General features: G+C 38.5%; 1 protein-coding gene across 1 annotated transcript; it reads right to left on the bottom strand.

Annotated features, from left to right (window-relative positions):
• Positions 1-57749: 57749 nt before the first annotated feature.
• On the bottom strand, positions 57750-60291 carry LOC149155644 (uncharacterized). Its single transcript, XM_089444480.1, has 2 exons — positions 60118-60291; positions 57750-58508 (listed from the first exon to the last, which is right to left on the bottom strand). Exons 1-2 carry the CDS (start codon positions 60289-60291, stop codon positions 57750-57752), a joined length of 933 nt encoding a protein of 310 aa, XP_089300606.1.
• Positions 60292-72089: the final 11798 nt, after the last annotated feature.

Below are 72089 nucleotides of genomic sequence, written 5' to 3'. Positions count from 1 at the left end.
CACTGTTGTGATCTATGTCTCATCACCAAAGTAGGATCTAACATCCTCCTACACAATTTCCACCATCTTTTTCTTGCTCTTTCCACAAAATCTCTTTGGCTTCAACTCTGGATACAACTTCCAACAATGTTCATCATCATGGCCTTCCTTCTTGCAATGTGTGTAAGATGACTTTGCTACTTCTTATTTCTTGGTTGTAGCTACCTTCTTGTCCTTTCCCTTGCCTTTTCCTTTGAACTTGCCATTATGAGGTTTGAAAATGATTTCTTGGGTTGATCTTCTTTGTCATTCTTTCCCTTGCCTTCAAGGCGAATGACCTTCACACTGGCCGCATCAACAGTAGTAGGCTCAAATAACAACAAAGAATGCATGCTGTAACTATGTAAAGCTCCAATATACTTTGTTACATTTTGGTGAATGAAGTGAAATGATCAAATTTAAAGCTTGTTTGATAAACTCTTCTGTGAAGATTTGTACATTTTGACCCTTTCCTTGCCTCAAATTTCCATTCCATTAAAGAATTTTGTTGATAAACCATAGGATAAAATTGATCTTTTAATGCAAAAAAAAAAATTGGACCAAGAAGAAAGGAGATTACCCAAGTTTTTGCTACCTTTCTGCAACTTTCTCTCCCACAAACGAGAGCGGTGCCACTCATTTGAAGAAATTCTAATTCGATCTTTGCCTCATCTTCCTCGATCTACTGAATCCAGAAATAGACCTCGATTTGTCTAATCCAATTGTTTAACTTCTCTATGTCACATTCTCCATTATATGTGGGCAAATCAAACTTTACATCTAGCTTAGTGAATGAATTTTTAGATGCATTCCTTTGATTCCTGTTAGAATGATGAGAAGAGGAAGAAGAAGAAATGTCACTAGAAGATAGATAGGGAGGGGGCTCTTCTCCTCCACCTCCATGGTTTACAGAGGCACGATCATCAAGCTCTTTCTTCTCTGGATTAATTGTATTCACATATTCTACAAACAATTTTTCTACTTTCTCTGCCATTGTGAATAATATCTTGTTATAATTTCGCTCTTCCTCCAATTGAGATTCCTCATCTTCCATGTTGCATCTTCATGTTGCACGCCCCACTTCGGGATCAAAGGATTTGAGTTTCCCTTCACCTATTTGGAGTTTTTTCTTGATTAGCATTCACTCATGAAACTCATGTCAATAAGACTTGCCCTAATACCAAACTTGATCCAAATATTTTACTTCAACGATGCATACATAATTCCATTTCAGAGAGCATGTAACAAAGTAGTATAAACACATGAAAGAAGTAGAAATCAAATGCAACCATGATATCAAAGGCACAAAATAATTGGATAGCACAGTTCACCCAGTGTGGGCTATGTCTTTGGCCCCTGCTCAATGTAGGGATTCCTCTTTCATTAATTGGCAGTGAAAAAAAATTATAATTAATTATAAAATGACACCTTATACCTCCACTTTTGGGGATGGCCTAAAAATGTGGACATCTGTTGAAGAAACAAACTACATGGTTGGAATCTTGGTGAAAAATCATGAAAAATGACTATAAAGTCGATCCTATTCTAGTTTGATCAAAATTTGGATCATTAGGAATCTCAAAAATCCCCTACAAGATTCCTTGGAATATTCTCTGAACTGGCTCTCGAAATCCATTCCTAGGGGTGCACGATTCTCAGTCAGTGGTAGGGTTCTACTCCTCTCTACACTTGACAAATTGCTCTCCTCAACACGTCTATCTCTCCCCTCCTTGGCAGCCGAGCAAGGTCTTAACTACATGGCCCCAGTTGTTGGTCATATCAACCACTTGTGTTCTAATGACGAGAAGCCTATATTTGGTGGCTGGAGCCACGAGTTCAAACCAGCAGGTCTACTAACCCATTTGTTATTTTAAAAAAGAACTCTGCTATTTAATGGTTGCTACTGGTTGGCCCAACGTTCGATGGGTCACTGGTGAAACTAATGAGGAGACAATTTCACTGCTACTGGTGGCTGTATTCTAGCAACCACCACCGGTCCAATTTATCACCTACTTAACTGACCACCAATTGGGCACCATGTGGCAGATCCTCATTGGTTATCCATATGCTTGTGTCATCTACCACTTGTCACAACCAGGTTGGTCCATATTGCTACGTCACCCTGCTGATGTCATCTACCACTTGTCACAATCGGGTTGGTCCATACCACCACATAACCTTGTTGATGTCATCTGCCACTAGTCACAACCAGGTTGGTCTGTACTACCACATCACCCTGCTGACATCATGATGACACATGTCACTTTGTGATTGGTCCATTGTACCACGTTACCTTACTAATGTCATGTGTATGGATGATTTCATTATCCATATGGCTGATTTCAACATCTCTACTGCTAACATCAGCATGCCAAGTGTCCTTGTCTACAAAAACTTTAGATGTTTTCAAAAAACTTTAGTGGGCCATTAATTCTTCATACACTGTCAGTTTGAAGTGTTGTTCACACCATTGTATTCAGAATGACGAGCTCTTCAATTTGAGACTAGTTTTTCTACTTTTGGGGGATCTTTAAAATTTGGCCTTTTAGGATCCTCTTGGATCAAAGGAGCACCCTTGTTGCATACTTACGATGGACCCTACTATACCAAAAATGAGAAATACATGAAAAAATGTGTTTGCAATCACATTTTTCATATATTTCTCATGTTTTGTGTAGCAGGGTCCATCAAAACTATGCAACATGGGTACTCCTTGTATGAGGAATTAAATTCTACATCCAATGAGTGCTCCCACTCAAAATTGGAGTAAATTGTGGGGATATAGTTTGAAAATATGAGTTGAAAAAGTAGTTTTTATATTTCATTATTATTGTATCCTTTTATCTTTTTACTCCAAAAAATGTTAAAAATAGCAACAAGAAAGCCTAATTTAATTTGTCCTTGAATTAAATTAGGAATTAAATCGAAAGTATATTCTCACAACAACTTGTAATAGTTAACTAAGTTAATTCGACTTAGTTGGCTCAGTAAATTTTAGTTGGAAGTCTATCTAGTGTCATGTAGAGTGATTCCTAAATTTTAGGGGTCCAGGTTGAGTTATTTTGAGTTGTAATTAATTAACTTAGTCTAACTAAGTTAAAGTCAGTTAAACTAATTCAAACAATTGGAGGAACTAGTAGGAGGTCTAGTAGTGGAGAGCAGTCTCACTACTCCACTAGTTAACTGAAGATTCACTAATAAATAACTCATGCATGTTAGTTCAGAGGAAGACCTAGTTGAGATTAGAGTTTAGGGACAATGTACTATCAATTGTATAATTTTACGAGTTTTATAGATGGTGCATGAAATCAGTAGAAGGCATATGATGAATTGTGCATTTATGATTGAGGAGTTTCCCAATTAAATATGGGCTAGTTCCCTCGGGACTTTCACAAGGAAGTACAGACTTGGAAGACAATAGATTTGGCTAAGTGTTGGCTTGAAATGTTTTTTCACGCAAAGAGATAGATTGTATTTTGTGCGGGAATTGTTTGGGTTGAAAAAGCATTATATTTTCTTCTCAAATCTTTATGCTAATGAAATATAGATAGTCGGGGTTTTGAACAGTTGCTTTCCCCAGAAAAATATTGTGTTATGTTCGACTGAAATTCTTGCTTTTCTACTTAGTGTTTTCATCGATCAATTTTTGTTTTTGCCAATGCGTATAGTAGATTCAAGTGTTGTGTTTTAGCATATTACATAAGAAATTTGAATCTACAAGTAAACATCTACATGGTATCAAAGTTGAAGGCATTATAGAAGAGGAGAACTCTAGTTTGTAGTGCAGGTGAAATCAAATTTGTAGTTTCATACTTCAGAGTTAGCAGTATGTCATTCTATGGTTTGAGACTTGAGTATGCCTTGGAGGGTAGCTCGAATTACATAGCTTAGAAGGATAGGATGGAGGCAATGTTGGAAGACAATGGGTTGAAGGAATTAATAAATCATGATATTCTAAAGCCTCCAGCATCTGATGTAAAAATGAGAATATTAATTAGAAAAGCGTTCAGTGGTTTTTGACCTGGAGGGGGTATTCCACCTAAAATTCTTGTTCCTATTGTGTTCTTTTATTTATTATTATTACTACATAAACATTAAAAATAATTGAAGAGTAACCAATCTGAAAATATTTAAAAGTGCTAATTTCTAGAGAATATTGATTCACCCCCCGCACAAGTGTTTCCAACAATTGGTATCAAAGTGAAGTTCCTTCTATAGCAGTCTAACAACTGGAAGGAGATCATGGAGTATACTAAGAATATAGTTCCTTTATTCAATGGAAATGACTATGCATTTTGGAGTGGAAGAATATAGGTTCATTTTCTTGCACAAGGATACAAAGTATGGGGAATCGTTGACAAAGGCTTCAAATTGACCTAAGATGAAGAAGGTAAGAAGAATATGATATATGATGAAAAATCTAAAGATGTTATTATCAGTGGGATTATCGAATATGTTTATCTTAAGGTATTGAATTGTAAAACTGCTAAAGAGGTATGGGGAAAGCTTGAAAATACATATGTAGGTGACTCAAAGGTGAAAGAAGAAAAGCTTCAAATTTTCATGGAAAAATTTGAGGAACTCAAAATGAGGGAAAATGAAGATATTGCTGCATACTTTCAGTGTGTTGATGAAACAAAAAAATACATTGGAAGGTTTGGGAGAACCTACTGAAAGGAAAATTTTTGTCTGAAAGATCCTCATAACCTTGCCAACAAGATTTAACCCTAAGGTATCTATCTTGGAAGATAGATTGAATCTAACCAATCTTAGCATAGATGAATTTCATGGAATTCTTATGGCATATGAAATGAGGATCGAAGGAGAGGATGACACATCTCACTTAGAAACAACATTTTATGCATCCAAGAGGAATGGTAAGGACAAGAAGACTCAAAAAGAAAAAGCTTGTAGTTGTAAGGATGAAGAAAAGGAAGAAGAATAAGAAGAACTCTCAGATAAATAATTTGCCTACTTCACATGGAAAATGAGAATAAGTACAGGAAAATTAAAATGTAAACTTCCATTAATATGTTTTGACTATGGTGAGGTTTGGAATTTTGCAGCCAAATGACCTCACAAAAATGAGGCTATTACGAATGGAAAGAAAGGTACTAGGAAGTTCAACAAGCAAGGCAATAAGAAATGGTTTAAGAAAAGTTTCTTCATCAAAGGAAATAGTTACTCATCTAAATAAGACAATGATAACGAAGAAGAATTCAAAAAAATATTATTGTTTATGGTCAAGCACAATAAGAAAGAAGCACTTGACGAACAAGGAGACAAAGAAGAAGAAATGACTAAGGTTGAATTTCAAAACGAAGTGGTCAGGGTTATCAAAGAGCTCAATGGTGAGAAGAATCATGTCAATGCTCTTGAAGACAAGTTGAAGACATAAAGAGAATAGGTCCTCAACCTTAAAATCAAGATTGAAGAATCTCTCAGGAAATAATTAAAGGAAAACAACAAGGAAAGAGAAGCATTGGAAGCTGAAATAGTTGCTCTACGAAAGGAAGTAAAAAATGAAAAAAAAAATCAAAACTACACCAACATTTCAAAGACTTTGGATCAAATCCTCAACAAACAATGATCATACAGTGAAAAGACTGGTCTTGGTTACAAAGAAAATATTGAAAAGAAGGCGAGTCCATCTATGACAATTAAAGAATATGGATGTGAACATTGGAAGACATCTCTTAGCTAAATCAAGAGATCAAGACTCGCACGAAGAACATTGGAAGACAATTCCTCGAAGAATATTTCCTCCCAGGTACTGACCTATATTTTATGGTCATTGTTATTCATGTGGAAGGTTTAGACATAGAGCTATAGAATGTCGCATGTATGTTTGGAATGAATGTAATTCTAGGAGATCCTTCATAAATGGATATTCCAGAAATCAGCTCAATATCAATGAATTTGATCATTTGAGAGATGATGTCAAATGTTACAAATGTAACAATTTTGGACATATGGCTAGGGATTGTGAAGTTCCAGACAGGTATGACTATTATCAACAAAACCCTAGAAGAAAATTTGCAGGACCACGAGAGAGACACCAAACAGAATCTTCTATGAATAACATCGAATGTGACAAATGTCATAACTATGGTAAAATAGCTCGTAGTTGTAGGTAAAATATGGAATCAACCATGAATGAAAATATTGATGACGAGAATAAGAAGGTTTGGAAAGGAAAATAGGTACTGGATGAACAAGTATAAGATGAACAAGAAAATAAATAAGGAAATAAGGTCCCAACAGTTATGCTTTCACAATTTGTAATGGATTGTCATGAATCAACAATTGCTTCGGCTAATGACTCGATTTAAGATGGTTCATTAAATGACATACTATTTTGAACAATTCAGCATATCAACTCCTAGAAATTTGAAGATGAGGAGTCTATCCAGAAGTATATGACATAAGTCTACAATTGAAAGATAGGTAGTTTGAAAAAGATGGTAGTTTCATTACATGTTCAAGGGGAGAAGAATAGTTTAATTATGATAGATTCAAGAAAGGAAGCACTGACAAGAAATACCTATGTGGAAGTTGATCAAGACAATCTAATGATTATTGAGATATCTCAGGAGGATAAAGGAATATTCATATATCAAATCAAGTACATCAAGGAAATTCTCATGAAATTCAAGATGGAATATTGCAAGCCTATCCTTACCCCCATGGTAACAAGTTACAAGAATATTTGTCAATGGATGTGGACCAAAGGTTATATAGATCCATGATTGGTAGTCTCATATATGTAACAGTCTCCCTACCAGATGTGATGCAGGAAGTTGGACAAGTAGCATGATTCCAAGCAGCACCAAAATAATCTCATATTATTGGCATAAAAATAATTCTTCGATACCTTAAGGGTACAGTGGAATATGGTCTATGGTATCCCAAAGAAAATGATCTGGTTATCCAAGCTTATACAGATGCAAATTTGGCGGGAATTGTTGATGATCATAAGAGTACCAGTGGAGTAGCGTTCTATCAAGGTGGTTGCCTTGTTTCATGGTTAAGTAAAAAGCGGTCTTCAATCTCATTATCCACAGTGGAAGAAGAACACATCACGACAATAACTTGTTGTACTCAATTTATTTGGATTAAGCAAACCTTGCAAGATCTTCAACTTAAGTTTGATGATCCTATTCCCATCTTCTGCGATAACACCATTGCCATCAGTATCTCCAAAAATCCTATGATTCATTCCAAAACAAAGCATATTCTGATCAAATATCATTTCGTTAGAGAGAAGGTTGACAAAAATAATAACAAGCTTGAATATGTTGGCACAAAGGAACAAATCTCTGACATATTTACCAAACCATTACTTTGTGAAGCATTTGAGTATCTTTGCCAAAAGCTTGGGATTGTCACATGTTCTCATTGGAATCTTTCTCTTATGTAACTAAGTAGAAAGGGGGAGTGGAGGTGTGTACAGGTCTGCAGGATGACAGTTTGTCAAGGGGAGTTACCCTTTGCCATTAATGACAAAGGGGAAGAGAAGGAAGTAAGAATAGGTGTCATGATCATAGGGGGAGTACTTCTATTTCCATCAATGCCAAAGGGGTAGATTGTTGATGAGTGGTTGTCATTGATGTCAACCCAAGAAACACCAAGGGCTACCCCGATCTTACATGGGAATTTTGACTTGAAAAATAACTCTATTCTTAGCCAAGGATCTTCTATATGGATTCTACGTGTCAATATGTTTCCGTCGATATATGGCACACTACGTAATTCTTCATGGTTTGGGAGATATTCATATTTGAAGCTAGTGACCCTAGTTAGTGGGCTAAAACCCTATGTGGTTGTGGCATGGCATTCATAATTGGTTGCGGTCATTGAATACTCAATAATTAATAACATTTCTTTCCTCCTAAAATCCCTCCAACATTCTCTTGTTGAGGACCCTCCCAACTCAAGACATTCATATAAATAGTGACCCTCGTATCCTCCTCTAGTATGTATTTTTTGGCTTCAAACATGTCATTGTGGAATTTTCGCTATAACTCTTTTTCTGTGAAGCTTCAGAATATAAAATTAAAATCCATTTGAGCCAAAATCATGATGAACCTTGTGACCCAAGTTTATATATTTTTTTCGCTATATGTTCAGAGATATGATCTAAGGAAGTTAGGGTTTTGGTAGGCTCTCGAATTCCATGTCACACAAGTGATGTTGGGAAAATTGTCATAACATTATCTCTAAGCATTGTATTCAAATTTCACAAATAGTGACAGATATAGGACAAATTGTAGTTTCTTGTGTATCATTTTTAGGGACAAAAATCACAACAGTGACACATGGCACCTCGTACAAGTTTGCTCTACTGAACTAGTCTATAATTCGGTCATCGTGGGAGATTGGGTATAACTCTTTCTTGAAGAATCCAATCTTGATTTGACCTGTGGGGTTGAAAAGAGGACTTAGACGGCTACCACAGGAAGCTATTTCAGACCCTGGAGATGAGAAATTACATAAATACAATCGATTCAATAACGAGCTCCTGGAAGGCAAGAAAAAATCATGCATTCAAGGATCACTGTAGTTAGGACCACATATAAACAGTCAAGGGAAAGTCTCCTACAAAAAGGTATGTAAGATTAGTGTTTACATTTGAATTTTGAGTATCATCTCTGACATATGTTTTTACAAGACAACATAAGTATATACAAGGTCTTGGTTATATCTCTATGTCTCTATATGTCACAGTTAGTTTTGGTAACCACATTTCAGATGTCCTATTCTTGATACTACACATTTGATGCTACATATTCTTGATGCTACACCAAGTCTGATAAATCTATATAATGTTGTAAGTTCATGTTACTTGTCTTGTCATAGTTGATAGAATGGTCTCCATTGTTATACTTAGAACTTGTTCCATCACAAGTCTAGGCTCTATCATCAGTTTTTACTGTATATATATTTAGGCCAGTTTTGGATATAGTCTTGCATAGAGTCAAGACCTATATCGAGTGGGAGTCTTTATCTACTACCGCAACAAGTCAAAAACAAAAGTGACAAGCACACTTCAAGTATGCATTGTAATTTTAATTTTGATTTATTTATTATTATGCACTTACATGTGTTTTGCAGGCAGAGGTAAGTTGATGGGTATTTTGTTTTGTTTTGGGATTGGTTTCCCTGGGAAACTTTTTCATGTGGGTAGAAGAAGATTCAAGTACAACATCAAGAAAGTATTCAAGATTAGAAGTATCAAATCAAAGGAAGCATTGCAGTTGGACATCCTTGAAGACATGACAACATCCAGATATCATGAAGTATTGTTAAGGACAAGATTCATCATTGTAAAAGAGTCATCATTGTAAAGATTGTAAAAGAGTCATTTGTGAAAGAGTCATTCTACCTAGATTTAAAGAGGAAGTGTTGGGCGATATAGGAGTCACTGTTGGGATGATTTCATGGTTCAGTTGCAGGTCATAGAGTGATTGGGTATTTGGTCAAGTACACGAAAATCATGGTACATGTTATTGTCTCATGGATTGTTGTCCCTAGTTTGGGAATCCATAGTCCTATCTTATTTCAGTCATTATAGGGTGGGAGGGAGGTGCTAGGCAGGTGTATGAAGTAGCCTATAGGTTTGCGCATGTGAAAAATGCAGGGTGGTAGGGTGGTGCTAGGGTGAGTTGTGGCTCGCTAGGGTGTTGGGGCATCCATTCAGTTGGTTACTGAAGGAACTAGGGTGTTGGGGCGTCCTTCTAGTGGGAGTTGCATAATAATGCTTTTCTAGAATTCGAGGAATCTTTTACTTTTATTTCATTTGGGGTTGAAGATTAAATAATTTATTAGAAAAGTCTTTGGTGGTTTTTAACCCGAAGGGGGTTTTCAACCTAAACTTCTTGTGCCTACTCTGTTCGTTTATTTACTGTTATTACTGCATAAAGATTAATAATAATTGAATATTAACTAATGCACTAAAAATATTTAAAACTTCTAATTGCTAAGGAATATTGATTCACCCCCCTCTCATTATTTCCAAAAACTTCACACAATTTTGTTTAAAACCTTAGCCCCACTGTAATCACTTAGAAAACTCAGATTTTTTCTTTTCCTAGCTATCAATTCAAAACATAGGAGATATGGGCCAACTACCTTTCACTGTGATGATCTGGATGAGGATAATTGTTGAACAGCTAGACCCTAGGAATCCGCTTACATGGTTCTATGTGAATTTCCAAAGCTTCCTATAGCTCCTTGAGTTTCCTATAGTTGTTGTTGTAGTATTGTTTCGAGTATGATGGCTAAGACATGTTTTATTCCTTGATGGATCTCCAAGGCAGTCCTAGTCTTCTCTGATCTCAAAATAAATAGATGGTGCATGAGAGTTTAGGAATGCTTGCTATTTATGGTCCATTCCGTTAGATTCAATCTGTTCAGCCCTCCGTCAGAGATCAAAACCTCTTTTGTTGCATTTCATTTTTAGGTGTCTCATTCAGCTCGATCATTTGCATTCCATTAGGAGCATAGATTATCTAACCAAGGGTTTCACTCATTTCCCTCATGTCATGTACCTGCTGGTTCGTGTCTGATCATCAAAGTTCATCAAAGTAAATTTTACAGTCATTATGGATGGTCTTTTGGTCAGCCAAGTGTCATGTGAGTCATTAGTTCTAGGGTTTCACAAATTTTGGCTTCAAAGTGTCCAATAATGTCAGCAGGCACATGAGGATGTCCCCAATAAGTTTTCATTTCAAAATTTTCATTATCAATAGTGCTCAAGAATGATTCTTCTTCAAAACTCTGTTTTGAAGAAGAAACTATCAAATTTAGTTTTTGTGATAAATATGTAATTTTTAAGGTTTTCAAATTCTACAATTCTTCAGGCGCAACCCTGGTCATCCTTTGTCGAAGTTACATGCCAATCATCCCTACAAAAATAGACAAAATTTCATCCCACTTCTTCACCCCTGTGAGCATCAGCCGATGCAATGAGTGCTAAGTGAACAATTCAAAAATCATGAGAAATTAGTCAGTTACGACTACCTCTCATGGAAATGGTCATACGTTAATGACTTAATTAACGCAGTTGAATCCCAAAAATGATAACCAGAATTTCATCGTTCAGCCAAAAACCAAAGTGGAAGCAAAAATAGAGTAATGTGAAAGTGCCAAAGTCTGCAACATTTCAAAAGTGGGTTTGCAAAATGAAGAATCAAAGTCCATGCCATAGGAGATATTCTTGTGATTCAATAGTTCATATACACGCAAGAGAGCAAAGAGAAAACAAAGCAAAGTGGTTGTGGGAGTTTTGGGTGAAAATTGCTCCAGGTTGACCGGCATGGCGCACTAGGTAGGAGGTGTGGCGCACTTACCAGGCGCGGTGCACTGGGCCTCAGTTTACAGTGTAAAAAAGCACAGGCATGACGCATACATTAGGTGCGGTGCATTGGGCTGGATGTGTGACACACACAACCAGATAGCCCAAAAAATTCCAGAACTCCCTCCAATCGCCCAAAAATGCATGGATTCACACTATTCCAAGTAGGTTGACCCTTTTCCATTGCTCTTTGTCCAAGTTTGATGATTGTTTGATGGTGTGTGTTTCATGGTGAGTGTTTAAAGCAATCAAACCCTACCATTTTAAATTCCTTAAAAAAAGTTGCTACCTAGGGTTTTGATTCACTGTTTTGCCACCAAGTTTATTCCCTTACCCCATTTTTCCATTGATTCCCTTATTCCCTAAGTTCCCCTACCCCCTAAATCCACTAATCCCCTATCCCAAGTTCACATTTTCCCCAAATCCTAACATAAAATCCCAAACCCTAGTCCTATACAAACACTCCTAAATCATTCCCTAATTCCCTGTTCCCTTAAATAAAACCTACCCCAATAGTCCCTAAATCCCTCACTGTTTCCCCCCTCCACAGTCCCTTATATCACTATTTTCCTTGGTGGCAGAAGTCAAACCACATCACAACTCACTTATTACTCATCAAAGCATCTCCAAAATAGTTCATTCACTAGCAGTGCTGTCATATGATACTTCATATGAGTATGAAGAGGAGACCCACAGTGACTCACCAACAAAGGTACATGCACCCATGAGACCTCATAAAGGTGGCAAAACATTCGGGAGAATCGCCAAGCTGCCCAAAGGAGGAGGGTGAAGTTCACTTCACTTGAACGAGAGATCAATGCCGATCGGGAGTCTTGGCTTGAGAGAGTCAATATCCACTTAGAGAGATTGTTGGAGAAGGCCAACAAGGAGAAAGACTTGTTGAGACACGTGGCTTTTCATTACATGGCGAGAAACAAGGTGTGCCAAGCTAGAATCAGGAGCTTGAAGGCAAAGTTGAAGAAGTGATCGAGGAGGCAAAAAGCTCATGGTAGACTTTAGATATGGTTGAGGCTTCCTTGGCCTATCATAACACTTAATAGAGAAGACTCAGCCAAAATTTCAAGAAATTTGGAGCAATTTTTTCATTTCGAAATTTTTTTGCAATAAAAAAATAGGGTTTTCCTCGATATGCACCGTGCCACGTGGCGCTCGCTTTCGCTAGAGGGATCCAAATCAAAAAAAAAATTCATTTCTGGATTTTGCATGATAAATAATGTTTTGCTACCTATGGCCAAGAAATTTGGGCAGGTTTTGAGCCCTCAAAAGGTCAAAAAACACTGAAAAAATGACCTCACTACCCCTATTTTGACACGCAGGAAGCAGTCTTGGGAGATTGGACATTTGGAGGGGAAAATAGGCACCAAATCCAGAAATTCTACTTCGGTTAGAAAGCAGACAGGCAGGGATTTCCAAGAAGCTATCATGAGCTCAATTTGGACTCCGAGAATGGCCTCAAAATCAGCTCCAAATTTGCACTATGCATAGAGATTTTGGGCGTGACGCATAGAGAATTTTGTCCTATTTTTCACTCTCTAGCTCAGAATTTCAGCCAATTTTGACTAGTTTAACTTTTTGATGTTACTCTTGATCTAACTTGATATAATTTCATGACCATGATGTAATTTTGGCACATTTTTACTTGTTTTAGTAGATTCATTCACCAAAAGGTGAAATGTGAGTGAATGAATCAGTTTCCTAGCATATAGATGCGAGTTGTTTCTTTACCTATTTTTTAGGTCCTTGTTTAGATATGGTTGAAACAGCTCCTAGAATTATGAGCTCGACCCCTGGAGGCATGGAAAAGAGTTAGGCTTGTCTATGTCATGTAATTTCTCAGTCAGTTTCAGGGTTGGACGTGTTATCACAAAATCAGACCCCTGATAGGCTGCTAATCAGGTAGACCTTGAGTAACTATTTCAAACCAACTTTTGGTTGAGGCTTAGCCTCCCCAACCTGAGAGGGCTCTCTCACAAGATTAGAGATTTGGATAATGAATAAGATGGCTAACTCTATGGATTGAAATCAAATGAAAATGTATAAATGGTTGAAATTCCAATCAACAAGCATCTATTGGGCTATGGAGTCAGAGCATGTTTTAGTACAACAACTGATCAACTTACATGGAAGTCAGCGCATAAAGAGTTTTAATCTACTAGCAAAACAGAGACATCATATAGGAAACACAGTTTATGAACACATGAAGGAAGTTAGAGCATTATCAATGAATTCTAAGTAACATGTGTTCATACCACTGCAAGTGAGAAAATGAAGAAATCCATGAGGAAATAAAACACATAAAACCCTCTCTGAATCCTGAGTAGTAAAGCCAAAGTTCTGCATTAACATAAAACATACAGTGTTCTGCAATAACATAATATGCACTGTTTTCTCTTGAAATTTCCAACCCTTTGTACATCAGCTCTTCTCCTATATATAGAGCTCTTTACATGCTTGGATTCCTTCCTCCATCATGAGGGGAATTCGAATTTTCCATCCTTGACACCTATTCTAACCATAAAACAAAACTTTAAATGCATTTGACAACTAACTAGTAGTCTTAGAGACCTAATACAACTAGGAGTGTAACTCCTCATTATGACTAAAACAACCTTATCTAAACATTTAAATCATTCTTTGACACCTAACACTCCATGAAGTCAAATTTGATGGTGCTCATATCCTTCCATCTAGCCCTTGATGACTCATCCCTTTGCTGTTCCTAGAAACTAGGAGGCTGTCCCTTGCTCTGTTCTGGCTAAACAATAGGTCTTGGGATAGAGCTCATAACTTCTCATAAAAAATGTATTTCAAAAAACTGAAGGAGGCGTTTTTGAACCAATCCATTCTGAACAAAAACCACTTTTGGTTTTTTGAAACACTACTCCAGCTGCCCAGAATCTGTCTTTGAAAAAGAGGTGTAAAACAGAAGATGAAAAACTGCACCTACAGCAGTTTCGTAGCGCAACTTTAGTCATTAATTTCTCTCAGTGCGTAACGGATTTGAGGAAACTGAAGGATGGTTTTCTAGTTCAGTCTGTTAGGAATAAAAACCTCTTTCCATTTCCCAAAATAGGCTTTCAGTTGCTTTAGATACCTCCTGGAAGTTGACTACCGTTTCAAACAGAGAAATATGCCTGTGGAAAACTTGCACCTACAGCAGTTTCGTAGCGCAAGTTTGATCATTCATTTCTCTCAAATAATAATGGATTTGAAGAAAGTGGAAGAGGTTTTTGTACTTTAGTATCTTAAGAATGAAAACCTCTTTTACTTTTTAGAGATGAGTTTTCCATTGCTTGGTAATCCCCTTGGAAGTTGGCTGCTCTTTTCATAACATGAAACTTTGGAGTTCATAAGAGTCTTTCCTTTTTCTTGAAATGGATTTCTCCACATGTCATGAAGCTTGTTCAAAACTGAATATAATAAACACCATTCTTCAAGGAAAACTTTCAAAATGTAATCTATATCAAAATTTAGGATTACCTTACATGCCTTGCTTGAGCCTTCAAAGAACTCTGATGTATGCTGACCCTGAGTTTGCCAGGTGCTTCATATGCATGAAAGGAGCATGAGAATAACCAAGACCAATTTTCCCTTACCTTACCCTCTTCCTTTGAAATATTTTCAGTGATAACAGTGGCTCGACTTGGGATAGTGTGCCCTTGTGGTACACTAAGAACCTGCAATTCCAGTGCCTTATCCTCTTATGATAAACAAAAATTTATTTGACAAACATCTTCTTCAAGCTTCTTGGGCCTTCACCTCGGGCTTAAGCTTGATGATGACTGTAGGAGAAAGAAATCTATATCTACTGAGAAAAATGCTCAGTCAACCTTGAGCTTATTTGCATTTTCCTACCTACCTACCCTATCAGCTGCAAGCTCCACTTGTAGCTCAAGCAACATGATATTTCCAATAAAGCCAATCAATTGTCTTCTCTGATATTGGAGGCTCTTGACTGCATCTGACCTCAAAATAACCATGGTAGTGAGATGACCACATCAACTCATAATATACTTGATCTTCATAATGCAAATGAAAATGAAAGACCAGAGTGCAAAGCTTGTCCATATATTCACTTATAGGGTCATAGAATACATGGTTATGTTGATGATCATCATAACATTCTACATCTTTAGACAGCTGATGCTCAACCACACAAGATTCTTTTGATATGCTATAGAACTGCTTTTCTGAATGCTGCCTACAAACAATGTAATTTTCCTCTTTCTTATGATCATTTATTGCTGTAAGCTGCTGAGAAGTTTGACATAAAAAACCAACCTGACATAAAAGACCAACCTTTTCCTCTGCCTGAGGGTCGTAAAAGCTATCTTCCAGTACTTCTTCTTGGTGTTTGCAATCAATTTCATACTCTTTATGACCAAAAGACTGGCAAGTTTGTTGTATCTTCTCATTCATGTCATGGGATTGAACATGTTTTTCATAAGTAAACCCCTGCTGATCTTCATGGTGCATTTCATGAGATGTTATCCTTTCTTCTTGGTATTGAAATGCATTTTTATGAAGAGCCTCGAAAATTTCTTCATCCATAAATTCATCATCATCATAACAATCCTCCAAGTACTGAATAAAACTCATAGAATGTTTACAACAATCTTTGACCAGCAATAAGGAGGGATGACACTCTTTATACATGTCACAGAACATATCATGGAAATCAGCAAGAGAGTATAATGAACCATTTTCCAAACTTTTATACCAAGACCATGCTTTTCCTACTAAAGTGGTCATAAACATCCTCATGAGACAATCCTCAGGAAAATGAACCTTAAGACTACGTACATGCATATGAAACCTAACCAAATGAAGAGCAGCATTGTCTTTCTTTTCATCTTTGAATATCGGAAGATCCTCTAACCAATCAACCTCTGGCATAGGATTTGGAAAACCAGGGATATGAGACCAATTCATAGGAGCATACCTGGCATTCATTCTTGCAGTGGAATTCATCTTGAAACTTCATCAAGCTACTGATCTTCTAGAAGTGGAGTCACCTTCCAATTTCTTATTCGATGTGTGGAGTCGCCAAGGTAGTTTTGCAGCCTCAAATAGATGTCTGAGCTCCTGCTACCTTCAGAAGTTCAACCTCTTAATTTCGGGAATGAATAGACTTCAGGCTCCCTGCAGATGCACAAAAATGTTATCACAAAATCAGACCCCTGATAGGCTGCTAATCAGGTAGACCTTGAGTAACTATTTCAAACCAACTTTTGGTTGAGGCTTAGCTTCCCCAACCTGAGAGGGCTCTCTCACAAGATTAGAGATTTGGATAATGAATAAGATGGCTAACTCTATGGATTGAAATCAAATGAAAATGTATAAATGGTTGAAATTCCAATCAACAAGCATCTATTGGGCTATGGAGTCAGAGCATGTTTTAGTACAACAACTGATCAACTTACATGGAAGTCAGGGCATACAGAGTTTTAATCTACTAGCAAAACAGAGACATCATATAGGAAACACAGTTTATGAACACATGAAAGAAGTTAGAGCATTATCAATAAATTCTAAGTAACATGTGTTCATACCACTGCAAGTGAGCAAATGAAGAAATCCATGAGGAAATAAAACACATAAAACCCTCTCTGAATCCTGAGTAGTAAAGCCAAAGTTCTACATTAACATAAAACATACAGTGTCCTACAATAACATAATATGCACTGTTTTCTCTTGAAATTTCCAACCCTTTGTACATCAGCTCTTCTCCTATATATAGATCTCTTTACATGCTTGGATTCCTTCCTCCATCCTGAGGGGAATTCGAATTTGCCATCCTTGACACCTATTCTAACCATAAAACAAAACTTTAAATGCATTTGACAACAAACTAGTAGTCCTAGAGACCTAATACAACTAGGAGTGTAACTCCTCATTATGACTAAAACAACCTTATCTAAACATTTAAAGCATTCTTTGACACCTAACACTCCCTGAAGTCGAATTTTATGGTTCTCATATCCTTCCATCTGGCCCTTGATGACTCATCCCTTTGCTGTTCCTAGAAACTAGGAGGCTGTCCCTTGCTCTGTTCTGGCTAAACAATAGGTCTTGGGACAGAGCTCATAACTTCTCATAAAAAATGTATTTCGAAAAACTGAAGGAGGCTTTTTTGAACCAATCCATGCTGAACACAAACCTCTTTTGGTTTTTTGAAACACTACTCCCGCTGCCCAGAATCTGTTTTTGAAAAAGAGGTGTAAAACAGAAGATGAAAAACTGCACCTACAACAGTTTCGTAGCGCAACTTTAGTCATTAATTTCTCTCAGCGCGTAACAGATTTGAGGAAAATGAAGGACTTTTTTCTATTTCAGTCTGTTAGGAATAAAAACCATTTTCCATTTCCCAAAATATGCTTTCCGTTGCTTTAGAGACCTCCTGGAAGTTGACTACCTTTTCAAACAAAGAAATATGCCTGTGGAAAACTTGCACCTACAGCAGTTTCGTAGCGCAAGTTTGATCATTCATTTCTCTCAAATAATAATGGATTTGAAGAAAGTGGAAGAGGTTTTTGTACTTTAGTATCTTAAGAATGAAAACCTCTTTTATGTTTCAGAGATGAGTTTTCCATTGCTTGGTAATCCCCTTGGAAGTTGGCTGCTGTTTTCATAAGATGAAACTTTGGAGTTCATAAGAGTCTTTCCTTTTTCTTGAAATGGCTTTCTCCACATGTCATGAAGCTTGTTCAAAACTGAATATAATAAACACCATTCTTCAAGGAAAACTTTCAAAATGTAATCTATATCAAAATTTAGGATTACCTTACATGCGTTGCTTGAGCCTTCAAAGAACTCTGATGTATGTTGACCCTGAGTTTGCCAAGTGCTTCATATGCATGAAAGGAGCATGAGAATAACCAAGACCAATTTTCCCTTACCTTACCCTTTTCCTTTGAAATCTTTTTAGTGATAAAAGGACGCTAGGGATTTCTTGGCACTCCATTGTACATTTGATTTCTGCATTTTTGGCAAAGGAAAGACCAGGGTTTTGCAGCACTTGTTGGGATCTTTGTTGCTCTGTGTTTTGATGGTGTTTTTTTTCATGCAATTGTAAGTTAATTGATGTTTTATGTATGCCATTTCCCTTCTCTTTGCTTCTGAAATTAAACAAATGAGTGACAAAAGGTAGAATTCATTAGCTTGCTCTGCTCTACTTGTTAGTTTGTTTAATTTTCAATGTTTTCTTCAGTTTGGAGATGATTCCTGGTACCCTCTTGCCCTCTTCAGCTCCTCAGTTGTCTGTTCTATCCATTCATTTAATCTAAAGCATCAAATCTACTTCCTACCTTTCCCCAACCGGAACTCTGCAAAATTTGGCCTCATCCTCCGACCCAAATTTTCCTTTCCCTTTTTTTTCCAACAAAACCACCAAAAAACTCAAATTAAACCCTTGTACTTAATACCTAGCCTAAAATTAGTTTTAATTTTAGTCATCTCAAGCCCCATCGATTATCTTTTGCTGAGTTTGACCTAGAGAGAGACCTCTCCTGTCCTCGTAGGGCTAGCTACGAGGCTAAGCATGGTTTGATGTGGACCTAAAAAATTACCTTTTCAGCCTGAGGTAAATCTAGGCTCTAACATAGTGGCGACCATACAGGGGAATAAAGTCTATTTTAATTGTTTGGATTTGTAGACTACAGACAGAGCCTGAAGTTAGCCAGGTAGCCTTCGAAACACTTTTTCTTTGCATTAGCGCAAGTAGATGAATGCTGCTTCAATCAATCTCCGGTCTAGTTTATAAACTGAACATCTTCTCTAAACGATCACCCCAGTACATGTATCAAGTTAGATTTGATGGTTGATGGTGGACAACGATCAGACATCAGAAGGCTGAAATCATTCACCTGGTGACTCCAACTCAATGTAGAGACTCCACAAGAGGACTAGCTCTTTATCTGAGAAAATGGAAGGATCTTACACAAATTTCGGGTATTTAAAGTGGAATGGTATTTAGGATCTAGTATGCTTTCTTGTAAATTACTTCTTTGTTGTTCTTGAAGCTGTCCTGAAAGTTTTTCAAAATTTGTTGTATGATAAAGGTGATCAAAATCTTCAATCGACCTATTCAAAAAGTGTAAATACTGAGTTTCCCTTTGATCCTGGCCTCCTTACTTTTCCCACATCTTATGATGACTCTCTTCAGAGTGATGAGCCTAAAGAAAACAAAACTGATCCCATAGCTCTTGTATATACTCCTACACCTTTTATAGTCCCAGATAGGTATAAACCTCTTGTTTTACCTTCTGTTCTCCATGCTTTCCCTACAAATTATTACCTATATTTGCCGAGATTTTATGGTGAATATAAGAATGTCAACGCTGAGCAACATGTGCAGAATGTTGAGACTTTTCTAGACCTTTTTGAGGTTGATGATGAAGATGTTAGTATAAGGCTTTTTGCACTTTCTTTGCAAGGGAAAGTCAAGAGTTGGTTCAAACCCTACCTGATGCAAGAATATCAGATTTCCAGCAGTTCGTCAAAGTCTTCCTCGATAGGTGGATGATTAGACAAAACCCTTTCTTGATTACAAAAGAGTATAACCAACTGAAAAGATTGCCAGGGGAGACAGTACAACAATTTTCTGCTAGATTTAATCAAGTATACTTTTCGATGCCAGTTAATATAAGACCTCCTCCTGGATCTACTCTCTTGCACTACCCGGGTGCCTTTGATCTGAAAATGGAGTTTCAACTGACAGAAAGGAATCTTGCGACACTTGAAGAGATGCAAAACAATGCAGTAGATGTAGAGGCTCATTTGCTGATCCGAAGGGAAAAGTTGAAGGAATAAGAGATGAAAAACATAGATCCAGAGGAATCGACATCTTTAGAGGTAAAGCTCGACGTTTTGGTAAGTGTAGTGGAAGAGATGATGCAAAAGATCACCGTGAGGAATGATTATGATGTTCAAACCCATGGCTCACTGATTGAAGAAGAGAAGGTTGCTCATCCAAAACATAGATCTAATAATGATTGTCTTATAGATCATCTTGGAGAAGAGAGATATGTTGATATGACATGTATGCTTGATGATTTGCCTCAGTTTGATCAGTATGATGATGATGATTATGTTTTCCAAACAAAAGCTAATCTTGTAGACAAATCAGCAACTAGTTTGTGGGAGGAGGAAGTTCACTTATAGCAGCTTGAGTACAATGATCAAATGATGCATATCAGCTATGACAATGACGAGGAAAGTGAAATTTTTTTTGAAGTAAGTGAAGGATCTTTGCCTTTTTGTTTTGATTCATTTCAGTTCATCAAAGACAATTTTCATGTAATCAGAAATCAACTGTCAACAAGTCTTGATCTGGACCATCTTGAAGGTAGTAAAAACCTTATTCAAGACTTCTCATATTCAGATTTCCAGCCCCCAAATGCCATTGATTGTCAAGTTGCACATGAAGACATGGACGCTGGCACATATGATCAAACGATACAGGATGATTCCCTACCTTTCTGTTTTGAATCACTTCAGTTTTTCAAGGGTAAGTTGCTCGAAGCTTGTAGGAAATCAACAATCTCTCAGCTTTAATGTTGAGGATGAAGGTCAGATTATAGATGAAGGTGTGGCAGCCGAAATACATGATTTAATGATGCAAGAGGATTTTGTACCCTTTTGTTTCGAAGCATTTTAGTTTATAAGGCAGAATCTTCGTAATATCTCTAAAGAAAAAGATTAACAACCAGAAGGATGTCAGACAATTTTAATGGATATATCGCAACAGTCTTCTCAAATTTTTGATGATCCTATTTCTCGTGTGTTGGATGATGTTTGCTGTAAAAGTTCTTCCCCATTGGCTAGGCATGAGACAGAAGAGAATGTTGATAATAATATGATTCAAAGGTCACCTTCATTGTCTTGTTTAACAGATTTTTCATTACAAATCTCAGATCAAAGTTTGCAGTCATATGAAGAGATCGATAAAGGATATTTTTGTTCTGTTTGGAAACAACAACAGAGTATGGTTATTCACGAAATTCAGGGTCCTTTTAACAGCTTGCTGCAATCATTAGAGAAAGACAGTGCAGATGTGAGGAAACGTTTAATATCCAGCTATGAAGATTACTTGGACCAGAGTAGTAATGTGTTAATGGAAATTAGTAGCGATGTTTATGAAGATCCTTTCGTAGTATTCTTGAAGTCATCCAGTCAATTCATGCTTTGCAAGTTTATCAATAGTCAACTTGATTCCAAGTTTCCATGGGAGTTGCCTTTCGATTCTTCCCTTTTCCTGCGCATCAGAAAGCATTTGGGAAGAAATCAAATACCAGCTAGGATGCTTACGTGGTTGCATTGGCTATTCCATTTCACTTGATCGGGTGGTGAAAAGAACAATTAGAGTAGTTTTGATGAATAAGCTCAAATATGAGCATCTTTCCAGTTTGTTAGTTATGATTTAGTCATGTTTGGTTTTATTATGGTTTTCAGTTTTAGTCTTGAGGTAGAGTCAGTCTGCATAATGTCAATTTTCATATTTTGACTCCATTGCCCAATGGTTGAAGGCACTGTTTGCTCTCCCAAAGATCTACGGTACTTGAAACCTCCAAGGAGTTACCATTTCTATTGGAGCCAATGTTAGAGTTGGTCTATTTAGCCCTCCGTCAGAGATCAAAACTCTTTTGTTGCATTTCATTTTTAGGTTTCTCATTCAGCTTGATCATCTGCATTCCATCAGGAGCATAGATTATCTGACGAAGGGTTTCTTCACTCATTTCCCTCATGTCATGTACCTGGTGGTTCGTGTCTTATCATCAAAGTTCATCAAAGTAAATTTTACAGTCATTATGGATGGTCTTTTGGTCAGCCAAGAGTCATGTCAGTCATTAGGTCTGGGGTTTCGCAAATTTTGTCTTCAAAGTGTCCAATAATGTCAACAGGCACATGAGGATGTCCCCAATAAGTTTTCATTTCAACAATTTCATTATCAATAGTGCTCGAGAATGATTCTTCTTCAAAATTGTTTTGAAGAAGAAATCGTCAAATTTAGTTTTTGTGATAAATATCTAATTTTTAAGGTTTTCAAATTCTAAAATTCTTCAGGCGCAGCCCTGGTCATCCTTTATTGAAATTACATGCCAATCATCCCTGCAAAAATAGATAGAATTTCATTATTTAGCCAAAAACCAAAGTGGAAGCAAAAACAGAGTTATGTGAAAGCGCCAAAGTTTGCAACATTACAAAAGTGGGTTTGCCAAATGAAGAATCAAAGTCCATGCCATAGGAGATATTCTGTGCTTCAATAGTTCATTTACACGCAAGAGGGCAAAGAGAACAAAGCAAGGTGGTTGTGGGAGTTTTAGGTGAAAATTGCTCCAAGTTGACCGGCGTGGCGCACTGGGCAGGAGGCACGGCACACTCATTGGGCATGGCGCATTGGGCCTCAGTTTACAGTGTAAAAAAGCACGGGCGCGACGCATACACTGGGCACGGCGCATTGGGCTGGATGCGCGGCGCACACAACCAGATAGCCCAAAAACTTCCAGAACTCACTCCAATCGCCCAAAAATGCATGGATTCACACTATTCCAAGTAGGTTGACCCTATTTCGTTGCTCTTTGTCCAAGTTTTATGATTGTTTGATCGTGTGTGTTTCATGGTGAGTGTTTAAAGAGATCAAACCCTACCATTTGAAATTCCTCAAACAAAGTTGCTGCCTAGGGTTTTGATTCCCTATTTTGCCACCAAGTTTATTCCTTTACCCCATTTTTCCATTGATTCCCTTATTCCCTAAGTTCCCCTACCCCTAAATCCACTAATACCCTATCCCAAGTTCCCATTTTTCCCAAATCCTAACATAAAATCCCAAACCCTAGTCCTATACAAAAACTCCTAAATCATTCCCTAATTCCCTATTCCCTTAAATAAAACCTACCCCAACGGTCCCTAAATCCCTCACTGTTTTCCCCCTCCACAGTCCCTTATATCACTATTTTCCTTGGTGGCAAAAGTCAAACCACGTCACAACTCACCTATTTCTCATCAAAGCAACGCCAAAACGGTTCATTCACTAGCAGTGATGGCATCTGATCATTCATATCAGTATGAAGGAGAGAGCCATAGTGACTCACCAACAGAGGTACATGCACCCAGGAGACCTCATAAAGGTGGAAAAACATTCGAGAGAATCGCCAAGCTACCCAAAGGAGGAGGGTGAAGTTCATTTCACTTGAACGAGAGATCAATGCTGATCGGGGGTCTTGGCTTGAGATAGTCAATATCCACTTAGAGAGATTGTTGGAGAAGGCCAACAAGGAGAAAGACTTGTTGAGGCACGTGGATTTTCATTACATGGCGAGAAACAAGGTGTGCCAAGCTAGAATCAGGAGCTTGAAGGCAAAGTTGAAGGAAAGATTGAGGAGGAAAAAAGTGCATGGTAGACTTCAGATATTGGCTGAGGCTTCCTTAGCCCATCACAACACTTAATAGAGAAGACTCAGCCTAGATTTCAAGAAATTTGGAGCAATTTTTGCATTTTGAAAAAAATTTGCACTAAAAAATAGGGTTTTCTTCCCTATGCGTCGTGCTACATGGCGCTCGTTTTCGCTAGAGGGCTCCACATCCAAAAAAAATTGCATTTATGGATTTTTCACGATAAATTATGCTTTCCTACCTATGGCCAAGAAATTTGGTCAGGTTTTGAGCCCTCAAAAGGTCAAAAAACACTCAAAAAATGACCTCACTACCCCTATTTTGACACACAGGAAGCAGTCTTGGGAGATTGGACATTTGGACGGGCAAATGGGCACCAAATCTAGAAATTCCACTTGGGTTGGAAAGTAGACAGGCGGGGCTTTCCAATGATCTATGATGAGCTCAGTTTGAACTTTGCGAAGGGCATCAAAATCAGCTCCGAATTTGTGCTACGCATAGAGATTTTGGGCGCGACGCATAGAGAATTTTGGCCTATTTTCACTCTCCAACTCAGAATTTCAGCCAGTATTGACTAGTTTCACTTTTTGATATTACTCTTGATCTAACTTGATATAATTTCATGACCATGATGTAATTTTTTCACATTTTTACTTGTTTTATTAGATTCATTCACCAAAAGGTGAAATGTGAGTGAATGAATTAGTTTCCTAGCATATAGAGGCAAGTTGTTTGTTTACCTATTTTTCAGTTCCTTGTTTAGATATGGTTGAAACAACTCCTAGAATAATGAGCTCGACCCCTAGAGGAATGGGAAGGAGTTAGGCTTGTCTATATCATGTAATTTCTCAGTCATTTTCAGGGTTTGACAAAAGGGATTGCTTGGCACTCCATTGTACATTTGATTTCTGCATTTTTGGCAAAGGAAAGACCAGGGTTGGGATAGTTGTGGCTCTGTGTTTTGATGGTGTTTTTATTCATGCAATTGTAAGTTCATTGATGTTTCATGTCTGCCATTTCCCTTCTCTTTGCTTCTGAAATTAAACAAATGAGTGACAAAAGGTAGAATTCATTAGCTTGCTGTGCTCTGCCTGTTAGTTTGTTTAATTTTCAATGTTTTCTTTAGTTTGAAGAGGATTCTTGGTAACCTCTTGCTCTCTTCAGCTCCTCAACGGTCTTTTCTATCCATTCATTTAATCTAAAGCATCAAAAATACTACCTACCTTGCCCCAACCGGAACTCTGCAAGAATTTGGCCTCATCCCTGGACCCAAATTTGCCTTTCCCTCTTTTTTCCAACAAAACCCCCAAAAAACTCAAATTAAACCCTTGTACTACATACCTAGCCTAAAATTAGTTTTAATTTCAGTCATCTCAAGCCCCATCGATTATCTTTCACTGAGATTGACCTAGAGAGAGCCCTCTCCTGTCCTTGTAGGGCTAGCTACGAGGCTGAGCATGGTTTGATGTGGACTTAGAAGTTTACCTTTCTAGCCTGAGGTAAATCTAGGCTCTAACATAGTGGCGACGATATTGGGGAAGAAAGTTTATTTTCATTGTTTGGCTTTGTAGACTACATACGGAGCCTGAAGTTAGCCAGGTAGCCTTTGAAACACTTTTTCTTTGCATTAGCGCAAGTAGATGAATGCTGCTTCAGTCAATCTCTGGTCTAGTTTATAAATTGAACATCCAATCTAAACGATCACCCCAGTACATGTATGAAGTTAGTTCTGATGGTTGATGGCGGAAAACGATCAGACATAAGAAGGTTGAAATCATTCACCTGGTGACTCCAACTCAATGTAGAGACTCCACTGGAGGACTAGCTCTTTATCTGAGAAAATGGAAGGATCTTACACAAAGTTTAGGTATCCAAAGTGGAATGGTATTCAGGATCTAGTCTGCTTTCTTGAAAATTATTTCTTTGCTGTTCTTCAAGCTGTCCTGAAAGTTTTTCAAAATTTGTTGTATGATAAAGGTGATCAAAATCTTCAATCGACCTATTGAAAAAGTGTGAATACTGAGTTTCCCTTTGATGCAGGCCTCCTTACTTTTCCCACATCTTCTGATGACTCTCTTCAAAGTGATGAGCCTAAAGAAAACAAAACTGAGCCCATAGCTCTTGTATATACTCCTACACCTTTTATAGTCCCAGATAGGTATAAACCTCTTGTTTTACCTTCTTTTCTCCATGCTTTCCCTGCAAATTATTACCTATATTTGCCGAGATTTGATGGTGAATGTAAGAATGTCAACGCTAAGCAACATGTGCAGAATGTTGAGACTTTTCTAGACCTTTTTGAGGTTGATGACGAAGATGTTAGTACAAGGCTTTTTGCTCTTTCTTTGCAAGGAAAAGTCAAGAGTTGGTTCAAACCCTGCCTGATGCAGGCATCTCAGATTTCCAGCAGTTTGTCAAAGTTTTCCTCGATAGGTGGATGATTAGACAAAACCCTTTCTTGATTAAAAAAGAGTATAACCAGCTGAAAAGATTGCTAGGGGAGATAGTACAACGATTTTCTTCTAGATTTAATCAAGTCTACTTTTCGATGCCAGTTAATATAATACCTCCTCCTAGATCCACTCTCTTACACTACCCAGGTGCCTTTGATCTGGAAATGGAGTTTCAGTTGAGAGAAAGGAAACTTACGACACTTGAAGAGATGCAAGACAGTGCAGTAGATGTAGAGGCTCATTTGTTGATCCGAAGGGAAAAGTTGAAGGAAGAAGAGATGAAAAACATAGATCTGGAGGAATCAACATCTTTAGAGGTAAAGCTCGACATTTTGGTAAGTGCAGTGGAAGAGATGATGCAAAAGATCACTGCAAGGAATGATTATGATGTTCATACCCATGGCTCGTTGATTGAAGAAGAACAAGTTGCTCATCCAAAACATAGATCTGATAATGATTGTCTTATAGATCATCTTGGAGAGGAGAGATCTGTTGATATGACATGTATGCTTGATGATGTGTTTTATACTGACGATTTGCCTCAGTTTGATCAGTATGATGATGATGATTATGTTCTCCAAACAGAAGCTAATCTTGCAGACAAATCAACAGCTAGTTTGTGGGAGGAGGAAGTTCACTTACAACAGCTCGAGTACAATGATCAAATGATGCATATCAGCTATGAAAATGATGAGGAAAGTGCAGCAAATTTTGAAGCAAGTGAAGGATCTTTACCTTTTTGTTTTGATTCATTTCATTTCATTAGATACAATTTTCATGCAATCAGAAATCAACTATCAACAAGTCTTGATCTGGACCATCTTGAAGGCAATAAAAACCTTGTTCAAGACTTCTCATATTTAGTTTTCTAGCCCCCAAATGCCAGTGATTGTCAAGTTGCACATGAAGACATGGAAGCTCGCACATATGATCAAACGATATAGGATGATTCCCTACCCTTCTGTTTTGAATCATTTCAATTTTTGAAGGGTAAATTGCACAGTAAATCATCAAAAGAGAAACATGTAGGAAATCAACAATCTCTCAGCTTTAATGTTGAGGATGAAGGTCAGATTACAGATGAAGGTATGGCAGCTGAAATACATGATTTAATGATGCAAGAGGATTCCGTACCCTTTTGTTTCAAAGCATTTTAGTTTATAAGGTAGAATCTTCGTAATATCTGTAAAGAAAAAGATGAACAGCCAGTAGGATGTCAGACAATTTTAATGGATACATCACAACAGTCTTCTCAATTTTTTGATGATCCTATTGCTCGTGTGTTGGATTATGTTTGTTGTAAAAGTTCTTCCCCATCAGCTAACCATGTGACAGAAGAGAATGTTGATAATAATATGATTCATAGGTCACCTTCATTGTCTTGTTTAACAGATTTTTCATTACAAATCTCAGATCAAAGTTTGTAGTCATATGAGGATATCGATAAAGGATATTTTTGTTCTATTTGGAAATAGCAACAAAGTTTGGTTATTCACGAAATTCAGGATCCTTTTAACATCTTGCTGCAATCATCAGAGAAATACAATGCAGATGTGAGGAAAAGTTTAAAATCCAACTATGAAGATTACTTGGACCAGAGCAGTAATGTGTTAATGGAAATCAGTAGCAATGTTTATGAATATGCTTTTGCAGTATTCTTGAAGTCATCCAGTCAATTCATGCTTTGCAATTTTATCAACAGTCAACTTGATTCCAAGTTTCCATGGGAGTTGCCTTTCGATTCTTCCCTTTTCCTGCACATCAGAAAGCATTTGGGAAGAAATCAAATACTAGCCAGGATGATTACATGGTTGTATTGGTTGTTCCATTTCACTTGATCGGGTGGTGAAAATAACAATTAGAGTAGGTTTGGTGAATAAGCTCAAATATGAGCATCTTTCTAGTTTGTTAGTTATGATTTATTCATGTTTGGTTTTATTATGGTTTTTAGTTTTAGTCTTGAGTTAGAGTCCGTCTGCATAATGTCAGTTTTCGTGTTTTGACTCCATTGCCCAATGGTTGAAGGCACTATCTTCTCTCCCAAAGATCTATGGTCCTTGGCACCTCCAAGGAGCTACCATCCCCATTGGAGCCAATGTTAGAGTCGGTCTATTCAGCCCTCCGTCAAAGATCAAAACCTCTTTTGTTGCATTTCATTTTAGGTGTCTCATTCAGCTCGATCATTTGCATTCCATTATGAGCATAGATTACCTGACGAAGGGTTTCTTCTCTCATTTTCCTCATGTCATGTACCTATTGGTTCGTGTCTGATCATCAAAGTTCATCAAAGTAAATTTTACAGTCATTATGGATGGTCTTTTGGTCAGCCAAGAGTCATGTCAGTCATTAGGTCTAGGGTTTCGAAAATTTTGTCTTCAGAGTGTCCAATAATGTCAACAGGCACATGAGGATGTCCCCAATAAGTTTTCATTTGAAAATTTTCATTATCAATAGTGCTCGAAAATGATTCTTCTTCAAAACTCTGTTTTGGAGAAGAAATCGTCAAACTTAGTTTTTGTGATAAATATGTAATTTTTAAGGTTTTCGAATTCTACAATTCTTTAGGCACAACCCTGGTCATCCTTTATCGAAATTACATGCCAATTATCCCTACAAAAATAGAAAGAATTTCATCATTCAGCCAAAAAGCAAAGTGGAAGAAAAAACAAAGTTATGTGAAAGTGCCAAAGTCTGCAACATTACAAAAGTGGGTTTGCCAAATGAAGAATCAAAGTCCATGCCATAGGAGATATTCTTGTGCTTCAATAGTTCATTTACATGCAAGAGAGCAAAGAGAATACAAAGAAAAGTGGTTGTGGGAGTTTTGGGTGAAAATTGCTCCAAGTGAATGAATGGAGAAATTGTTGTTGTGATAACACAGAGTAGTACAAGGTTTCCTGTAGTTACAATAGGAAACCGTAGCTGCATTTTTTATCATTTTCTCGTTTTTCTTCACATGGAGGATGGATGGGTGGTGATGTAGGAGTGGAAGAATGGAAATGAAGTGGATGGCAGGATAGGTGAGTGAGGCCAATGACGGAATGTCCCTTGGGCTCTCTTTTCCTTATTATTTATTATTTTTTCATTTTTTTGAGTCGTTTTTTATGGACACAGAGGTTGGTATGGTCATGAGCTAGTGTTGGCTGAGAGGTGGTGTGGTGTATGGTCCCGTTTTTCAACCTAGAACAGGCCCATGTCATCATTTTCGATTCGGGACTTTATTCTTGTAGTGTTTCAGGACATCCTTTAGTACTAGAAGATCTTCCTGTAGTAACTATAGGAAACCCTATAGAAGCTAGGAAATTGCATAAAAATTCATTTTGGATGCCTGGAAGTGAGGATGGATGATGGGGACATGGTAGGAATGGAAGATGTGAAATGAATGGAGGAAGAATGGGTGTGATGCCTGGCTTCCTCTCCCATGAACTTTGAGTCCTTTGTTTCCTTTAAAAATTTGCAAAAATCATAGAATTCTATTAGTGGGTAGGTTTGACGTCCCTGCCATGGCATTTTATTTTCTAGTTTCTCTTTTTCTTTTGAAAGACACACAAGTCACCTCAAAGGAGGGTTTCATCCTATTTTCCTTCCCTATGTGCTTCAAGGGAGGTTTTCACCTAGGGATCTTTTTAATTTATTTTTTCACTCGTGGGATGCCTCAAGGAGGTTTTCAACCAAAAAGTTAGCCTCAGATGCCTCATAGAGGTTTTCACCTAGGTCCCTTATTGTTTATTGTTTATTTTATTTTTCCATTTTTTTCAAAAATAAAAATTGTCTTCAATAATTTGGTGAGCTAGAGGTTGAGACACTTCCAAGCACATTCACTTCCTTATTGACGGTACTGATGAACTCTTTCCTCGACAAAGGTATTTTATAGGCTTTCAATCTGTATCCATTGACAAGCAAGGGATACCTTCATCATTAATGGTCCTTATTTGCGCAACCCCATTGTCATGGCACTTTTATATCCGATATGGGCCCAACCACCTAGTCATCAATTTTCCTTTGAAGTCCTTGAACCTGGAGTCATAGAGCATATCCCGATCTCCTTCTCAAAAAACTTTGTCTTTGATGCTTTTGTCACACCAAACCTTTCTTTGTACTTGAATAACTTGTGTCTGTAGGAGGGCCTGCATCCTAAATTCATTTAAACCATTGAGCTGGAGAAACCTCTCTTGCTATGCCTTTGTAACATCAAAATCCAACTATGCTTTCATTCTCAAAAGGTTGTATTCAAACTCAATGGTGAGTAGGGACTTCTTCCCATAGACCAAGTCATAAGGGGTGGAGCCATTTGTCATCTTCCAAGTTTTATTAGAGGCCCGAGTGTCCTCCACTAGCCTGTTAGCCCAATATTTTCTGCTTCTACTCACAACCTTGGCGATAATTCCTTCTAATGCTCTATTGGTAACCTCTAATTGTCTATTGGATTGAGGATTATAAGAAGTTGACTTCCTGTGTTTGATCCTATGCTACCTCAACAAATTATCAATGAGGTGTGATGTGAATTGAGCTCCCTCATCAGTGACTATCTCTCTAGGGTACCCAAAGTTGTAAAATACATTCTCCCTTAAGAACTCAACCACTTTCTCTTCTGTTTCTACCTTGGAAGCCTTTGGTTCAACCCACTTGGTTTACCCTGATGGTGGATCAATGGGCCCAATAAAATCCATACCCCAATTGTCAAATGGCTGAAGAGTCACCTAAAGTTTCAAAGGAATTTCAACCTGGGGAGTAGGTTTCCCCATTCTTTGGCACTGGTCACATTGACGAGTGTATATTCTTGCAACCACATGGAGATTTGGCCAGTAGTAGCTAGCTTGTAGTACCTTGAAGGTTGTCCACTTGGCTGCAAAGTGGTATCCACAAGGCCCATCACGACAGGCCAAAAGGATGTCAAAGACTTCCTCCTCCCTCACACATCTCCTCAAAAGTTTATTTGGGCCTAGATTGAAGAGATTTCCATCAATCCAAGTGAATGGGGTGCTCTTTCTTATAATTCTTCTTTGTTCCTTGGAGGACACATTTGGAGGGAACTATGCATCCACTAAGTAGTTGGCTATGTCAGCAAACCGTGGAGAGAGAAATTAAATAGAAAATAAATGCTCATCTGGTAGTTGATCATCAACCATTCCATCCTCACCTGCAGGCAAAGTAAGCCTAGACAAAAAATCTGGAACTACATTTTCTCTACTAGGCTTCTCAATGATAGTTACGTCAAATTGTTTTAATAAAAGCAACCGTGTAATAATTTTGGTATTCACATTAGGCTTGTTCATCAAATATTTAATAGAAGCATGGTCATTACATACCTATTTTGCATGAATATTCTCATTATTTGAGCATCAACACTTCTCCCCTTGAGATCGTACTCATATAATAGGGTATGCTTTTCAAATAATACCAAATGCTCCAAAGGAAATGATACAATTGGAACAATGTACTAGGAAAAATCTAATATTTATTTCTAAAAAAGAAATCTTCATTTTCATGCATGGTTACTCAACATGAGCCCAACAAAGCCAATTGACATAGCAATACCAATTGAGGGTTAATGGACATAAAAAACATACACCAATTTCATTTCATGAAGACAAGACTGTTACTCATAATCAAACTCACAACCTAAATGAAATAAGGGTATATCACCAAAGATGTAAACCTTTCATTTTCTCAACAATATCCCTTTCCGAGGCTTCCCATTGTTGCCTATTACTGGTTATCAAAGCAGCCCCCTTGAGCCAATGCTCCTTGATTTCCTGCAAGAAATTTCTTTCCTCTTGTGTTAGGACTGATCCTATGGACCTAACTTCATTTTGAGCTTCCTTTCATTCCATTGCATTCCATCTTCTTCCCACAACATAAGATATTATTGTGTACTCCTCATGTTGGATGCACTCTTCGTTTTCAATGCTGATACATTCAAAATAAATCAATTTATTCTTGTATTCAACAAGAAAACAAAACCATAGCTTCACAATCAGATGCACCTTTCTGTTTATTCCTTTTGGCTTCCCGCACTTGAGATCCATTTGTCTTTTTACAAAATATGACTTGTTACTTATAGTATTTTTCTTGTTACAACACCACAAGTAAATTCCATGGGTCGGTAAATACCATGGGTGAATGTATACCATGGGTTTATTTCACATACAATACCATGGGAAAATACCATGGTCAAATGAATTCCATGGGTTTATTCCAGTTGCAATACCATGGGTAAATTGCATGGGTGGATGAATACCATGGGTAAATTCGATGGGTGGATGAATACCATGGCTAAATGCCATTCTTCATTCGGATCATTCCTCCATCCTTAAGAAGCAATGGTCTCCATTGTGTGAATTTCCCTCCTGAGAAGCACATGTTGAATATGAAGAGCCACTAAATTGAAGGGTTTTTTGTGGTTAACGCATAACTGTGATGAAAGAAGATATGAGGATAGAGATACCATGTAATTCTTGTGACCAACTGTGATAGTGAGAGTGTGTGGCCTAGAAAATGGACTTTGATGAAGTGTGGGTTTGTGGATGACCCATAAACATGACAAACGAAGATCCAAGGATACAGATACCCTGTAATTCTTGTGACCAACTGTGTTACTGAGAAAATGGACTTTGATGAAGTGTGGAATTGTGGATGAACCATAACCATGTTGTTCATTGTTGATGAAATAGTAGGCGCCTACATAGCCTAGGGTGGGATGGCACGTCTCCAAAGAATCCAAGCCAGATGCTGCTACGCTGAAATTGATGAATGTGAAGCAGGTGTCTACTAAAGCATTGTGGGAGGGCACGTCTCCAAAGGGAACCCGCTCTGAATGCTGCTCCAGATTTAAAATGGACATAACCGAGTCAATTGAACTCATAATATTTATTATAATTTATTTCTGAAAACATAGTGACCATTCCACATCTTCCTCTGTGTTTGAAATCCGTACCTAGACACTGTATAAACTCAGATTCACGTCACAACTGTTTTGTCATCACAAAAGTTCTGAAAAAATAGTTGATTTTAAATCAGAGATATCTCCCACATCCGAACTCTGATTTGACCTAATTTTTTTTTTTTTATTGGGTGATTTTTCAAGAGGAGCTCAGATCTGCTATTAATTTTCTGAAATTTACAGAAATAAATGAAAAATATGATAGGAGAGTTTCCGTCCATGAATTGTCATCAGAAACATTTTTGCAACACAACTAATTTTAAATCAGCGATATGTCCCTTGTCCAGACTCTGATTTGGCTGATTATTTTTTTTAATTTGGGTATTTTTTCACAAGGAATCTAGATATGTTATTTTTTTTGTAAATTTCACACCAAAAATTTCAGATCTGATATGCAAACTTGCTGCCCAAACAAAATCCTGCAAAAATTCTTCCCACTTGGCCCAAGAAAGTTCTCTCTAGAGGACGTAGGACATGCATGAGGATTGTTGAAGATTTCCGCAAAAATTTGAAACTGAAATATGCATCAAATCCTCATTCCCATAGAGTTGTAACCTGATATGATACCACTAATCCGGATCTTGGGGGGAGGCCCCCGGGATCGAAAAGATTGAAATGGATCTTGGGGGGAGAGGCCCCCAAGATTTGAAAAAATGAAATGGTGGAAGAAAAGAGGAGAATACATAATAAAAAAAACCACAAAGTTTTTTTTTTTATTAAAAAAGATAAGAACAGTAACGACTACATTGTGGTGGACAATCTATCTTTTTACAAAAAGTGACTTGTTAGTTATAGTCTTTTTTTGGTTACAATACCACAGGTAAATACCATGGGTTGATGTCACATCCAATAGAACTGGAAAATACCATGGTTGAATGAATTCCATGGGTTGATGCCACTTACAATACCATGGGAGGATGCCACTTACAATACCATGGGTAAATTCCATGGGTGGATGAATACCATGGGTAGATGCCATTCTCCATTTGGATCAACTTGACTTATTCAGCCTTAGTTGAGGCCATTCTCTTCCTTTAATGAAGAGAAAGAAAGTATATACTCCCCCTACAAATATCATCCTCCTTCCTCTAGAAATTCAATGGTCGAGTCCTAACAGAAGCATTTCTCTCCAACTTCTTCTTTGCCCCTGTTTGGGCTTCTTCTTGGATGCACATGGGTAAAGGAAACTTTTATTTGACCTCCTATTTCTTCACCCAAATATTTTTGATGCCTTTCTGCCTTACCGAGAGGTCCATTACATGGTAAGACAATCATTCTTCTTATTTCTTCCTCCTCTTTCCATCCTTCCCTTTTGACACAGATAATAGAAGACAAGTCTATATTTTTCAACTCCATTTTTTGTGCTTGTATTCAAAACCTGAGGAGCTACATTTGCATGCATACACTAAGGAGCATGCCATTTCTTCTCATTTATGCATCCATATTTCTTGTGCCCAAGATTTCCATAGTTGTAGCATTCAACATGGCTTAAGACTAGGGCAGAGGAGTCACTCTTTTTGACAACTCTTTTGTCAAAACTCCTCTCGTAGACAACATGCCTTCTCTTAGCCTTTCTATGCATTCTTGGGTTGCTGCTACCCAACACATAAAAAGGCTTCTATTGACAGAAGTTACCCTGTCTATGAAGGTTCTGTCACTGCGAAGCTGGGGTCCTCTATTGGCTCTTCATGTGCCTCCTATGACAACTTTCATTTCTATCATGCACTCTTCATTTCATCTACCTTGCCCTCTTCTATTTCACTTCCTGCTGCTTTTTCTTAGCCTTCTACTACATTACCAGTTGTCGTTTGTTAGCCTTCTACTGCACTACCGTCTATTGCGTCTTAGCCTTCTACTGTTTCTATTCAACAACCTTTCTTTCTTTGTTGTTGTTGGAACCTTGGACTCCCTTTAGCTTCTGATATTGAGATAATTCTTTATTTGAATTTTCTAAGTCATATCTCAACGAGACTACCTCAGTTTGTAGTCTATGTTGTGTTGAGGGGGCTTGGACCCAGGTCCAAATTTAGCTGCACTAACCAACAAAACCATACAATATCATCCCTTTTGGCAACAATGTGCTTAGTGCAAACTGCAGTCTCACTCGAGGTAGTAGTGGGGGATGATAGAACTAGGTCTCTACATCCAAAAGGCTATGTGATGTAGCAACGATGTGTTTCCTTAATTTAGGGCCCGATCTGACCTTTATGAACCCATGTCTTGAGAATCATAGACTTAAAGTGATTTCTACTTAATTATATCTACGAACTTCGCCTAAGTGTTCTAACATGCATATGTTAATATACCAAAGTAGACCTAAACCTTCATGATGTAATTAAAATAAGAACTCTATCATAACCGAGTATAAAGCACATAACACATAAATATACAAGGAACAAACAAATTTTCTTTAAATTTTCTTTATTAATTCAGATATTCAGTACATACACATCTTCTGACCCTACACACACAGCTCTAGGGGCCCACACACTTAGCTATAAGAGCCTTCCCCTTCACCAAAATATAGACTTACATACTCAAATTCTTACTTATCAACTATTCATAAGATTAGAACCCCCTCTAATGACTCCTATATGACTCGGTTTTATATATTTCACATTACATTACCATGGTCCACAAAAAAACCCATCCATTTACAAAATAAGGCTTTAACATTCTTAAAATCCCCTTTGACTCTTAACGTTCTATGCAATCCACTCCTCAATGTGTGGATACTTTACAATATTACAAAATTTTACTAAAAAATTAGACATAGTTGGACCTGGGGGTCCCCATCCCAACAAACCCCCAACACAAATATGTGACTCATCCCGAGTCACTCTATCGGTACATCCTTGACACGCACTTTGAGGCCAATGAACACTACCTTCAGTGCTTGAATATTTTTTGTGCACTACATGGTGACCTGCTGAACCTCCTCGACTAACTTCTCGGTAGTTGGTCCCTCGACTGCCAAGCTAATGGTCCTCTGCATATGCTACATTCCTTTTAGTTTACTCTCAACAGTCAGAGAGAGTTGACTAGCTTCGTCAACCCAAGGCTGCATTCTTGCTGAGATTATTGAGGCCTTTCGTCGTAGCTTGTCTATTTAAAGTTGAATAGCCTTCCCTTCCCGGAGTCTAGTGAACCTCTAGACAAGTGCTAAGGTCCATGTTGTTGCTCTGATTTCATCAAACTGCAGTTGTTTGTCCTGGATGTTTGCTTCAATATTTTGTACATGTGGGGCGTCTTGTAGCGCGGCCCAAATTTCCATGGTTTTTTCAAAAGTTTTGTTGCAATCCTTAATTGCAGCTTCTAGGATTTCCATATTAGCCTTGATAATAGCCTCACACTACTCTTGAGCTTCTCGATGTGTTGCCAGCTATAGCTTCATTTTCATCTCTGCGACCTGCATCTGGATTTCAAATTTGACTTGTTCAACCTCCACTTTGGACTCCTTTACCCCATTTTCCAACTTTTGGAGCTTCTCTTCGGAAGCTACTTCAATTTGTATGAGGAGTTATGTCAGCTCAATGTAAGTCTCTATGATGGTGTCCTCCAGCTCCTTCTTACACGCAGCAGCTGCATCTGTATCTTGTATCGCCCTGGAAACTTCCTCATCTAACTGCTCATTATGGTTCTTGATTTACTTAATCATGAAGAGTGCCCACTCTTTTCATATTTTTAATTCAGCAGATACTCCCTCGTGGAGTTCATGTAATGCCTGAATGGGAAATGCCGCTAAGTTCAGCTCTGAGTTCCTTCCATATGGCACTGCTGCCTGATCCATTATGGTAGGAAAGTGTGACGATCTTCTTGGAATAGGCACTGTGTGGATCTTTGTGGTTACCACCAACATTGAAGGTAATTCTTGGGTTGTAATGGTCATTGCTATGCTCACTTGATTCTCGTTTACCTAAACCATGCTCACTTTAATCGCGCTTGCTTACACTTTGAGCTCTTTGAGGCCCTATTGTACCTACGAGAGTACTTATTTATATTGATCCTTGAAGTGTCCCCAAACCTTCTCGGTGACGGAGTGCATAGTGTCCCCAATCTCATCGATGTTCCCCTCAATGAGGACCATCAACTCTATGTTGTAAGTCTTGTCAGACTTCTACTTCTTACATGCACCTCTAGTGGTGGATTTCTTACACTTATTTATTATGAAGAGAGACTCAATGTCTTTTGTCTCCTTGAAAGGGTTTGCTCCACCCTGCTCTCATTCGTCCATGTCCGGATCTTCCTCGTATATGTGATCTGTGTGCTACGCGGTATTCTTCCCAACATCCATAGTGACCTTCTGAGGTACCTTCTTAGGGTATTCCTTTGGCATTCCTTGTGTTTTTCTAGTCCCTACTATTGTAGGGAAAAGTATCCGATTCAGATGACCCTATCCCACTCTAAGGGTGATAGTACCTCAGCAACAACTGTAAAGGAAACTACTGAAGGTTTACTTCTTTATGAAAGCAAAAGAGAATGAAAGAATGCACTAACCATTGCCTTGTGCTTAATGTCGAATCCAAACTCTTCTCTTCGCTGCTTGTTCCAACTCCTTGCTCTTTTGCTGGCCTAGCTACAATGAGATCCTGCAAAATGACAAAGAAGGAAACTACAAGAAGCATGCAATCATAACTGATTCACGGATTAGCATAAACCAAATATACAATTATCACAATACATTATTGGAACAAGTGCATATAGAAGAACCTCAATAGCTTTTATTAATGAAGAAGTAAAGGTTCTGAGAGTGTTACAACCATTGAAGGCTCCAATCCAGCAACACCTCCCAGCAGAAAGAATTTCTCCTCTTCACCTCCCTCAAGTAATCACCCAATGGTTCTATGATGAAACCAACAGCATATCATTACTTTGCACAAAATTCCAGCCTCCTGAGCTCATAGGAGAGAGCTCAATATATAGATGAATTGAGAAAGGATGAGTCAACTTGCAACTGATGTGTAGCTGCCTTGTGTCCTCTCTCTCTTCAGTTGATCTTCAGTTCTTGAGTCCACTTGGAGAACCTTGCTTCCACTTGGAGAAACAGAGCCTCTGACTCATCACAAGGCGAAATCCCTGATCCAAGTGTCATTTTTGGAAGATTCCAGAGCAATGAATCAGTGTGCCACTTGTCCCATCTCGCTCAGCGCAGGTGGCCTTTGTTCCACTTACTTTGCAACGCAGGTACACCATGGAGGAGTTGAGTTTCAGCGCAGAAGCCTAGTGGAGCACCTGCTTTGATTTCAGGATTGCTTGTTTTTGAGTGTTTTCAGGTGGAGAACTGATCTGAGAGCTGTTGGTTTGCTGACCTTGTTCCTCTAGGGGTAGGAACATCATGTTTATGGACTTTGGATCCCTTGGATTATTGACAATTCATGCCTGATGCTGTGAGGCACAAAATTGTCTATAACAGATGCCCCCTAAAGTATGAGGTCGTTTATCGGGTGAAATGCTTTATTAGGAGGATCCGAAGTTCATTCAATCTGCTGAGAAGTGTCCTGTAATAAGATACAATACAATACATTATTTTTCATACTTTTTCATGATCTAGCTGAGGCGGGCATTCCCATGCTCAGCCTTATAAATACATTTTGGTACATAGAACAGACGATCGTCTGATGATAGACTGATAATTCTCTGCTGAAATTATCATCCTTTGAGAAGGATGATCATCTGCTGCAATGATGTACATATCAAATGTCTTTATATCCTGAATATATATCCCAGCCCGGATGGATTAAACTAGATCCGGGGTCTTCAATCTCTTCCGATCTTCACTCGATGTACAAGTCGATCCATGTGAGAATTTCTTGAAGTCGAACATGGAAAGACATCGCTTGATTACCGGTCAATGATGTAAACCGTTAACAAGCGCGAGAGGAATCACTGATAAGGATGATGATCCTCAAGGTACGGCAGTACAATTCACATGGTGGGAATAAAGGACTTGGCGTCGACCACCATGCAAAATCTTCTGGTCGAAGGTCATTGATGTATACCTGTCGCCGGAAGTGAGAAACTTGCCATTGAGGCATGCAAGCTTCAAAGTACTGAAGGGGTTGTTCCTAGATCAACTCCTTGGATAATGAGCTGATGTCGACAAGGAGCGATCCGTCAAAGGAGGGCCTTAATGAATCCCACATCAGTGACACGGAACGGAGCTAGTGATTGTGATGAGGTGAAAACAAACTGTGATGTATGATTCAGGGTGGCGGTCATGAAATGGATGAAGGACAATGTATGGCAGTGGATGGGACACGGTTGACTCTTTGCAGAACAACATCTCTTGAACATATAACGACACTGATGTGATGGATTGGTAGCATTACCCCAAATGTGGATGGTGTGGTGAGGACCATGGTGATGAGACCGGTGAATGAAACAACCCAACCCGATGTGATACAGAGGAAAAAGTGTCATGTTCAAGAGCGACTTGCTACCATTAAAGCTGTGAGGTTATCCCAATTTTTCCCCAGTCATTGCTGACCAGTACCTCTTTATTTTTATCAAGCTTGAGGAGGATAAAATATGCTTGTTCTATAACCTGCCCTTCAGGCAAGCCCATCGCTATGTTTTAACGAGCCTAGCGATAGGGAAACTCGTTCTCGTCTAAAGACAAGTTTGTCGCTATTTAATGAATTTAACGAGTCTAACGACAAGGATAACTCGGTCCTTTTCATTTTTAGAGAGTCTGAAAAGGTACATAAAGTCAACTCAAGAATTCCTTTTTCGTCATCTAATCCCTTAAGTCCGAAAAAGTATAAAACAATACAGAAGGGATGAATTTTCGATTGCTTTAACGAGCCGAACAAAACAAGCGCTCGATCTTTTTGTGCAATAATCCCTCAGGTCCAAAAAGATTAAAATCTAGAGGAGGGATAGCTCTTCCGGTTGCTTTAACGAGCTGGAAGGCCAAAACTCGGAAAACTTTTCATATTTTACGAGTCAGGAGAAAAGAGCTCAAAGAAGACTCGTCTTTTGAGGAACGAGTGATAAATAGGGATAGCAGCAGATTCCAGGTACAGGTTGGAATATTCCAATCACGGCATTGTCACAAGGATGGCTTAGTGAAATCACTCTTCGCAGCTGTTCCTCAAAATGGGTAAACAAACATATGGAGATGAACGATTGGCCAAATGAACGGATGGAGGTGAGACATATAAACACGACCAATGGCTTTTTAATATGGCAGTCAAAGGTTACATTTCTCAAGGTTATTTACCGGTTCATTTTTTCAGGGTGAGCTTGAACTCTAAGGGAAGATTGCTCACAACTTATGTTTATTTTTTAACGAGCATGAACTATGTTAAAACTGCTCGAATGATGCCCCCAGCATAATAATGCAGACAAGGCATATGCCCCCTAAACCTTAAGGGGCAGTTCATTTTTTAATGAGCTTGAATGCGACCAAACCTTGCTCAATCATACCAGTCATAATACAAGGAACGTCTCAGGTGAGGTAGTCATATTTAAGGAGCTATACCTCACTAGTTACTCCAATTTGGCAAGTTTTGACTTTTGCCCCACATCCTTTCTTTATGCAAGCTGGAAACGGCTAATCCTACGAGTTTAACGGGTTAGACCTACAGGTTTAAAGGGAGGACCTACAAATTTAAAAAATAAATAGTCGTCCCGTGCTTGCACTCCAAAAGGTTCGCATGCCCCCAGGTATAAAGTATAATTTCTAGGGTCGTCCTCTTACTTATTATCTGGAAAATGGTTATGTTTGCTGCCGCAAACTAAACTCTTTTTCCGGCGATGTCTATTACTAGGTTGCTAAGGATGGTGACTACTTGTTGCAGCAATTTCATCTCTTTCTTTAGAGGCTGCCCCTACTTATCCTTCAAAACATATGTTTTAATGGGTGAGGCTTGAACTCTAAAGATGGTGGCTACTTTCCGCCACAAATGGATCTCCTCCCTCAGGAGAGCCTAATTTCTAGACAAAGGGAGCCGATTATTTCGCTCACATAACTTTGACAGAAGAACTTTATCCTAGAACAACCCTCTCTTCCTTCCTTCGGACGGGGTACAGACTAGTCATGTTCTTCTGCGGAAATTAACTTTATACCCAAGGTTTTCTCTGCCCAAGGCAGGCCAGGGTGCATGTCCCCTGGGTCCCAGTTCTTTCTTTCCGAATCACTCGCATTCATCGGGAAGTAGAACCGGGGGTGGAGGCATTCCTTGAATGAATAAACCGTTAAGGGATGGTATTTGACTATTTGCGATGCGTGATCCTGGAAATGAAAGTTGGTCTACGAGCTTGACCATTCTTCCTTCGTGCGGAAAACACATGACTCTAAAGAGTGAGGACACTATCGCCTCCATGCAATATATATAGTCTCGTCCAAGGAGTAAGTTATAAACTAAGGGTCCCTAGACGACCATGATGTTCATATGAACTGTCTTCCCTTTCAATGTAACTGGAACATAGGGGAGAATCCCTAACGGGTGACTGGTTCCTTTATCAAAACCTGATAGATTTCTCATCTCAGGTAAAAGCGCCAGGGAACCCAGTGCTTTCCAAGCAATAGAGGGAAGGATACTCACAGATGCCCCTTCATCAATGATAGTTCCAGCCATCACCATTCTGTAGATTTGGACGATGATTCTGAATGGGATACTGGCTGGTAACCGGGGTCTGCCTAGTTGATTCCAATCAAAGGATACAACTAGGTTGCTTGGTGGTGGGTCCGAATACACGGCTGAATACGACCCTGACGATGTTCCTTCCTGCGATAAAGGAATGGGCGCATTGCCCTGATGCTCATCAGAGTCTGTGTTGATGAAAAGAATATGGACGGTGTCATCCTTATCCTCTTCAGTGAGGGTGTCATTTGAAGATGGGTCTTCAATGATGGAGTCATTTGAGGATGAAACCTCTGAAGGAAGAACCGGGTCAACTGCCGTTTCGACCTTTAGACTTTCGTCTGGTCTGGATTCAGCAGGTTCATTCTCAATGACTGACACTTCAGCTGACCACTTGATCGGGCCAGCTGGATTTTCAACTATCGAGGGATTAGGCACAAGTTTTTGGTATCCAGGAGGAAGTCGTAACGGTGTTACCGGACGATCTTCCAAAACTCTCTTCGCCTCATCTAAGAATGGACATCGGTGGATGGCGTGATCGCCTTCACACAACATACAGGGTGATCTTGGTCTCCCTTTTCGTCCTTCACTCTCGCTAGTTGACGGACTGCAATCAACATGACTACCAGAGGTTGATGCTACCGGATTGTGCAACCTGGGGGACCAGTCCCTTAGTATCCAGGGAATACAAGGACAATCACGATGGAAGTGGGTCCCTTTGCAAATGACACATGGCGATTTAGGCCCGGTCGGTGCAGTGTGTGGATTTTTGTCAGATGTCTTTTGCTTGCCCCCAGTCGCCTTCGCCATAGTCCCCTTCTGCTTCTTTTCTCTCTTCTTCTTTTCCTTCTTCTCCATGGGAGGCTGACTTTTGCCGGCTCTACCTTGCGAAGATGAAGGATCAGAGGAAGAATTGTAAGAAGTGGAAGGCTGGTGGGTAGCTCTAGACTGGTCTGACTGTTGATTTGACTGCTCAGGATTAGTGGCGATTTGAACTACATTAGTTGAAAAGAGCCATACAGGTAGGCCAATTGTCAATCCTGGAAGTGACAATGTGGCCATATGAGTCGCACCAACATCTCCCCAAGAGGAGAAGGGATTGGGACTTCCACCAAGGTGACTTCCTTGGTTGGTGGGCTCCATTCTTTTCAACTTAAAGATCAACGTGGGAATAACAGGTGATTATGTTCCGATTAAAATAAATTTTATTAACAACGCTTTAGACACAACTTTGCTTTTTCTTGTTTTAAGAGTCGAGAAAAAGCTAAAGATGACTCTAGTCTCCTTCGATGTTTTAACGAGCCCGAAGTGACAAATGCTCGGATGGACTTTTTCAGTTATAGAGTTTGGAAAAGGCCAAAAGAAACTTCTCTGGAGTTCTAGGTAGAGGGTGTGCCAAACTTTTCGCGAAACCACAGAATACGTTTTACGGTACGGGTGGTCGATCTTCGTGAATGCTGTGTTCACTGCATCGCGATCAGTAGGGCGGCGGACACGGCTTCCTATGGATAAAGGCTTTGTTCCTATAGGGGTCTCCCAATATATACGCGATGGTACGTGGGAGCACAAGTCCGTATTAGTGCCACCGACTCTCAGGAGGAATCACCCACCTTCGTAGAGATCGACAGTCACTATGTTTAACGACGCCGGAACACGTCTCTACCTAGACCTCTATGTGTTTGCGTTATGTTACAAAGCGTTGTTATGTAAATTGAATTTATTTTAATGTTGATCTTGCTCAGCAGTTTGCCTTTAAGGATCACCACGAGATGTATGTAACAAATTCCTGAATGCAGTCTAAGATGAGAAGCAAACTTTTCAATCTTTCAACTTTGAAAATCTTAACTACTGAGGAGAAGAAAGGAAAATATTTTCACACAAATCATAGAGCACACACTAATGAAAAATTTCCTAAATCGTCATGCAAATAGTCAAATGCAAAATGCACAATGCATGTATTTTCTTTTCCCTTTCTTAATGTTGATGGGTTACGATAAGAAAGTTGTTATATAACTTTGATTTCGATTTAAAGCGAAAGTAAACAAGCTAGTCCAAAATCAAAAGACACCTTAAGATTTACTTGTTTAATCACTGGAAATACATGAAATCAAACCATAATGACGAAAGTAAAAGGACTAATCAGCTATGGACAGCAAACGAGCTAACTCTTTAGACCAGCAAATTGCCTAACACAGGTTCAGATCTAAGAGGCCAAAGCAAGACTAGTTTACTCTTCGTTATGGGAAATTGTAAATGAAGTAAGAAATACAAAAGAACAAGTACAATTTCGTTATATAACAGAGGCGGAACGATGGCAAGTAAGGTTGGTTTCAGAACAGGTACAAGAAAGACAACTTGCAGCAAAAACTATAGTGAAAACATGCAAGAAAAAGGGAGGAAACCCCAACTGCACAAGGCAAAGTTGGGCCAACGCAGGTGTTGTTCAGCCAGTATGGCTCTCAGCGCAGGTAGCCCCTTCGGGACCTGCGTTGCAAAGCAGGTAGCCTGTGTACTACCTGCTTTGGAAAACGAAAGTTGCGTTTTCTCAGTTTCCGGGTCACAATTTTCTAAAAAATGCACAGTTTTTGCTCAAATCAGAAGCAATCAGTCAAGCACACACAAAGGGATGATTAGGAGGATGAAAAGCTATCACTAAGAGCTTACAAGGATCCTTGTAGATCAGCTCTTCAAATCATGAACATGCTAAGAAATGAGCTAGAGTAGCTGCCCTCTACTTCGCTTTTGATATAGTCAAAAGCTTTTCGATTTGGTACTCTTTTGTTCAGGAAATGAATAGCAAAATACTACAAACACAATCAAACAGATACGCTCCCCAGCGGAGTCGCCAGTTTGTTGTAGGGAAAAGTATCCGATTCGTATGACCCTATCCCACTCTAAGGGTGATAGTACCTCAGCAACAACTGTAAAGGAAACTACTGAAGGTTTACTTCTTTATGAAAGCAAAAGAGAATGAAAGAATGCACTAACCCTTGCCTTGCGCTTAATTTCGAATCCAAACTCTTCTCTTCGCTGCTTGTTCCAACTCCTTGCTCTTTTGCTGGCCTAGCTACAATGAGATCCTGCAAAATGACAAAGAAGGAAACTACAAGAAGCATGCAATCATAACTGATTCACGGATTAGCATAAACCAAATATACAATTATCACAATACATTATTGGAACAAGTGCATATAGAAGAACCTCAATAGATTTTATTAATGAAGAAGTAAAGGTTCTGAGAGTGTTACAACCATTGAAGGCTCCAATCCAGCAACACCTCCCAGCAGAAAGAATTTCTCCTCTTCACCTCCCTCAAGCAATCACCCAATGGTTCTATGATGAAACCAACAGCATATCATTACTTTGCACAAAATTCCAGCCTCCTGAGCTCATAGGAGAGAGCTCAATATATAGATGAATTGAGAAAGGATGAGTCAGCTTGCAACTGATGTGTAGCTGCCTTGTGTCCTCTCTCTCTTCAGTTGATCTTCAGTTCTTGAGTCCACTTGGAGAAACAGAGCCTCTGACTCATCACAAGACGAAATCCCTAATCCAAGTGTCATTTTTGGAAGATTCCAGAGCAATGACTCAGTGTGCCACTTGTCCCATCTCGCTCAGCGCAGGTGGCCTTTGTTCCACTTGCTTTGCAACGCAGGTACACCATGGAGGAGTTGAGTTTCAACGCAGAAGCCTAGTGGAGCACCTGCTTTGATTTCAGGATTGCTTGTTTTTGAGTGTTTTCAGGTGGAGAACTGATCTGAGAGCTGTTGGTTTGCTGACCTTGTTCCTCTAGGGGTAGGAACATCATGTTTAGGGACTTTGGATCCCTTGGATTATTGACAATTCATGCCTGATGCTGTGAGGCACAAAATTGTCTATAACACCTACCCAGTCTCCTTCAGCTTCCTTGTTGGGGTCCAACAACACACTTGACCATTTAGAGACTATAGAAAACATGTTCTACCCTGTAACCAAATAGGGAAAATCATACCATATTCCATCTACATCTTTCTTCGCATGTATATGTACATTGTGGAAATATTCTTTGAAGTTCACAACTCCATGGTATTAATCAAATAACACCAGTGATATCTGTGGCATATGGCTGACCATGACGCACAGGTCCATATCAAACAATACCCAAAATTGTTTATTCTCTACTACCTAACGTGGATCCTTGGATGCCCATAGCGAAGTGTACCTCATATTTAATCACAATTCTAGGTCTACATCAAGGAACTATGACTCGTCAAGGATTCTCCAAGCTATCAAAGAAACTAACAACAAAAACCATGCATAGTGGAATGATTTCCCTTCTTCCTGGTCCTCATGAAAATCCTCCAGAAACTCATGGAAGAGATAGCTGACACAATTAAGCTAGACCCCTTGAGCGCACCGTGCATCCAAATAAATGATTGGGGCTGGCACTTTTTCTTCCCTGCACTTCCTAATACTTTTACCAGCTGCGACAACCTGATAAAAAATTGAGCTAACAATGTAGCCTCGCAACTTCTCGACAAGATGAAAATCCTTCTTTACTTGGCCTATAAACTTATTTTCTTTAGACTTTCCAACAAAAGTGCTTGCAGGGTTTGCTCTTGCACATGACATCACGGTGATCCTTTGGATCAACATAACATCAATTGGGATCCTCTCCCCTAGCCATAAAGCTTCTTCCTGCACCAAGGTCAACAAATGGTGCACAAATATGGTATTGATGTTGTTGTGCCCAAAGTGACACACACTCAACATGTTCAATAATCCATCGTGTTGAATCCACACTGCCCATGTCATTGGTTCCACATCTGTGGGACCAATTTCCTCATAATATACCATCTTCAGGTATTCAATGGGCTCAAAATGATGGAATTTGGCCCTGTCCCCCAAATCCCAATCCTCCATGCACAATTTTGGTACCTACGCCAGCAACGCTCCTTCAAAGGGCACATATTCAGGCATAAAAGGTGTGAAAATGGAAAATTTCAGTACATCAGGGTCCTTGGTCACCTTAGCAGCCAACTTTCTCAGTGGCATCTATGGAGGTAATTGCAAAATTGGTTTGGCCTCGTCAAAATTGATATCCTCAATTCCTGTCCCAAGCTCATCCTCCTCTAAGTCAACCAGCTCCATTGGATGCTTTTTTTTCTCTTTGTTCAACTTTCCCTTACTCCTCTTCTCAGTAGTCATCTTCCTAGGCGACTGTCTCATGGGTGGATTATGTAGTTTCATCTGCTTCTTCACACTTGTTTCGACCATCATTGTTGCCGCTCTTGAAGTTGTGGGCTTCAGCCTCGACGATCTAGGAGCTTTGGTGTGTGTAGGAGGAGTAGCAGTCATGATGCCTACTAAAACTTGTTCTAGAAACACTGAATAGATGTCCTGCCAATCCTCACCAGACATACAACACTTCTCTCGGCTTAGACTTAGGCATTAAAGGCCAAAGAATTCTTGAATAGGAAAAGTGTTTGAATGTACAGAAGGAGGCCATATTTACAGCCAAATTCAAATTCAAATTCCATGAATGCCTTTGGATGTTCCTCATAAATGTGAATTCGACAGCAGATTTTCATAGATATGGTCCTTGAATGCACTTCCCCGACTCCCTTTAATGGAAAAATTGGAGTCAAATCAACTGTAGCTTTTCCAATGATCATGTTCTAAGCAGGCTCTGCTAGACCCTCCCTTATAGCATAGCTACATCATCATAACTTTCTCCACATACGCCATCTCCCTAAACATTCTACATCCTTCCTTCTTCAGTGAAACCCTTTCTCAGTAGAGTAGTTTATAGTCTTGCGCTTTCTTCCAGCTATCTAAAGCACTTAGAATTTTCTATTGTCATATAGTCATTGTTGGGATAGGGTCCCTAAGGTAAGTTTTTGGGTCAGTTAACCCAAATTTTGTATAATTTGTTGTAAAACATGTAAATTCTCCATGAAATGAGGATGCGGAGCACGCAGGTAGATAGGAGTCAAAGGGGTCTTAGCCCCTTATTTGGGTAAGTAAATAGGTCGGTTTTGAGACTCACCCATGGTTCGCAGGCCGTGGTATTATATTGAAGAAATCTATATATAGTTGAGTCATAGCGAGTCTAAAAGGTAAAAAAGAGTAGTGAAGTCAAGAAAGAATTTTTTTTGGGCAAGTGCTAAGGTAGGAAGGCTCTGCTTCCTATACTCAGGTGAAAGGGGAAGGCTCCTGCAGCTGCGTGTGCAGGAGGCCTTGGTAAGTCCGCAACTGAGTGCACAGGGTGAAAGAGTCTGTAATCTGGACATTGAAGATAAATAAAGACTTATTTTGAAGAATTTTCTTGCAATCTGAGCATTACTGTTGATTTTGCTTATGTTACGATTTGTTGCTTATAATGTGTTTTCTATGGAATAATGAATAAATACTGCACGAAACCGCTGAATCTATCTTATTTATGCATGATTTTAATTAATTATCTATTTTCGTGAAGATAAGGGTTATTTCTGTAATGAATTTGGATGAACTGGATAGATCTATGCGAAGTCAGATCTAGGGTTATTGATTAATGCGTAAAAGTGGATAATTTTCCTGTTTAGGGTCTGTAAAGACGGATCATAGACCTTCACGAAGGTCTAAAAGCTAGTGTCTTAGTGTTGAAGTAACAAGCCACAGGAGACTACCATTCTGCGTGAAGGTAGATTTGAGCTATCAGAGCTTAAAAACCGCTTATCATATGTTCATGGATGCAGAAACCTGGTTTTAGCCTCCCCCAATACTGCTTCGGGTGAGACTGCAGCCTGCGCTATGCAGGTTGTTACCGAAAGGGCTAGTAGTTAGGGCTTTGTTGGTTGGTATAAACAACTCTGAACCTAGGTCAGGCCCCCTTAAGCCAAAAAATGGTTCCATCTGTGCCTAATACTGGATACAAGTTGAAGGTATCAAATTGCATTGAACTTATGAAATGCATATTCTGTGTGCCCTTTGGGATTTGTTTCGGCCATGTTGTATGTAAGTAGGGATTGATGGTGGGCCCTGCGAAGATCATTGTCATTGTGAATTTGGAGGCTCTCCGAAATTTAAAACAGTTGCACATGACATTGGGGCACATTGGGTATTACAAGAAGTTTATTAAAGCATATGCTCAGATAACCATGCCGATAAAGACTATTAGCATATCTTGGATGTCTTGAAGGAGAAAATGGTGATAATGCCTATTTTGGTATTTCCTCACTGGAAGGAGGGGTTCCATGTGCATGTAGATGCCTCTTGCATTGCGCTAGGAGCAGTATTAACACAGGCAAGTGAGCGTGAGATTGATCATCCGATAGCTTTCACGAGCAGAAATTTATCCAAAGATGAGAAGAATTACTCCACTACAGAGCATGAAGGGCTGGTGATGGTCTATGCACTGCAGAAGTTTAGGCATTACTTGATGGGTGGACACTTTAAAATGTACAAATATCGCTCAATGCTGAAGTACCTAGTCAATAAGACTGCGTTGGGGGGGGGAGATATGGCGATGGTTACTATTGTTCCAAGAGTATGACTTTGAAGTGATTTTGAAGCTTGGAAGACTGAATCCGGGTCCAGGCCATCTATCTAGGATTGAAACAGGTGAGGAACCAAGTAGTTTGGAAGAAGGATTGTTGGATGCATAGCTCTTTGTGGTGCGCATTGCAGATGATTAATTTTCCGATATCATTCAATTTTTATCAACAAGAATAGCTCCTGAAGGTTATTCCACTCAATAGAAGAAGGAGTTAGTAGCTTGTGCTGCAAATTTTACAGTAATTGTGGGTCATTTGTATAAGATGGGAATGGATGGATATTGTGAAGGTATGTTATGGAATCTGAATGCACCAATATCCTAGCTGAAGCCCATGGAGGAGTGATAGGAGGTCACTATGTAGGGAAAGCAATCATGAAGAAGATTTTGCGTGCTGGGCAATGGTGGCCAACATTAGACAAGGATTCGAAGGCATACTGCAAGGCGTGCAATGATTGCCAAAGGATGGGGAAGCCTTCGTGAAGGGATGAATAATCTTTAAATCCTCAAGTTTCATTGTAGGTATTTGATAAATGGGCTATTGACTTTATAGATCCGATACAACCACCAAGTAAGAATATGGGTGCACAATACATCATTAATGCAACATAATACTTAACAAGATGGGTAGAAGTGCAACAAGTGAAGGATTGTACAATAGCCACTGCTATGAAGTTTTTATTTGAATATGTCTTAATGAGGTTTGGATTCCCTAAGATTTTGATGAGTGATAGGGGTACACATTTTTTGAATGAAACAATCAGCATGATGCTTGAATAATTCTAGGTGTATCATCAGAAGAGCACGCCCTATCACCCATAGGCGAATGGAATGGTGGAAGATTTTAATAGAATTTTGGAACATTCATTGACAAAGGTTAGCAACGAGAAGAGGAATGACTGGGACATGCATGTACCTATTGTGTTATGGGCTTATAGGATGACCTACAAGAAGTTGATAGGACAAACTCCTTTTAGGTTGGTTTATGGAATTGAATCCATAATGCCTATGGAGTACATTGTACCAAGTTTACATATTACAGCATTGACAGAGATGGTGGATTGTGAGACCTTCAAGGAACAACTCACGCATATCATGGAGTTAGAAGAAGACCGCTTCCTTGAAGGATTTAACCAGAAAGTGCAAAAGGAACATGAGAAAGCTTGGAATGACCAACATTTTAAACTGTGGACATTCAAGGTAGATGATTTGGTGTTGTTATATGACAAAAAGTTCATGAATTTTCCAGGAAAGTTTCAAATGCAATAGTTGGGGCCATATTTTATTAAGGAATCATTAATGGTGGCACAGTTCATTTCACGAAGCGGAATGGAGAACCATTCCCTAGAAAAGTGAATGGAAGTAGGCTCAATCTATACACATGGGATCTTGCCCCTGCACAATGACTATATGGAAGCACAACAATCTTAGTAATCCAGGAAGTTGCAAGGGATTGCTGGACTATAAATTACACTGCTTGACTAAGTGAAGAACTTGGTAAAGAGGTTGCGCGACGGATGACAAGAGCTTGACAAGTGAAGCTATGTTAGATGAGTTGCATAATGAAGGATGGTGCCATGCAAAAGGGTCCAAAATTAGCCATTGAGGTTACTATTCATGATTTGATGTCCAAAAATTAGTTAAGACGAGTGGGTAGGCACTATCTATGGAGAAAATATTTCGATATCTACCGCCAAAGATGAATTTATTATCAGAATTTGGGGGGAATGATTAGATTTGAAGTCAAAACTTCCTATAACTTATGTGTCTTGGTCCACCAAAGAACACTTTGCATTCTAAGAGTTGTCTGGGTGCTTTGTTGTTTGAATCTTATGAATCGTCAATTTTAGGAGGAGTTCATACGCACCCTTCATTCACAAACTACACCATAGAAGCTCGAGAGCAATTCATAGAATAGACAATTACTACAAACCCCACAAAAGTCCGAGTGTTGTTCATAGAATGAATGATTGCTAAAAACCTTGCAGAAGTCGAGTTTGGAGATTTCAATTATGGAAGATACAACCCTTGTTCCTACCGTGTCGAGGTCGCCTAGGCTAAAGAAATTTTCTACCAAAGAAAATCAGAAGAGGCCGATGGCAATGAGATAGTCCCTGAGGAAGAATCTGAAGGTGCGACAAAAGGAGAAAAAAGAAAACACTCGCAAAAAGTGGTTGATTTGGAGGAGGAGGAATAGCAAGGTGTGGAGGATGTCAAAGAAGTTGAGCCTATCTCATGGATCCCAGCATATATCCCTCCATGGAAGGGAATGACCAAACTTACCAAGGACCTAGATTTCTGGAAATTCACAGTTTAGAGACCCTTGTTGCCTAAACAGGTGGAATTTGAAGGTACTACATTAACGTGCATTCCAGTGCCGAAAATGGAGGGTTGGGACCTCATGGACCATGATAGGTTTCCATATTTGGCGACCAACAAATATATGACAAAGATATACTATGAACAGACTCTGGTTACACATTTGGAACCCATGAAGTGGGTCAGAGGTGTCGAGGAGGTGGGATTTCTGCACATGTTCTATGTGCCGCATTTTCATAGATCGACTATCAACATGGTGTGTGTGAGCCAACTCCACACGCCAGTGCACGATGGGTGTCAATGGCTTGAGGAGACCATCTTGATTACAGACATGTTAATCCATTAGATAACAAAGATGCCTTATAAAGGAGCAGACCCTGCCAAGGAGTTCGGAGGGAAAAGTGGGGAAAAAGAATTAGCAGATAAGATGAAAACCAAGTATGGGTTTGTTAAGAAGTCATGAGGATATTCTATTTGCTCTATTCAAGACTAGGTGGTGTAGTTTTCCACCCATATTCTTGTGGGAAAAATCATGAGGAACTGGTAGTATCACTAGTAACCCAGTGCGCGAAGGCAATTCAATACAATTGGGAAAAATATATATGCAAGGAGTTCATCACGAACTTCCGAGAAGCTCAGGAAGAGAGCAAGCCCTTCTGCTACGCGTGTTTATTACTAGCTAATGTTTTAGTAGCTTGGATATTGCCGAAGGACAATTAGTTTCCCTCGCAGTGGGAATAGTTACTCGAGGCAGCAAGGTTCACTTCGTTGTGGAAAATAAAGGATCTGAAACAGATCAAGGAGTAAAATTTTTTCTAGATTCTGATGGATATGGACCTTTGAATGGTTAACAGTCAAAGGCCAAGGTTGTCCCCATCCTTGTTCACACAATTGATGACCTACACAGAGTTCAAGGCTGATTTCCACAGTGTGTCAATATGAGCGCAAGGACCCAAAGCACATATGGCACAAGATTCCATATATGGTATCTGAGATGAACGTGCAGGAGATTGTGAGGAGTTGGCGAACAGAGTGGTATGAACCCACTAAGCTTTAGGTGGGTACAAGTAAAGGTGCAGAGAGCTCTGTTGTGCACTTGTCCCTTGCGAGGAAGAGTAAGGAAGTCACTAAAAAGGCTACGTGAGCTCTCATTGAGCATAAGAGGAAGGAAGTTGTTGCTAAGGTAGTTGCACAAGAGGAATAGGTGGAGAAGGAGTGAATTTCTAAAGAGCAGGCTGTGAAACAATGCTTGGATACAAAAGAAGTAAAAAATTTGGCTTCACAACACAGAAATGAGTAGGAGATTTCAGAATAGGAAGGAGGAGGTGGAGAGGATCAGAGAACTCCCTTCACCTTAAAGAGGCATGGGCAGGAGTAGACTGGTGGACAACACAAAAAGCATAAGTATGATAAGTAGATGTCCATTGACCCGATGATGCTTATAGAAGGTGATCTCAATGAGATCAGTGACAAGGTTAGAGACACAACAACTGAGTTGTTGCAACAGTTTAAAAACAATATATGTAGACGTTGGGGAGCATCCAAAAGGATCTATGTGAGTTGTAGATCCAGACTAGTAGGATTCAGGTGGGCATTGTGAAAGCAAGCAAGGTGCAAGAGAGGCTGACACCAGGAAGTGGACAGTCGTTGAGCTATAATGGACTTTGAACCTTAGAGCCATACCATTTCTAGAAGGGTTTGTTTGCGCAGAATCAGATTAGGATCACACTGTGCTCAGTACGATGAAAGTCATGGGAGTGAATTTGGCCACACTACCACTTCATACCCTCCATGCACTGCATCAAGGGGTTTCAGATGAGTTGTGGATCAGAGAGCAGTGCGCCGTCACATTCATCAGTGAGTTCATGGTAAATAATGAAAACATGTTCATGGAGAAAGCATAGGAACTCAAGGTAAAGGAGGAGATGCAACAACGAAGTTAGAGCCTACAGGAAACAATAGAGCAAGCCTGCAAAACAGTGCCATAATTGAACATCCCGGAGGATGCCAAAGCTTCAGTAAAAGTAAGGAAATTGGTTGCTGTAGTATGCACATCAAAGGATGAAGCTGTCAGGGTTACTTCTAACCTCCAAATGAAGATATCAGAGTTGTAGTTGAAGTTGCATCTAATGAATCCGCCAGAGGTTTGGGAGAAATGCGGAGCAACAATCAAGGAGAATATGAACACGTTGGATACCATAGTCACTGAATGTGCAATGATGTTCGATCAAGAAATGGAATTATGGAAAAATTTGCAGGAGGACTCAAATTTGTAGAAGATGAACATCGATGAGGTCTGAGCAACTGTGTGCACTTTGGTGCCAGCATAATGCCTTGAGAATTTACATGAATGGAAGCAACTGCAAACACAAATAGAAGAATTGTAGAGGAAAGAGGCCCTTTTAATGGCTAGATTACAGTCATGGCTAGAGGAATCTTGTCAGCCTACTTTATCACTCTAGGAAAAGCTAAAGGTGTTGCAACAGACAAAGAGGGCAATGCGCCTAGCAGTGGAAGGCCCAACAACTGAAAAGTTAGTCGAAGAAGTGTAGCAAGCCGAGGCACAGAGCGTTGCTAAAGTAGCATTATTACAGGTTGAGATGGGTGGTCTCCACAGCAAGATTGAGGCACTAGTTGAGTGACTCGAGGGTGAGTCATGATCTTTGTGTTGGGGGCCTGTTGGGATAGGGTCCCTAGGATCATTTTTTGGGTTAGCTAACCCAATTTTTGTATAAGTCATTGTAAAATATGTAATGTCTTTACAAAATGAGGATGCAGAGCGTGTAGGTGGATAAAGTCAAAGGGGTCTTAGCCTCTAGTTTGGGTAAGTAAATAGGTTGGTTTTGAGACTCACCCATGGTCGATGGACTGTAGTATTGTATTGAAGAAAGCTATATATAGTTGAGTCATAGCGAGTCAAAAAGGTAACGAATAGTAATGAAGTGAAGGAAGAAGTTATTTTGGGAAAGTGCTAAGGTAGAAAGGCTTTGCTTCCTGTACATAGGAAAAAGGAGAAGGCTCCTGTAGCTGAGTGCATGGGAGGCCTTGGTAAGTCTGTAGCTAAGTGTGTGGACCCCTGCAGTTGAGTGAGCAGGTCTAAAGAGTCTATAATCTAAATGTTGATGATAAATATAGGCTGATTTTGAAGAATTATCTTGCAATCTGAGCATTACTGTTGATTCTGTTTATGTTATGATTTGCCACTTATAATTTTCTTTCTATGGAATTGTTAGATAAACTTGACTCAGGATAGAGTCAAAGTTGACTAGATAAAAATTTATGGTTTTGGGGCACATGGTATTGTGCATCCATATTATTTTGTCCATGGTATTATATGTAATGGAGCTTATAAAAGGCTGGAAGGACTTCATTGTAAAGTAGGCCTGGAGGTGAGCGGTGAAGGCTCACTTGATCGGATTGGCCAGGGTTTTGGCCAATGCTAATGAGAAATCATTAGGTTGGGCTTTTCCCCAGATTTGGGGTTTTCTCGGATAAACATGCGTGTTTATGTGATTATGGTTGCTGCCGGTTATTTTTAAATTTATTCCTTCCTGTAATTATTTATGTTATGCAATCAATTTCTTAACAATTGGTATTAGAACCAAATTTTGGCTTCAAAGGGACGCTTTTGTTGCCAAGGGTTTTATTGGCTTGGTGAATGAAAGAATAATGTGTATAATGTGCGTTGCATTGCGCTAGTCATGGCGGGTTGTCACCATGTTGCCGTGTGTACTGATACCTTTGATCTTGTTATTTACGGTCTCGCAGGTGCTTCCTCCGAGTCTCAGGTTCGAGGTCACTTCGTCTCACCTCGTGTGTGTTTTCCTAAAAGGAGAGGAGGAGTGTGGTTTTGCAGGACAGGAGGAGGATTCGGGCATTGGAGGCCATGAAGTGGTGGAAAGAAGCGACACACAGGTGTAGAAATTGCTTGACAGCTTATAGGGATCAGAACCATGCAAGGGCAGGTTTATGTGTACATAGTGCAGGCATGTCTCATGGCGGCTGGTGTTGGATATACCAGGCATTGCACCCAGTATTATTGGCCCAGAAATCCAGTCTAACAACATTGTGATCAAAGGGAGCAAGGGTGCGTACTGAGAGCTTAGCCACGAATTCGAAGATGTAGGGTTAATGACGGGTGACATGTCCATGCCTTTGAATGCCTCGTGCCTCGATATGACCATGAAGATTCTCAAAGGGATGCTTTACAGAGGTTCTGAGGTTTTGAAAGAGGTTTCTTGGGTCATCTTTGACAAGATTCACTACATGAAGGACCGGGTGTGTGGGGTCATGTGGGACGAGAGCATAATTTTTCTCCCCCCAGCTATAAAAATGGTATTTCTCTCGGCCACTATGTAGAATACCTCGGAATTTTCCAATTGGATCTGCAAGCTTCACGCCCAACCTTGCCATGTTGTCTACACTGATTTCTGGCCAACTCCGCTTTAGCATTATGCTTTTCTGATCAGGGGTTCCAGGCTGTATTGCGTGGTCGACGAGAAAGAAGGGTTCAGAGAGGAGAATTTCTTGAAGGTGCAGGAGTCATTCCCCAAGAAAATACTCAACGATGGATTGGCTTCACTGAAGAATGGGATGTAGGGGAATGGTAAAGGTAGTGGAGTAGGATAGTAATGACAACCAGAACCACGATGGAGGGTTGGATCCATTGTGTTGTGTGTGCATGGTGAGGCGGAAGGGAGAGGTCTTCATCCCATGCAGCCACACATTCTGCAAATTGTGCACAGAATATGAGAGTCAAGATCGATACAATAATGAAGGAATTCATGGTAGATTATAATTCTATAATGATGTTGGTTCAAGCAGCTTAATAGAATTTTTTTGAGAAAATCAAATTGAGAGAGGATGGGTCAGAATAGCAGCAACAATAATAATAAAAAAAATATATATTTAAAGAAGTCAAAATTATTTCATGTAAATGGGCATACTACTGTAAGACCTGGTAAGGCATGTGTACCCCAACGTAATCACTAATAAAGTCTAGTTAGACCTAGGTGATAGGGGGGATGTCAGGTTAACAATACCCCGGGTAAAAGCTCTGAGGGGGGTAAGGGCTAGAGTGAGTGGGATTATCTCACTTAGTAGGTTTGGTTGGAGTTAGTTAAGGAACCCCAACTCAAGCTTACGGGGGGAATTGTTAGATAAACTTGACTTGGGATAGAGTCAAAGTTGACCAGATAAAAACTGCTGGTTTTGGGGCACATGTTATTATGCACCCATAGTATTTTTCCCATGGTATTATATGTAATGGAGCTTATAAAATGTTGGAAGGACTTCGTTGTAAAGTAGGCCTGGAGGTGAGCGGTGAAGGCTCACTCGGTTGGATTGGCCAGGGTTTTGGCCAATGATAATGAGAAATCATTAGGTTGGGTTTTTCCCTAGATTTGGGGTTTTCCTGGATAAACATGTGTGTTTATGTGATTATGGTTGCTACTGGTTATTTTTATATTTATTCCTTTTGGTAATTATTTATGTTATGCAGTCAATTTCTTAATAGGAATAATGAATAAATATTGTGGAAAACCACTGAATCTATCGTATTTGTGCATGACTTAAATAATTATCTAGTTCTGCGACTATAAGAGTTATTTCTTTTATGATTTTGGATGAATTGGATAGATCTACACAAAGGCAGATCTAGGGTTATTGATTAATACGTGAAAGTGGATAATTTTCCTATTTAGGGTCCACAAAGACTAATTGTAGACCTTTGTGAAGTTCTAGAAGCCGGTGCCTTAATGTTACAGTAGCAAGCCATAGGAGACTATCAATCTGTGCAAAGGAAAATCTGAGCTGTCAAAGCTTAAAAACCACTTATCACATGTCCCTGGATGCAGAAAATTTGTTCTAGCATCCCCCAATAATTATTTTAGTGAGATTGCAGCCTGCCCTATGCTGGTTGTTGCCGAAAGGGCCAAGAGTTAGGGTTTTATTTCTTGCCACAAACAACTTTGAACCTAGGCCAAACCCCTTAAGCCAACAATCATCACAACCTCATAGGAATGGGATCGCCCCTATATACCTTCAATATGTTTCCATTAATCCTTATAGGAAACAACTCCCCATCCAGCTTCATGAGCTGCACTGTGCCACCATCTGAAATATCCTTGATTACATAGGGTCTCAACTAATGCATCTGGAACTTCCCTGCAAACGTTTTGAACTTAGTGTCATACATTAGGACCAAATTTCCATTCTTAAAAATGCACTGCTTAATGTGGAAATCATGCCATGCCTTTTCCCTAGCTTTATATACTTGCTGATTAAAAGTAGCCAAAAATTGATCCTCCTCCATTGCAAGAAGTTGCACTAAGCATTCCTCTATACAGTCACGACAAACCATCCCAGTTACTGTTGTGGTCCTTAAACTGAGCACTATATATTCCATTTGCATCACTGCTTCTTGTCTATATGCCAATTTAAACGGTGTTTCCCTTGTCAATTTCTTACAAGTCATCTTATATGCCCATAGAACCATTGGAATGTGCACATTCCAATGATTCCTATTAACATTATAGATATTCATTAAGGCATTCTCCAATATTTTGTTAAAAGCTTCGATAGTGCCATTCGCCTGGCGATGATACGACGTACTCTTCTGATGGTGCATTTGGAACTCTTCTATCAATGGCTTAATTTTTTCATTCAAGAAGTGCGAGTCTCGGTCACTCATGAGGATCTTAGGGCACCCAAACTGTGATAGAATGTACTCGAATATAAAATTCAGATCAATTTTTGTGCTCCAATCCTTCACAGGATGTGCCTTGGCCCATCTGGTCAAGTAGTTAGTCATAGTGATAATATAACGTGCACTCGTCTTCATCCCTGGTGGATTAATTTTTCCAATGAAGTCAATTTCCCATTTGTCAAATTCGTGCAGCGTGACCTGTGAGTTTAAGGGAAATTCATCTTTTTACGATGGTCTTCCAGTCCTCTAATACACATCGCACAGAATCTATGTGTACTGCAGGCCACCATAATCCTACTCACAGAATATTCTACACAGTTTCATTTCCTGCATAGTGTCCTCCTATGACACCACCACGTGCTTCATTCAAAATACTGTGTCATTCATACTCAGGTACATATCGACATAGAATTTCTTCGAATCCCATCTTATATAAGTGTCGTGCAATGCATGAAAAATCTACAACCCTTACCACTAGTTCCTTTTTTTTTTGCTACAGTATGTATCCTTCAAGAGCTACGATAGTAGAAAGAAAATAATGTCCAAAAAATTTTCATCAACAACTCTAGCAGTGAAAAGATGTGTGTCACATAACCGCTCATCAATGTTAGTGAGTTCTTCTTCGTTCTCAATTCTATGGAGGTGATCAGGTCCAGCATTTAACCTCCCTGCCTTAACTATCACTTCAAAATCATACTCCTGGAAGAGAAGCAACCATCCAAAGATATTCCCCCCCAACATAGAGTTATTGACCAGGTGCTTCAATGTAGAATGATCCGTATACATTTTAAAGTTTGACGTAGAAACTAATGCCTAAATTTTTGTACCACATATACCATGGCTAACCCTTCTCATTAGATAATTTCCTACTTGCAAAGGCAATCAGATGGTCAATATCTCCTTCACTTGGTTGAGTTAAAATGACTCCCAATTCTATACAGGATGCATCCACGTGCACGTGAAACTCTTTCTTCCAATCGAGGAATACTAGGATTGGCATAGTAACCATCTTCTCCTTAAGAACATCCAAGCTCTTTTGGCAGTCATAATCCCATAAAAATGTAGTGTCCTTCTTCAATAAATTATCCATTGGCGCAATGATTTGCGTGCATGGCTTTATAAACTTTCTATAATACCCTGTATAACCGAAAGTTTCACATCGCTGCTTTACATTCCTGGGTGGATCCAAATTGATAATTACAACAATCTTGGCAGGGTCTACCATCAATCCCTGCTTGCATATGACATGTCCCAACATTATTGCATAAGGTACACAAAAAATAAATTTCTTCAAATTCATGGAAATCTGATACTTCCTGCATGTATCCAACATTAGGTGCATACTAGAAACATGTTTCTTAACCAACCCAAATACTATCCAATCGTTGAAGTAGACCTCTAGAAACTTGTGCATAAATTCCTTGAATTTTGTGGCTACCACCCTTGAAAATATCGTAGGAGAATTTCTTAGTCCAAAAGTCATAACTATGTATTGGAATGATCCCCATTGTGTAGTGAAGGTAGTCTTTCTTCTATCCTCCGGTGCAATATTAATTTTGTGATATCCCGAAAATTAATCTATGAATGAATAAATATCCTGTCCACCAACATTTTCTAAAACTTCATTTGTAAAAGGTGTAGGAAAGGGGTCATGCATGCATGCATCATTTAACTTCCGCAGATCTACGCGGATCCTTATGTCACCCTTTGTTTAATTTTCCAGGACCACCATCGGACTAACCCATTCTGACTCTTCCACTGGCTCAATTATAACTGTCACAAGCACCTTATCCAACTCTTCTCATACCTTTTCCTTGTATTTGGGGTTCAGTCGATATGGACGCTCCATAACCAGCTTCGCGTCTGGATTTAGATTGATCTTCATCACACCCAAATCACCTACTATGCCCTTCAATTCAGAGAATTTTGTTGGAAATAAGTATTGATATTCATACAATAACTCAACAACCTTTCCTACCATGTCTTCAACCCAATAGTCGCCAATGTGCGTGAACTTTGGTTCTACTTCTAAGCCAATATTTACTTGTTTTTTCTTTACTGAATACGATATATCAAGGATATTTACATCAAGTCCTACTACTTTGTGCAGTCCTTCTAACTCAGGAAGGTTGATATTTCATGGATCCTCATCACCTTCTTCTGTAGTAACATTTTAGCTTTCTAGCACATGTTGTAGTTGCGCACTCCAGTCAGGTTGCATCCACATTATTGGTTCTATTGGTGTTCGAAAGATCACTTTCGTAATCGTCTGAAGCACCCCATCAATGCAATCAAATCCATGTTCAAAGCATAATGTAGGTAGAAGACTCTCCTTCATTTCATCCCAATCAATAGGCCTATCTCGCAGCTCCATCTCTAAATACCAGTTTGTCAGTATAACGTTTAAGGTATGAATAAAGATATGTACTCATTCCGGTTGAGGTACCTCACCCCAAGCCTTAGTCCATCGAGCCAAATGTTCGCTTTGGTAATCCTTACCTATGTACTTTTCGCTTAGCGGCATTGTTGCAGAGCCAAATATTAATCTCATCAGCCTATGATATTCCTTCCAATCGCAAATATTATCCTTGTGGGTTCCCCACCATCTTCTAGGCATAGCTCTTAAAGCCAAATCTAGAGTCTGGAACCTATGCTCCTCGGTACGTCTCTTTCAAAATGATCAAGGAAAATATTAAAATCATCTAGCCCATCATAATAATGTAATTTACGTATTTTTTGTACTGTTCAACAACCCCCATTTTAATATATTATACATTTCCTATGAAATTTATTATATTAAAATAAGGACCCTTTAGTTCTAGAAAATCAACATAAAAGAAAACTTGTTAATAAGGAACTATAACCAAAGTTTAATACTTATGCCTTTTAATTAAAACCTAACTTTTAAACCTTCATTATCCAAAACACCAAATTTTAATATCCCCTAAGAACAAAACTATACTTAGGCTTACAAAACCTTAAGTATTAAAAAATATGGGTTATAAAATCAAAAAACAAAAAAATAATCAAAATTTTTAATTCGCAAAGGTTTTATCTTTATAAAACCTGACTCATTCAAATCCTGCATCGCAAAGTTTCTAAAGGCTAAGCCTCCCCAACATCATACATAAACAAAGTTTCATAAGGAAAATACCCCTCTACTAACTCCATTGTGATTTGTGATATAAACCAAACCCGCAGGGATTATTCAATACAATTCATAAAATCTCGCATTCGCGACTATCACAAAAGTTCCAAAAAACTTAAGTCTTAACCTTAACTCCATTACGATTGTGATTAGGCTTGGACCTGATGGGAAAATCAACTTCACTTCATTAAAATCTCAGGTCCGCACAATCGCAAGAACCATTGCCCAACTCTCACTACCTATCTCTTTTGCGATTTTTGATAAAGCCCCGGAGCCGACAAGATTATCCACTACAATTCATAAATTCCCCGCATCTGTGGCTATTGCAAAAGTTTCCCAAAATATTAAGTCCATACTCCTGCATTATCTCAATTGCAATATGTGATTAAACCAAGACCCAACGAGGTTATAAAATCCATTCCATAAATCGCCCACATCAAGAGCTATCATAGTTTCCAAAAGTCTATGCCCCACTACCTACGACGATTTGCGATTGTGATTAGGTCAGCTGACCACTGATTGCGATATGGGATAAAGCCTCGAACCCAACGGGATTATCCATGACAATTCATAAACCACTCCATCCGCAACTATCACAAATATTAGAGAATCATGCGTCATTTGAATTGCAATTGTGATATCCTTCCTCATATCGATTACAATATGATGTCATACTCCACGTCATCTACCACGCAATCACCATGTCATATTCCACATGGATCCACCACGTCATAGTGATGTCAACATCACACATATCACAAATTAAAAGTCTTTTAGACACCTATTAAAGTCTACCACTCCTTAATATCGATTGTGATATAAAGGCCTGACATTCCTTGGTTTAATAAATGACTTAGATCTGCCTGAATCAATGGCAAAGAAGACTTCAGACCCTCCTACGCTTATTTTAATTTTCTCAAAGGGGGCGGCGAGTGGGGGCGAAAAGTGGTTTTTCATCCAAACCATATATCCACGCATCACTCCTTTGTTCTTTTGGACCCCCCTCTTCACAATCCACTTACCACTTCTGACCCCCTCCGTAAAATCATTAGCCATCCACCTTTTTGCAATTGTGATTGTGATTGTATTTGAAGTACTCCAAGTTAAAATTATTGTGATTATTCAAATTTATACCCTTCGTCTAGTCTAAAAGCGATTGCGATTGTGATTTTGCGATAAGATTGTGAAATTCCAACTTGTCTTACCACAAGCCTCACTCTAAATTACTTTTCATGATGGTTATGTTCGGAATTTATTACGTCTCTACATTTTTCCAGATTTCATGCAAAAGTTATTTATTTCAAATAAAACTCGCTTATCAATATCATTAATTTTTACTTATCAGTTCCTATTTTTGTGTTTAGGTACATGACAAAAGAAGACAATTGTGCTGATAAGCAACAGTTCAATTCAAAAAAGCAGACAAGCATCCAGATAATGTGATGGAACAAACAAAGCTAATGAAGACAGCAAATCACATTTAGAAATTTCTACCGAAAAAATTATTTTCCTTTAAGTGTTATTGAAGGGATCTGTTTGAATGCCCTGAACGCTCTACACAATAGATTCCATTGTTTTCTGCTATTTAATCTTACTTGTTGCATGAAATAAAGGCCCAGAATTTTATGAAAAAGGGCTTACGAAAGTTTTCACTATTGTACTTTCATCCTTTTCTCAATAGAATGACTAGAAATTATTTAGGAATTTTCATAAAGAATTTTGAGAAGTTGCACTACTGTACTCCTGAAATCATCTTTGTGAGAAACACTAAACTACTATTATTTCTTTTATGAGCTGAGCAATGTGCATATGGTATTTCTATGTTTGTGCCTCTATTTGTTCATAAATAAATAGTGAATTTATCTTTTTTGATTGCTTATTACATGGTATTTATATTGTTCTCTTCAATCCACGAATTCTTGGAGGCACTATTGTATAAAATATTTAGGGTTGTAGGTTAGAGGAGAACACTCAGATTTGAAGGATTAATGAGGATTTTTCTTTTGCACTCTGAATTATGTTTTGATGGGCAGAGTTTGTACTATTACAACTCTAGTTTTAAAAGCAGAAGTTCAAACATTATAAAAGACTATTGGAGACTAGAGCGAGAGAAATGCATTTAATAAATTGGTATTTTTAATACTATTTTTTTAATTACTAGTTTCATTTTATAATGGCATGAATATGTCATTTTACTCATATTAGTGGACTATTTTTAGTATGAGTAATTTATCTCAATCATATGTTATTATTTATCTCTTCCCTTACGTATTGAATTATGATTTATGAGTAACTATTTACACAAAAATCTATCTTTTAATATCAATTTAACAAATAATGACATGCTGTGAACAATTTCCTCATATTCTTGTTTAATAATTCAAATTACTGATTTAATAATCAATATCATTTTGTGAACAACTTCCTAAATGTTATCGTTTGATTATTTCATTTAAGAGGTCTCTGAATAGAATATGTTTTGGTATTCATAATGTCATTTAATTGAACTATTTCATTAGCTTGATATTCATTATAAGCCAAACATATTTAAAATCCCAAATCATTTAAATATCTTTCTCTCAATTGGGTTAGATCTATATCTTCCTAATTGAGATAGGATTAGGATTTAATTATTTTTTCTTACATTTTAGAATTAGATTGCATTTAGATTAATTCTACATTTCTAGAAGTCCTCTTTTGAGGAAAATCTTTAGATTGGTTTGTTTGTTGCACAAAAATAACTTAAGGATCATTCTTCTTGCTTGATCAGCTCGAAGAATTGATTTGATGTCCCTAGCTATTGGCAATTAGAGATATATTTAAATGTGATAGCTGTTGGGAGAAGGTAACTAGACCTAATTGAACCAGTTGGAGCCACTATCCCAAATGGAAAAGGAGTTGTGTCAAGGTCCGACTAGGTCGTTATCCCCAATGCTGTGGCAGTGATTTTCAAGGCCTCAAAATTTTTGGCACTAGAAGGAGGGCATGCATACTACTAATGACAATTACATCCAATGCAAAAACCAGAGGCCATTCCAAGAGTCATTCCCCTTCCAAATATCATACAACTTCCAGATCCCCTCTAGAATCTCCTACTTTTAGATCAGGAGTTATACAATCACCTCCCAAGTCTCCTAGAAAATTCCCTGAGGTAATCCCTACGGATTATACTAGATAATCACCAAAAATTACAACTTTGATAAATAAATTGGAAGACGTCTCCATTTTAGCAGAAAATCTTGAATCATCCAATGTTTCTGAAGGAAGTATAACCTCTACTTTTCATGAAACTGGTGTTTTGATTCGGTCCCAGAGTGAAAAACTTGGCATCTTTCCATTTTAATTTCCTCTTCAATCCCACCGAATGAAAAATGCTACATCAAATTGCAAAACATCTACCAGTGATATTCCCTCATTCTCTCATTCACCAACATCTCCATTTCTTCCTTTTTCATTTCCTTCCTCTCTACTGATCACTTCATCTATTTCCATTTCCTCCACACAAATGAATAGTGGTTCCTCAAGTAGTACTATCACAACTACCAATTCTTATTTCATCACATCCACCTCCCCAACTATTACAATGGCAGCTAGACAATGGTCTAATCTCGAAGCTATTAAAATGGCAGCACTACTTCATCCTCTACCAAAACATCCTGAAAGAAGGCTTCCCAAATTTAGTCCTAATGATGGGTTACATGCTGAAGAGCACCTTCATAATTATATTTTAGCCATCAATCTTAATGAGTTAGATGAAGAAGACATTGTTGTTAGAATATTCCCATACACTCTTACACGATCCGCAGGGTCTTAGTACTTTTCATTACCAACCAATTCTATTGCTAGTTGGGATATTTTTGAACAACAATTTTTGACTAAATTTGGTGATGATCGCTCAACCACATATCTTATCAATGACCTTTCCAATTTAAAAATTAGTTCAGGGGAAAAGATAAAAGATTTTAATTCCATATTTAACAATTTTTTAAAAAAATCCGAGCTACTTCTAGACAAGGTGTCGATGTACAAATTGAATGGTATATTTCATCTCTTCCTTCTAACATAGAAACTTTTTTAGATAGAGATAATAAGAATACCTTGCTAGAGAACATGAAGGAAGTTTTGTCTATAGAGAACGGGATAAATGCATTAGAAATGAAAAAGGATAAGGAAGATAGAAATGAAAAAGAGTTACATATAAGGATGAAGCTAAAAAGAAAGCACCTAAAGATCCCTCTAATATTGAAGGCTTGCAACAAGTCCTTAAAACTTTTTGTAACGAGATGGTAGAGATAAAAAACAAGAAGTTGAATCTTCTTTCAAAAACCCTTTTAGAACATTTATAAGAAATAAACCACCTAATCCACAACCTCCAAATACAATCTCTAATGTAGAAAATGATGATGAAGATGAGGAGGAAGCAACATTTTCTGCTGATGAATACCAAGATGAACAAATAGCCGAGTTAAATGGAATGTTGGATTTTATTCTTCCTATTTATGATAGTGAAAATGAATATGAATCATTATATGTTAGCACAAGAAGTAAAGGTCTATTTGATCTTATACAACCAATTCAAAATAGAAACCTTCAACTTCAACTGCCATAGATAAAGCGGCTCTTAAAAAAATCCACTTCCACTTCCCCTCAAGTAATTATGTCTTCATCCAATTCTCCATCTTCACCCAAAACCTCAGTAGTTTTAGATACTATTGAGTACAATATCCACTACAAGAAAAAAGGACATTAGTGAGGGGCAAAAAATGTCACCATAAGCTCATTAGTGACGGTCAAAAGAGCATTGGTCACCAAAAACTGAACGTCACCAAAGGTGGTGTCACCATAAGTATAGGTGTTGTACTAACATACAAACTCCATCACCAAAAGTTATTTGTAATGACGGATAACGATTGTCACCATTTCATATGAACAATGGTGATGGACCATAGTGTCCATCACCAAAAAATGAACATCACCAAAGGTGGCGTCACCAAAAGTATAGGTTTTGTAGTGACATTCAAAATTCGTCTCCAATAATGATTTATAATGACAGATAGTGGCCATCACCATTGCATATGAGCAATGGTGATGGACCATATCCTCGGTCACCAAAAACTGAACGTCACCAAAGGTGGCATCGCCAAAAGTATAGTTGTTATGGTGACATTCAAGGTCCATCACGAATATTTATTATAATTATGGATAATGACCATCACCATTTCATATGATCAATAATGATTTATTGTGATAGATCTTTAATGGCCATTATTATTGGTGCATATATATGGTGACGTTCATTAACCGTCACCAAAATCCACATTGCTATAAGTATAGGTGTTGTGGTGACATTCAATGTCCATCACGAACAATGACTATAATGACAGACAACGACTGCCACCATTACATATGAGCAACAATGATTTATGGTTACGGAGCTTTGAGGGTCATCACTATTGATGCGTATATATAGTGGTGTTCGTTGATCATCACAATTTCATATTTTTGGTGAGGGTCGAAAAATGTCACCAAAGCTCATTCGTGATGGTCAAAAGAGCCTCCGTCACCAAAAATTGATCATCGCCTTATGGATGTCAAGGCACGATGGAATCGAACCACCAACCTCTTGCTTGTAATGCAAGTGCTCTTCCATTGAGCTAGCACCCTTTAAAGAATTATATTTTTTAAAATTAGACCTTGAAACTTCATAAATTGTAAATTCTACAACTTTCAATAAATTAAAATCTCAACAACATTTTACTAACAAGCAAATCAACATCAAAGATGTAGGTGCCTACCTAATGGTTATTGAAGTTACAAAAATTTGGTGGAGGGTAAAATATTTATGTATAAGAGAATCAATATGTTCAGTTGAATACTAAATTAGAAGTGAAACTTTGAAGACATCTATAGACTATAGATGACCTATAACTATCAAATGCACCAAATATTGCAAAGGAAATGTCATAAGTGGATATCATATGGAAGAAGAGGAGGCAGGGACTTGGAACCCTTGTACATCTTGGCATGCCTTAGCATTTGGCACATCTTAGCTTGTTTGACATGTCTTCGTACTATCTGGCACATCTTAGCATGCCCTAGCATTCCCTAACACACCTTTGCAGTCATGACCTCACAACTAGCATTGCATTTTTCCATGACTTGGGAACCTTACATTCACTAGAACACCTTGGCACTCCCCAGTTTTCATGCCCTCTGTTATCCTCCATAATGTCCTAGGCTGATGAGGAGATCGACGAAGGTAACCACAGACCAAGCTTTTAGTTTGGTAGCTAGCCCTACCAAACCAGAGAGGGCTCTCTCTATGAAATTGTAGCCAAGTGATGACTGGAATGTAAAATATTTTAGGCTAGATAGCCAGGGTCAGGTGGGTTTTTGGAAAAATTAGGGACTTGGAACTCTATCCACCGGTGTCTTGTTTGGTAGGGACTTTGTCAAGGAGGCAAGGACTTGGAACTCTGTCTAGGATAAAGCACCTAACATGCATGACAATATCTCCCTAGAATAGAGTGCCTCCTACCTAGAAGAGTGTCCCCTGCTCAAAATATAGAACCCTTCTCTACTGTGCACTTTTATTAAAGATAAATTTGTGCATAAAATAGTACTAAGAAAAACACTTAAATTAGGAAAAGTGAGCATCTAAGTCAAACTATAAAAGTATAATAAATATGGCTCTATATAAGTTTGGGAAACACTAGACAAGCATGCTTTCATACAACCACAATAAGATACCTAAAATCGATGCAATTCTTTCATCGTTGCTATATCCTCACAACAAAACTGGAATCTATAGCTTGTACCCCAAGGCTGTATGAATTTGCTGAAGGCATAGATTGAAAGGATCTACCGAGATGAAGTACTATTGAAGGAGAAACACCTTCAAAACAATAGATAAATTCTATTGTGAATTCAACTGATTTGCACACAGACCAAGGCTACTACTAGGTACACTTCTTCGCTGAATGGAAACTATAATGTATTGTAGTGTTGCTGAAGAAAAAAAACCTTTAGTGCAACACGGATAAAACTCTAACAGATATTGTCACTGTGGCCTTGGTTGTCAATGATATCATCAATAAAGGTAACAACTTCGATAATTGAAAAACCAAAAGGTGAGATGCATAGATAATTTCAAATGATAGATTTGGGCATACTTTATTATTGTTTAGGAGTGTTAGTATAGAAAATGCAAGGTAGTTGGTTGAATCTTTATGTCACATGCCAAGGATGCGAAGAAATACATAAAATATTAAATAACATGGTATAAGTCGATTGCATGTTATTTTGAAACAGGAATGGAATTGTCCTTGTGCGGGTTCTAATCTAGTGGGTATAACTTTAAATACGAATCTGATAGTTATGGGGTTGAAATTGTCTCACAATTCATGAAAAGTCTCAATTTTGATTACTAGAAAGAAGTAGAGCGAGTCTCCAGGTTTATGGAAGGGAACACCCTATTCCCAAGAAGATAACTTGAAATTAGTCAGGCATATTATTTCTTGTCTTCTTGTACACGTGTGCTTTGAAAATATAATCACATCCAAAGACTCAATAACAACTCTGGTAAAGTTTATAGATGTGAAGCACTTATGAGAAAACCCATCACTTAATGAAAATTGAGCGAGGAATATGTCGAAGGATTCAATCTTACACTCAGTCATAAAAAGGAAGTTGGGGTATCCAGCATCTTGCCAACAACCTGACTCCAACCATAATGTTAAAGGTAGGTTAACTGTGAAACCTCTTTCCCACTTTGTATTATTGTTCCCTCTTGAATTCCAACAGGTACCTGGCTGCTTAGATCCACAAAACGCATGCCATGTAAACTCTGCATGATACAATTATGACATGTAAGCTTGATACACACTCTAATTTCCCTCTAGAAGAGGGTAAGTCAAAATATTATGACAATCTTAACTGTAATTTGATCATATAATATTGAGGTATTTCATGGAATAAACAATATTCTATCAATGCACTAATGAAGAGCTCAAAACAAATGAATTTCTTATTGCTACAATAGCCCCTCTTGGGATTCTCGTATAAAGAACCTAACTTGCATGGCAAAGCTTCCTAGAATAGAGTACCTCCTACCTAGAAGTGTGTCCCCTAGTCAAAATATATAACCCTTCTCTACTGTGCACTTTTCTTAAAGATAAATCTATGCATAAAACAAAACTAAGAAAAACACCTAAATTAAGAAAAGTGAGCATGTAAGTGAAACTATAAAAGCATTCTAAATATGGTTGTATACAATATTGAGGTATTTCATGTAATAAACAATATACTATCAATGCACTAACGAAGAACTCAAAATAAACAAATTTCTTATATCTACAATAGCACCTATTGGGATTCTCGGATAAAGCACCTAACCTACATGGCAAAAGCTTCCTAGAATAGAGTACCTCCTACCTAGAAGTCTGTCCACTGCTCAAAATATAGAACCTTTCCCTACTGTGCACTTTTCTTAAAGATAAATATGTGCATAAAACAGAACTAAGAAAAACACCTAAATTAAGAAAAGTGAGCATCTAAGTCAAACTATAAAAGCATACTAAATATGCCTAAAATCTATGCACTTCTTTCATCGCTGCTACAACCTCATAGGAAAACTATAATCTACAACATGTATCACAAGGTTGCATTCATCTACTAAAGGTGCATACCGAAAGTATCTACTAAGATGAAGTATTGTTGAAGGAGAAACACCTTCAAAACAACAGATAGAGTCTAATGTGCATTCAACCCATCTGCACACAGGCCAAGGTTGCTACTGGGTACACTTCTCCCCTAAATCGAAACTATAGTGTATTACTGCTCTACTGAAGGAGAAACACCTTCAGAGAAACATGGATAAAACTATAACATATATTGTCATTGTGGTATCGGTTGTAGAATTTCTCATCAATATGGGTAACAAATTCGATAATTGAAAACCCAAAAGGTGAGCTACATAGATCATTTGAAATGATATATTTGGGCATACTTTATTTTTTTTAGGATTGTTAGTATAGAAAATGCAAGGTAGCCTGTTGCATCTCTATGTCAGAGACCAAGGATGTGAATAAATACAAAAGATATTAAATAGCATGGTACAAGTCGATTGCAGCTTCTTTTGAAACAAAAATGGAGTTCTCCTTGTGTAGGTTCTAAGCTATTGGGTATAGATTTAAATAAGAAATTTATAGTTATGGGGTTGGAATTGTCTCACGATTCATGGAAATTCCTAAAGTTGTTCACTAGAAAGAAGTAGAGAAAGTTGTTAGGTTTATGAATGGGAACACCCTATTCACAGGTAGATAAATTCAAATTATCCAAGCATATTATTTCTCTTGTTCTTACACGTGTGTGTTTTGAAAAGCTAACCACCTCCAAAGACTCAAGAACAACTCTATTAAAGTTTATAGGTGTGCAACACTTTTGAGAAAACCCATCACTTAATAACAATTGAGCAAGGAATATGTCGAAGGATTCAATCTTGCACTCAGTCATAAAAAGGAAGTTGGGGTATCCAACATCTTACCAACAAACCGACTCCAACCATAATGTGAAATCTAGGTTAACTATGAAACCTCATTCCCACTTTGTAGTATTGTTGCTTCTTGAAATCCAACAAGTATCTTGCTGCTTAGATCCACAAAACTTGTCCCAGGTAAACTTTGCATGATACAATTGTGATGTGCAAGCTTGAAACGCACTCTAGTTTCCCTCTAAAAGAGGGTAAGTCAAAATATTATGATAGGCTTAACTGTAATTTGATCATACACTGCTGAGGTATTGTATGGAATAAACAATATACTGTCAATGCACTAATGAAGAACTCAAAATAAATGAAGTTCTTGTTGCTACAATAGCACCACTCTTGGCATTCTCCAAGGAGCCACTAATTTATACACATTTGGAATCTTTACTTGGTCTGCAGAAAGATTAAGCAATGGTAGTGATCAATCATTTCCCTCCCATGGAAGGTCTATACAGAGTCAGCAATAAATTGATTTAAAAGTAAGGTATATGCCTGAAAAATAGGAGTCGACTCTTCAACTCTAATTTAGTGGCAAGGATATATTCAACTGTAAATGCTTGATCTTTTACAATGTAAATTTATAGATAAATGGTTAGCATAAATCTATCCATTTTCCACATATCCCAAAAAACCATGTATGTTTGGACTCTGGTTGTGTGTAAGAGAGGGGAGGTCACATAAATAATCCATTATCAAAATAAAAATTTAAAGCACAGCATTCTATGGGGAATTTTTTAAAATTTTATTACATACCTTAGAAATTTTGGAAGGACATAACTGAAGCTTCCCTCTCCTTCCACACTTCATTAAATATGCCCCTTTTCCAATGCAGATGTGGCCTGCAGAATCACAATCAGCAAATAGAATATGAAAAGTAAGTTTAATGAATTAAAGTAGCTTTGTTATACCTCAAGAAAATGGACTATGAGAAATTGGATTCATTCTCTACAAAAGATGCTATAGTGAGATCTAATTACACTTTTAATTGAAACAAAGGTAAATTGGATTCATGCTTTGCAATAGACAATATAATGAGATCTAATGACATTTTCAACTCAAACAAAGGTAAGTTGAGTAAGCTCAAGCT

The sequence above is a fragment of the Pinus tabuliformis genome, chromosome 9 (genome assembly GCF_031772625.1).
Source record: "Pinus tabuliformis cultivar Carrire ecotype Pingquan chromosome 9, CPIR1, whole genome shotgun sequence".
Lineage (NCBI taxonomy): Eukaryota > Viridiplantae > Streptophyta > Pinopsida > Pinales > Pinaceae > Pinus > Pinus tabuliformis.
The sequence above is the reverse complement of the archived record's forward strand: the minus strand, read 5'-3'. Positions and strand labels throughout refer to the sequence as shown.

Excerpts from the sequence above, each read along its gene's own strand:
- LOC149155644 (XM_089444480.1), bottom strand. The coding sequence starts at position 60,291 with ATGGTAGGAAAGGTTGTTGAGTTATTGTATGAATATCAATACTTATTT. Across the intron at positions 58,509-60,117 it reads ACCCCAAATACAAGGAAAAG|GTCACGCTGCACGAATTTGA; the intron begins GTATGAGAAGAG and ends TTAAACTCACAG.